Source organism: Salvelinus sp. IW2-2015, linkage group LG18, assembly GCF_002910315.2.
Source record: "Salvelinus sp. IW2-2015 linkage group LG18, ASM291031v2, whole genome shotgun sequence".
Lineage (NCBI taxonomy): Eukaryota > Metazoa > Chordata > Actinopteri > Salmoniformes > Salmonidae > Salvelinus > Salvelinus sp. IW2-2015.
In genome coordinates this window covers 40,126,474-40,198,562 of record NC_036858.1, presented here as the reverse complement: position 1 = coordinate 40,198,562, position 72,089 = coordinate 40,126,474, and the positions used below count along the sequence as shown (strand labels likewise).

The 72,089-nt window shown below is 41.8% G+C and overlaps 1 protein-coding gene across 1 annotated transcript; it reads right to left on the bottom strand.

Annotated features, from left to right (window-relative positions):
• Window positions 1-19,249: 19,249 nt before the first annotated feature.
• On the bottom strand, window positions 19,250-59,474 carry LOC111977573 (inhibitory synaptic factor 2A-like). The gene is made up of 4 exons (XM_024007068.3): window positions 59,111-59,474; window positions 48,870-50,055; window positions 34,435-34,506; window positions 19,250-21,719 (listed from the first exon to the last, which is right to left on the bottom strand). Exons 2-4 carry the CDS (start codon window positions 50,048-50,050, stop codon window positions 21,536-21,538), a joined length of 1,437 nt encoding a protein of 478 aa, XP_023862836.1. The 5' UTR covers window positions 50,051-50,055; window positions 59,111-59,474; the 3' UTR covers window positions 19,250-21,535.
• Window positions 59,475-72,089: the final 12,615 nt, after the last annotated feature.

Below are 72,089 nucleotides of genomic sequence, written 5' to 3'. Positions count from 1 at the left end.
AGTCGACTGTTCTTCCAACATGTACTCACCACAGGGCAGTTTTCCTGGGATTCAAACCTTCTAAACAGGTTAGTAATCAACAATGGAACGTTTGCGTCCAAGATCAGGGGTTTTGATGAGATGTGGTGTGGTTTTATGATAAGCATGTTGATTACAACACCAAATGACCCTTCGCTAAGCCCCAGACAAAAATGTTAAGCACCGAATGGCAGTGCTTCAATGGACAGCAACTGTCGTCGAGTCTGACACCTCAGACAAAGTTCACATTTAAATCACATTAAAGCCATGTACTATGTTTCAATAAAAACGCCTTTAAATTAACCATAAACCAGTACAGCCATTTAAATACCGAGCCAGCTAATGGTAGCCCCTAAGCTAATAGCAACCCTATAGGCTTGAGAGGCTAGCATTAGCACAGTTAACTTAGCATTAGCGTATACAGTTTAAAAAAATAAAATATATATATATATATATATACACTCTGTAATATATAACATTTGGGTGGGAAGATGTCAGGGCCAATATCGTATACACAGAGTAGAAAAGAAACAACAATATTACCTCAGAGGAGCTATAAATCAATAAAATTCAAACCAGAATATTATATGGCACCATTATCTTATGTTATTCTATGGGCTAGCCTTGCTTAGCCGCAAACCGTCATCTTTATGTCAAGATCGCTAACAGTTGTCACTCGATCAATTTCCACATTTAAACTTTACAATTTCAACAGAAAAGGTAAGTATCAATCAGATAACCATTTCAACTCGAATATTTTCTATAGATTATATGCTTGTGTATACCACATACCTGTTTAAGAGAACAAAGAAAAAAGAGAGTAGGAGAAATGGTAGTGTTGTCACAGGAGTCTTCTTCCAGTGTTGAGGTGAGATGCAAACGGCTGTGCTCCCTCCCCCCTGCTGTTGTCAACAGGCAAACAATTCCCAACGGAAATCCTTGGAGGACTCAGACCAAAATAATAGTGGATTACAACCATAAACAGTCATTGATTACAACAATATCTAAAACAAGTTTTATAAATACAATGTGATTACAACCTTATGGGCAACCACAACTATAGTGTATGAAAATGATCATTCATACTTAGGTCTCTGTGCGCTTTCAAAACTTGAACATGACAAATAATAACCTTACAATAGTCTACAACCATCTCAATCTAATCTCAAAAATGAAATGGCAACATCTAGAGTAGATACAAAGATATGAAAAAGTAGTCAAGGCTGACTATCACTAAATGCAATTTGAAAATAATTGATCCCTACATGTGAGATTGATATTGTTTTTAAATATATGTCATGTAAACATAAAAATTCTGGAACACATTTCAAAGCAATAAATGCATTCAAAAAAGAAAACGTTCCAAGTACATTTTTCATGATGTGTAACGGTGGTCCTCCTCCTCAACCGAAAAGGAGGAGTATTGAGGGAACCAAGGCGCAGCGGGTTGTGAACACATAATATTTATTAAAGACGAAAACACGAACTTCACTATAAACTAACAAAACAACAAACGGAGTAGACAGACCTGAACGACGAACTTACATTAAACACGAGAACGCACGAACAGGGAAAATAGCCTACACATAAAATGACTATGTACAACACAAACCGAACAGTCCCGTGTGGTACACAGACACGGAAGACAACCACCCACAACGAACACTGTGAAACAACCTACCTAAATATGACTCTCAATTAGAGGAACGCCAAACACCTGCCTCTAATTGAGAGCCATACCAGGCAACCCTTAAACCAACATAGAAACAGACAACATAGAATGCCCACCCAAACTCACGTCCTGACCAACTAACACATACAACAAACTAACAGAAATAGGTCAGGAACGTGACATGATGAAAATACATACCCATATTGGTATTTTTTGTATGGTAGGTGTGAGATTTATATATATTTTTTAAATATATGATTATATATTTTCAAATGTATGTCATGTTTATATATGGGTTGTTCTCAACTAGCCTACCTGGTTAAATAAAAGGTGAAATAAATAAATAAAAATATATGTTCATATATTTTAAAATATATGTTGAGTTTTTTTTTTTTTAAACAGTTGAAGTCGGAAGTTCACATATACTTAGGTTGGAGACATTAAAACTTGTTTTTCAACCACTCCACAAATATCTTGTGAACAAACTATAGTTTTGGCAAGTCGGTTAGGACATCTACTTTGTGCATGACACAAGTAATTTTTCCAACAATTGTTTACAGACAGATTATTTCACTTATAATTCACTGTATCACAATTCCAGTAGGTCAGAAGTTTACATACACAAAGTTGACTGTGCCTTTAAACAATTTGGAAAATTCCAGAAAATTATATCATGGCTTTAGAAGCTTCTGATAGGCTTATTTACATCATTTGAGTCAATTGGATGTGCACCTGTGGATATATTTCAAGGCCTACCTTCAAACTCCGTGCCTCTTTGCTTGACATCATGGGAAAATCTGAAAATAAATCAGCTAAGACCTCAGAAAAAAAAATTGTAGACCTCCACAAGTCTGGTTCATCCTTGGGAGCAATTTCCAAACGCCTGAAGGTACGTTTATCTGTACAAACAATAGTACGCAAGTATAAACACCATGGGACCACGCAGCCATCATACAGCTCAGGAGAGGCGTTCTGTCTCCAAGAGATGAACGTACTTTGGTGTGAAAAGGGCAAATCAATCCCAGAACAATAGCAAAGGACCTTGTGAAGATGCTGGAGGGAACAGGTACAAAATAATCTATATCCACAGTAAAACGAGTCCTTTATCGACATAACCTGAAAGGCCGCTCAGCAAGGAAGAAGCCACTGCTCCAAAACCGCCATAAAGACAGACTAGGGATTGAAACTGCACATGGGGACAAAGATCGTACATTTTTTGAGAAATGTCCTCTGGTCTGAGGCGTTGGTCTGAGGGGGAGGCTTGCAAGCTGAAGAACACTATCCCAACCGTGAAGCACGGGGGTGGCAGCATCATGTTGTGGGGGTGCATGGCTGCAGGAGGGACTGTTGCACTTTACAAAATAGATGGCATCATGAGGTAGGAAAATATTGTGGATATATTGAAGCAACATCTCAAGACATCAGTCAGGAAGTTAAAGCTTGGTCACAAATGGGTCTTCCAAATGGACAATGACCCCAAGCATACTTCCAAAGTTGTGACAAAATGGCTTAAGGACAACAAAGTCAAGGTATTGGAGTGGCTATCACAAAGCCCTGACCATAATCCTATAGAAAATATGTGGGCAGAACTGAAAAAGCGTGTGCGATCAAGTTGGTCTACAAACCTGACTTAGTTACACCAGCTCTGTCAGGAGGAATTGGCCAAAATTCACTTAACTTATTGTGGGAAGCTTGTGGAAGGCTACCCAAAACGCTTGTCCCAAATTAAACAATTTGAAGGCAATGCTACCAAACACCAATTGAGTGTATGTAAACTTCTGACCCACTGGGAATGTGATGAAAGAAATAAAAGCTGAAATAAATAATTCTCTCTACTATTTTTCTGACATTTCACATTCTTAAAATAAAGTGGTGATCCTAACTGACCTAAGACAGGGAATTTTTACTAGGATTAAATGTCAGGAATTGTGAAAAACTGAGTTTAAATGTATTTGGCTAAGGTGTATGTAAACCTCCGACTTCAACAGGCCATATATTACTTTTTTGTATGGGAATGGTTAAACTGAGAAATGGATGTCATTTTTGCAATAGTTTGAGTGGGCAACATACTGTATACTATAATCTAAATTGTATACTATAATCTTAAACTGACTTAATTTCGCTGTGATATTGATGGAAGTGGTCAACAAAAAGGTGTTGCGTTACACTTGGTGTCCCACTTGAATCTAAATGCAACACTTCATAATGTAGCAAGTTGTCTTCTACATGTTGTCCTCTAACCAGTGATGTACACATTATTCCCAGATTGAGCTGTGTTAGTTATAACAGGATGTGCAACCTCATCTCCCCCATAATAGATGAGTGATTTATTGTCACTTGTCAAAAACAACAGAGTTTTTGGTGAAAAAAACCAAGTTATGAATACTATTGCTGCACATAAGAAACATCCCTTTTTCAGGACCCTGACTTTCAAAGATAATTCATAACAATCCAAATAACTTCACAGATCTTCATTATAAAGGGTTTTAACACTGTTTCCCACGCTTGTTCAATGAACTATAAACAATTAATTAACATGCACCTGTGGAACAGTCGTTAAGACACTAACAGCTTACAGTTGATAGGCAATTAAGGTCACAGTTATGAAAACTTAGGACACTAAAGAGGCCTTTCTACTGACTCTGAAAAACACCAAAAGAAAGATGCCCAGGGTCCCTGCTCATCTGTGTGAACATGAATTAGGCATGCTGCAAGGGGGCATGAGAACTGCAAATGTGGCCAGGGCAATAAATTGCAATGTCCGTACTGTGAGACACCTGAGACAGAGCTACACGGAGACAGGACGGACAGCTGATCATCCTCGCAGTGGCAAACCACGTGTAACAACACCTGCACAGGATCGGTACATCCGAACATCACACCTGCGGAACAGGTACAGGATGGCAACAACAACTGCCCGAGTTACACCAGGAACGCACAATCCCTTCATCAGTGCTCAGACTGTCCACAATAGGCTGAGGCTGGACTGAGGGCTTGTAAGCCTGTTGGAAGGCAGGTCCTCACCAGACATCACCGGCAACAACGTCGTCTATGGGCACAAACCCACCGTCGCTGGACCAGACAGGTCTGGCAATAAATGCTCTTCACTGACGAGTCGCGGTTTTGTCTCACCAGGGATGATGGTCGGATTCGCGTTTATCGTTGAAGGAATGAGCGTTACACCGAGGCCTGTTCTCTGGAGCGGGATGGATTTGAAAGTGGACAGTCCGTCATGGTCTGGGGCGGTGTGTTACAGCATCATCGGACTGAGCTTGTTGTCATTGCTTGCAATCTCAATGCTGCACGTTAGAGGGAAGACATCCTCCTCCCTCATGTGGTACCCTTCCTGCAGGCTCATCCTGACATGACCCTCCAGCATGACAATGCCACCAGCCATACTGCTCGTTCTGTGCGTGATTTCCTGCAAGACAGGAATGTCAGTGTTCTGCCATGGCCAGCGAAGAGCCCGGATCTCAATCCCATTGAGCACGTCTAGGACCTGTTGGATCGGAGGGTGAGGGCTAGGGCCATTCCCCCCAGAAATGTCCGGGAACTTACAGGTGACTTGGTGGAAGAGTGGGGTAACATCTCACAGCAAGAACTGGCAAATCTGTTGCAGACCATGAGGAGGAGATGCACTGCAGTACTTAATGCAGCTGGTGGCCACACCAGATACTGACTGTTACTTTTGATTTTGACCCCCCCTTTGTTCAGGGACACATTATTCAATTTCTGTTAGTCACATGTCTGTGGAACTTGTTCAGTTTATGTCTCAGTTGTTGAGTCTTGTTATGTTCATACAAATATTTACACATGTTAAGTTTGCTGAAAATTAACACAGTTGACAGTGAGAAGACATTTCTTTTTTTTGCTGAGATTATATGTAGAGAGAACATTTTATGTTTATGTTTTCAATACATCAAACTGTTTTTACATATTGGTTATTGATTAGGACACTTTAAAACTGTTTGGGAGGTATTATCAAAATGTATTATCAAAATGTCAGCGACATCATTTTCAACTTAAGTTTTAGGAATATAAATTGAACTTCCAACATTAATTTCCAATGTATTGTACTTAATCAGGCAAAAACTGCTGAATGAGTCAAAAACTGTGCCTTGATTGATTTATTTTGATAATATTCGAGAAATCACCAATACGCTTTTACTAGGCAGGTTTTCCGTGCTTAGTTAGTGTTGACAGAACCTGCCTAGTTATAGCGTTGACTGCAAGCTGACAGTGAATTCAGAACCATTCCGTGGCTAGCCACACTAAACATAATTTTACCAGGTTTCCGTGAAGCAATTGTAATGACAGTCCACCACAACATACCTACGTTTCCAGATAAGCAAAGGGTTGTCTGTTTTTAATTTAATTGTGTATTAGAAACACAGTTTGAGATCATTGTGAGGGGATTTCACCAGTGGTTAGAAGGGGGAATTGGGCTTTCCGGGAAATTGTTGTCCGAGGTTGCAATAGTAACCAAAGGGGGCGGGGCAGGGCGACTGCTAGCTTTTAAAGCTTGCTGTTCCGAAGCAGTCCATTATTATTTCATGAGCTGTAAGGATGGCTTTGACTTTTGAAGTCGTTTGGGTCAGGTTTAAAATTCAGTCTAGTCTTGACAAGCTGTCTCTCTTTTCATTTTTAATCTAAATCCAATATAACAATCATAAGGTTCCTAATTCTGGGAAACGCACACAAATCCTATCCCAGATTTGAGGAACTGCTTGGTGTCACATGATATTGTACACAGCATTCTAGGATTGAACTTAAAAATGTCAGAAATCATGATTAAAGGGATGTGTTCAATAATAGTAAATACATAAAGTGTAAGTGAGTGATAGATTTACATAGATACAGTAAAGCTACACCAGCACATCACTGCAGATTGACCTGGACTGTTTCTTTGTGTTTTAGGAGTTTGGATTCCTCCTGCAGCAGCCAGCAGTAAGGCATATTTTTCAAACTTTATACATGTCATTTGAGTTCAGCATGTTGTCAGAAAATGTCTCAAAATGACTGCAATCACTGTTAACAGAATTATATTAATGGTGAGACTTCAGGTTTTCATCTGTTGGCATTTTATTTATTACAATATCGGTACATTTTCCTTTAAGGGCTGTTTTGTTTTGCTGATGAAGCAAGCTTGATTTCTCTGCTCTCTACAAATTAGATCCCCTAAGTCATCTTTCAAATAACTGCCTGGTTTTGGTTTTGAGATATGAAAAGCAACATAGAGGACCTACTTCCCTCCACATGTAATGTCAGTCTGTAGATACCGCAGCAATAATATGAGAAGGTTGCAATTATTTTCAGTCTCAGTGACCCATGGTATTTCCTCCAGTGACTCTTGATCCACAAATACCATGTGCTACCAGGGTTTAAAATTGATAAATAGGTTTGCTTTGATTAATGTTATATGGACACCTATCAATCTTTCTCCCTCCAGCACACACTGAGCTGTGAGCACATGACAGTTGGTATGTTCTGGTCTCTACTGACTTACATGGGAAAGAGTGTGCTCAATGTCAACATTAGATCAAGTTCTACTCTCAAATTTAGATATTTTTATCCCATCACACCTTATTAACTTACAGTACATTCCGATTGTAGAGCCAAAAACATATATTTTGCTTGAACTTTTGAACTTCTAGAGCACAAAACGTTCTTATTTTGTGTATAGTGCACAGATAAATCAGTGTACACTCATATCTAGTTGTATGACCTTTGCCCATTTTAGACAGACCTTCCACAATACTACTGGGTATGGATGGACTTGGCCAGCAACCTCACACCCCTCATCCAAACACATCAGCTACGACACCTGGTAAAAGAGGTGAGAAACCACATGTATCTGTCAACAATCAAATACAGTTGATTTTGGCTTCAGCGGTGATGTGACTTTGTATGTGTCTGGGCTTGTGATGGCCATGCTGATGTCTGTGATTGTCCCAGTGTTGCTGATAGACCCCATACTAACAGACACATTGTTGTAAACAGATGCCCGTGCTGAGTCCCCATCACCTGAAGGGCCATCGGAAGCTGAGGCTGGCTCACCTTGGTCTATGTCTGGCAGGAGGGGCAACACCTGCCGTCCCAGGTAAAAAACAGCTCAGCATAACTTTAACCTCAGACTTGAACTATGTCCCATTGATTGTTGGCATTGTTTGTGTTGATTAAACTCTCCCCAAATTGCTGGCTCTGCCCTACTGGCTGGTCTCCCAGAGACTCGGCCTGCCCCCCATCCTGACCTATGCAGACTCTGTTCTGGCCAAATGGAGACTAAATGACCTACAGGGTGAGCTGGGCCTTAGAACCTTACCCCCTGGTCTGTCACTACCCCATAACTCTACCCCCTTGAACACTTTCCTTTCAACCTCTACCCAAAATGCCACTACACCCTTATCCTCTACCATCAATTCTACTAACACCACAGGACCATGTACTGTTTAGGAAACAAATGTATTGACATCAGTGGAGGCTGGTGACTTGAAACATTGAGGAGGATGGGTGACCCAAAGTATAGGAGCGTAACGCACAGAGACGATGAAGTGTGTTTCAAAAATCGTCAAAGACTAATTATTTTAACCTAAAGCATTTAATGAAGACATTTATAGTACCATATTATGGGGAACAGGAATGCGAGGGCTACTTACAGTGTTGGAAAGGGACCACAGCAGTGATTGAATGAGGGCATGAGTTGAGGTGTTCAGAGGCTTGACCAGCGCAGGACAGGATTTGACTGGGAAGACAAAACACAATAACACAACACACTACACAGTTAGACAAAAGAGCTAAGAATGAGTTAGTCCAAGCAAGGAGTAAAATCATTGGTGTGTAATAATGTGATTGTGTGTGCGTATGTGATTGACTCTACATACAGAAATTAGAGAAAATGTATAGGGGTACTCACAGTACTTGGAGGGGAAACGTTCAATGTGCCAGTGGATGAGCGGGCACATGAGACGTGGCTTCAGTTCATGTCAGGAGAGAGTTAACAATGGGAGTGGAGTGGAGTAGTCATCACCTCTTAATCAGGGAACAGGAGGGGACTTATAGCAGACAAATAGCAGACACATTCCATTACAGCTGTGCCATCGTAGGTTTGGACAATGACTTTCTCTATAAACTTAAATTCAGACATCTCAAAATTCATGAAGTCAAAACACAGCATCTCGCCCACTTGACACATCAAAGTATCCCAAGATACTTTCCTGAATAAAGCCCTGATCATCCAGTTTTTCCTTACATGTTAACATAACTAGGAAAACTCTGGACCCTATAAGGTATGACAGTGAATAATCAGTTGTAAAAAGGTTTTATATGGGATATGATGGGACCAGTTTTTCCTAATCAAGTCACATGGTTTTAAAAAACTGAAAAAAACTCCTGGCCCTGGGGGGATGAAAACCCTGTCAACTGCAGAAACCTTATACTTGTTCATATACATTACATTTAGACTAGATTAGGAGGGGGATTTCCTCTACCCAGACACAGATACAAGAACTGATAGACAATAGAACTCACAGGGCTGAGCTTGCTTTATGCATGTTTGCATTATGCAGGCCTATGCAACTGCAGGCCTTGTAAAACATTTACTCACATCCGTCATCACTATTATGTTGATTCATTCATTCCAGTTAATCATTTTGAATTGAAAGGGTATAGGCAGCCTAGCCAGCCCAATTTTGAATATAAACTACATTTGATCACATTCACATTTTCTCTTGACACACAAATGGACTATAAATACATAACGTTACCAATTAGTTTACCCTGACCAGATGGACATGGCGCATAGGCTGTATGCAGCTGCTCTTATTAGTAGCCTACAGTTGATCAGACTGAAAAATAGTCTTGTTTTCATCCCATACACCATTTCAGATTTCTAATGTTTAGGTGTAGCCTAGGCTGCTGCAACATTTAATGTATATCATGAGTTTTTCCTTGTGTCTTGTGTTATCATCTTTGCTAAATAAATACCGGAGGGAAGTGTAAAGTCTACTTGAGCACACACGAAAAAATGTGCTGCGTCAAACTCTCTTTAATCTTTTAATGGATGATGCGATGGAAGATATCAAATCATTCGGAATTGTTTTCGACATCCCAGAAAAGACAGTCGAAAGTTTGATATGTTCAGCAAGTAAAGCATCGTAACGTTCAATTACCTCGGCAAGCTCCTTGAGGGTGAACTTGTCGGCGGAACTTCCCATCTCATCTTGTCCTCTAAAAGCAAATTATTGCATGCTCAAAAGCGCAGGCAAGATCAGTAATATAGGCGGCTTGATGAAAGGCTCATTGTTAACCAGCTATACTTTTGATACCAGGTGATATTGAACGCCCTCACCTTTTCATCTTTCTTCATGAAACTGATCTCAGGTGGAGGTCGACACTCGCTTTTAATTCGCACCTTTTCCGTGTACGCCAGAGAATGAAAGGGGTTCTTCAACAAAAAGTTCACAACATTTTCGGCAGCGTTGGTTATTCTACCATTCTGGCGCAGAAAACTGCACACTCGCACTGGTACGTTAGCTAGGCAATTGCACTAACTGGACACAAAAATAAAGTTCTAAAACCAATAAATAATATACCTATTCAGTCTACTGTAATTTGAAAACTCATTTGAATTGAATAATAACCAAAAAATGCTCAACTATCACCTTTCACTCCTAATCTCTATCCAACTATGTAACCAAATCCTCAACATAGAACCCCCATAATGCTCTGTGGCATAGTCCCAATACAACTCAATAGGTTCATTCTCTGATCCTAATTCTATGATTGGATGTCAATTCATACTGCAAAAGCTTTGATTGGTTGGAGGACGTCCTCCGGAAGTGGTCATAATTACCATGTATTCTATGGAAAGGGGTGAGGCCTACGAGCCTCCTAGGTTTTGTATTGATGTCAATGTAGCCAGAGGAGGACGGAAGCTAGCTGTCCTCTGGCTGCACCATGGTGCTACCACAGACAGTGCTGTTAAAGTTACTGTAGACCTTCATCGCAAAAAAATGATGTAATCATTTATTTGGTGAAATATGAATATATTTAACGTAGTTTTATTTAAAAATGATAACTTTTTAATGTTTCACTTTTTTTTWAATGAAATTTCAATGAGGATGGTCCTCCCCTTCCTCCTCTGAGGAGCCTCCACTGATTGACATTCTTTCTTAAACTTGTCATTTCAGGGACATGAAGATTAGGTGAATATGACAGATACACTATCATGACAAGTACATTTGAATTTATCTCCTGTAAATTCCTGTTTTCGGTTCTGTTTTTATATGGTTTCCATGCACTATTCATGTGGTTTTGAATATAGGAACTTGGATACACTGTTCTCCTTCCCTGGGGGAGAAACCTGTAAAGGCTTCTTCCTGGTCTCTCTCTTGATGGAGAGGGTTGCTAGCTCAGGAATACAGGAAAGTAGATGTGTGTCTCTGTCTTTCTTTCTCTTTATCTGGCTCTATCTATGTATCTCTCACATACTTTGTATCTCTCTGACTTTCTCATTGTAACCCTGTTTCTCCTTCTTTCTCTTTCTGTCTTTGTGATCTCTTCAGCAAGGGCGCAACTTTGGTTTTAGAGGTGGGGGGGACATCATTTTTCGGGGAACTTGGTTCCCCCTTTTCTGCTATAACAGCCACCACTCTTCTGGGAAGGCTTTCCACTAGATTCATCCCACAGGGGTTGAAATCAGGGCTTTGTGCAGGCCAGTCAAGTTCTTCCACACGGATCTCAACAAACAATTTCTGTAAGGACCTCGCTAGGTGCATGGGGGCATTGTCACGCTGAAACAGGTAAGGGCCTTCCCCAAACTGTTGCCACAAAGTTGGAAGCACAGAACTGTCTAGAATGTCATTGTATGCTATAGCGTTGATTTCTCTTCACTGGAACTAATGAGCCTAGCCCGAACCATGAAAAACAGCCCCAGACCATTATTCCTCCTCCACCAAACTTTACAGTTGGCACTATGCATTCGGGCAGGTAGCGTATTCCTGGCATCCGCCAAACCCAGATACAGTATGTCTGTAGGACTGCCAGATGGTGAAGAGTGATTCATCACTTCACTGCTCCAGAGTCCAATGGTAGTGAGCTTTACACCACTCTAGCTGGCGCTTGGCATTGCGCATGGTGATCTTAGGCTTGTATATGACTGCTCGGACATGGAAACGCATTTCATGAAGCTCCCGACTAACAGTTCTTGTGCTGACGTTGCTTCCAGAGGCAGTTTGGAACTTGGTAGTGAATGTTGCAACAAAGGACAGATGATTTTTATGAGTTACGTGCTTCAGGACTCAGCGTTCCCGGTCTGTGAGCTTGTGTGGCCTACCACTTCGTGGCTGAGCCATTGTTACTTCTAGACAGGTGGCATCCTATGACTGTGCCACGTTGATAGTCAATGAGCTCTTCAGTCAGGTCATTCTACTGCCAACGTTTGTCTATGGAGATGTCATGGCTGTGTGCTCGATTTTATACACCTGACAGCAACGGGTGTGGCTGAAATAGACTAATCCACTAATTTGAAGGGGTGTCCACATACTTTTGTATATATAGTGTATATATAGTGCTGTCGTGGATGGAGTGATAACCCCATGCTTCAGGAGGGCTGCTGTGTGGGGGATGAATCAATGATGATGTCAGGGGGAAGTGCTGCACAGAGTTCCACCATTCAATGCTTTGATGCTCTACTGGGCATCTGTCATGACGACAATGCTGGTATGGCCCCATTTTGACCAGATAAGCCTCTCTTTCTATATAAAAGTCAAGTGAATTTTCAGTGATATTTCAATTTGGGTTCTAACCAAAGCGTATCTCCCCTCTGATCTCACCTCTTCACTCTCCTAATTTCTCCTCGGTCGTTCCTCCTCTGCATCTCTCCATGTACAGCATCTTTCCCACTGCCAGCTGATAGAGACTCCGACTGGCTGTCCCCCTCTAGGTGACTTTGTCCTATGACTGCTATTGGTTTGCCCTGGTGGATCTGCAGAGTTACCATCTCTCTGCCGTGGCCCGAAACATACAGTTGAATTCGAAAGTTTACATACACCTTAGCCAAATACATTTAAACTCAGTTTTTCACAATTCCTGACATTTACTGCTAGTAAAAATTCCCTGTCTTACGTCTGGTAGGATCACCACTTTATTTTAAGAATGTGAAATGTCAAAATAATGGTAGAGAGAATGATTTATTTCAGCTTTTATTTCTTTCATCACATTCCCAGTGGGTCAGAAGTTTACATACACTCAGTTAGTATTTGGTAGCATTGCCTTTAAATTGTTTAACTTGAATCAAACATTTCGGGTAGCCTTCCACAAGCTTCCCACAATAAGTTGGGTGAATTTTGGCCCATTCCTCCTGACAGAGCTGGTGTAACTGAGTCAGGTTTGTAGGCCTCCTTGCTCTCACACGCTTTTTAAGTTCTGCCCACAATTTGTCTATGGGATTGAGGTCAGGGCTTTGTGATGGCCACTCCAATACCATTTTGTCACAACTTTGGAAGTGTGCTTGGGGTCATGTCCATTTGGAAGACCTATTTGCGACCAAGCTTTAACTTGGGTGATGTTGCTTCAATATATCCACATAATTTTCCTACCTCATGATGCCTTCTATTTTGTGAAGTGCACCAGTCCCTCCTACAGCAAAGCACCCCCACAACATGAATCTGCCACCCCTGTGCTTCACAGTTGGGATGGTGTTCTTTGGCTTGCAAGCCTCCACCCTTTTCCTCCAAACATAACGATGGTCAGTATGACCAAACAGTTCTATTTTTGTTTCATCAGACGAGAGAAAATTTCTCCAAATAGTACGATCTTTGTCCCCATGTTGTCACGCCCTGGCCATAGAGAGGTTTTTATTCTCTATTTTGGTTCGGCCAGGGTGTGACTAGGGTGGGCATTCTAGTTTCTTTATTTCTATGTTTTCTATTTCTTTGTTTTTGGCCGAGTGTGGTTCCCAAACAGAGGCAGCTGTCTATCGTTGTCTCTGATTGGGAATCATACTTAGGCAGTCCTTTTTCCCTCTTTCATTTGTGGGTTCTTATTTTTGCATTGGTTGTTATTTTTCCCTGCAGAACGTCACGTTCGTATTTTGTTTTGTTGTTGTCGGTGTTCATTAAATAAATAAATAAATAAATAGAATGAATGAACACGTACCATGCTGCCCTTTGGTCCACTTCTTCCCATGACGATCGTGACACATGTGCAGTTGCAAACCGTAGTCTGACATTTTTATGGCGGTTTTGGAGCAGTGGCTTCTTCCTTGCTGAGCGGCCTTTCAGGTTATGTCGATATAGGACTCATTTTACTGTGGATATAGATACTTGTGTACCTCTTTCCTCCAGCATCTTCACAAGGTCCTTTGCTGTTGTTCTGTGATTGATTTGCACTTTTCGCACCAAAGTACGTTCATCTCCAGGAGACAGAACTCATCTCCTTCCTGAGCGGTATGATGACTGTGTGGTCCCATGATGTTTATACTGCATACTATTGTTTGTACAGATGAACGTGGTACCTTCAGGCGTTTGGAAATTGCTCCCAAGGATGAACCAGACATGTGGAGGTCTGATTTCTTTTGATTTTCCCATGATGTCAAGCAAAGAGGCACTGAGTAATACATCCACATGTACACCTCCAATTGACTCAAATGATGTCAATTAGCCTATCAGAAGCTTCTAAAGCCATGACATAATTTTCGGGAATTTTCCAAGCTGTTTTAAGGCATGTTTAGAGTATGCAAAGCTGTCATCAAGACAAAGGGTGGCTTCTTTGAATAATCTCAAAAATAAAATATATTTTGATTGATTTAACACTTTTTTGGTTATTACATGATTTCATATGTGTTATTTCATAGTTTTCATGTCTTCACTATTATTCTACAATGTAGAAATTAGTAAATATAAAGAAAAACCTTTGAATGAGTAGGTGTGTCCAAACTTTTGACTGGTACTGTACATATGTATATATTGTATATGTAACCAAAAGATAGTGATGTATCCTTATCAGTGTTGACTGTGTGTGAGTCATGTCTGTGAGATCAGTGCTCTCTGGGTGGCATCACATATACTCTTTAGGAAGGGCAGTGGCCTGGAGCCGCCGGTTTCCAGTGTCATCCAATGCTTGACTATAACTTCAGTTTTCTTGCTTAAAACACTACATAGTTCTTCTAAATATTATTACTCAAACTAGTTGGAAATCAAGTTCTGGCAAGGGCCGACTCACTTCCAACACTGCCTGGGGCATTTGTGTAAGATGATCTACTTTACTAGGAATAACCAAGCAAGCGATGTAGTGCCATCAACTAAGCCGACACAGTTAAATGCTTAATATGCCAGTTATTTATGACCTAACAACACAACTTTATGGTTGTGGAAAAATGACAACCTAAGACATTCATCTCCACGCTAGCATAAGGGTGGCGGCAGGTAGCCTAGTGCTTAGAGTGTTGGGCCTGTTACCGAAAGGTTGCTGGATCGAATCCCTGAGCAGACAAGGTAAAAAATCTGTCATTCTGCCCCTGAACAATGCAGTTAACCCACTGTTCCCTGGTAGGCTGTCATTGTAAATTAGAATGTGTTCTTAACTTAAGAACTTAAATAAAGGTTAAATACAAATTTAAAAAAGCATACCAGACAGAAATGGAAAACATTGATGCTTTGTTGTGTGACACTATAGTGGTGGTTTCTGTCATAGGTCTTGAATTGTAAACCACTTTGCCTTGTTACTTCCATTGTGGGGCTCCAACTCTACCCAAAGTGCATCTTAACCTGCCAGTAGTTATGGGATTCATAGATTAAGGGATTCTATGCTTGAGTAGAAACCCTTCGGTGTGATGTAGGCTGGCGTACAGTAGATAGACCACATGGATTTACCAGCCATGCTTTTGTATCTGGTCTCACATGGCCCCCAAAAAATAATGTTAATTCACTGATGTGTGTTATGGTTATCTCTGTGCAGTAGTGGTCACGGTACTGGGTCGGCTTGGTAAAAGAGATTGAAAGTGAATGGTACTGTGATGTACACAGGACACTAACAGGATAGGAGACCTGGCTGATGCCAATACAAATCCTTCACTGATGTGGTAAACTGCAGTTGGCAACATGCCTCAGCATTGCTTCACATTTCAACTCTAAACATCAGTACGCAGTTTGAGAGGTCTTCCCTTATCCAGTAGCCTTTATGACTAGATTCAATTAGATCAAGCGTTAACCGGCGATAGCCGACACCCTCCTAGCTGATGTTTTGGAGGTGTTTGAGGTGTAACTGCATTGGAGCTGTCAAATTGGTGAGCCGCTGCTCTTGATCATTGTCACAAAACCACACCCGTCCTACTCGCGTCAGAAGTCCAGAACAAGAAAGTGTAAGCTATAGAAATAATTACGCTAAAATTGAAACCATACACAAAATGCATAATTTGACCGAATAATTAGGAAGCGGTCATAATTTCATCGAGTCTGTGAAGGAAGAAACCACATGGAAAAAGTGGCAAGGAAGTTTGGTCCCAATAACTGATTTCACCAAGTCAAATTAATTAATTTATTGTGTTGAGGTTTCATGATGCTTGTATTTAAACCAAAGTAGATAGCATTAAGCTTGTTCTATACATCAGTTTGGGTCTCTATAAGCTTCAATATGAGGTCCTAAACCTAGCATGAAAGTGCATCCTTGTAGCTGTGTGGGTTAATATAGTCAAAATGTTTGCCTTCAGGTAAGTTGAGCCAATGGCTGAGTCAATAGCAAGTTGAGCAAATTAAAGTGCATGGCTTATGTTAAAAGTTTTGCCTGTGTTAAAATATGCTTTAAAAAATGTAAAAGACCAAAAAGCAATAGTGTTTAATTGTTTTGGGGAAATAAAGTTTTAAACAGTTAGTGGTCATATTTTAGTCAGTACAGAAATTTGTTGGCGGATGAATTTACCCTGTCCCACGGATCAATTTATCCTCCCCAAAAAGCTATATTTTCAGAACTGTAATGTATACATTAATTCTGATTATTTCCAGGGATACACAACATCCTGAAATATATGTAGATGTCCTTGTTAGAAAGATTACTATATTTCCCTTGATGGAGTGATGCTGACTGTAAAAAATGTCCCTAAATTACATTTCACATTACGGTGTTCAAACTTGTATGGCCCTATGGGATTTCTCTCAATGCGACTCTGTGCAGCCAATGGCAATGTCTGCTTTAGGTATAATGACAGGAGCCAATAGGGGATTGGACAGCTCTAACGTAATTCTACCTCTGAACCTGTCAAAACAACGGCTATGCGGATGTCGGCTAAAGCAGATCTGATTGAATAGAGCCCTAGATATCCCGGTAGTGGATAGAGCGAGGATGGGCAGACATGTCATCATTGCCCGACTTTATCCTCCAGTTGTGGGGATGTGGATGATGAAGGGCGATTTTCTATTCCATTTTTTTTTTTGCTTGGAAAGGTGACACGTAAAAAAGCCCAGCTTAACTCCGACACTATAATGGTTCTTAGGGACCTGAGCCACTGAGCTTGTGTCAATGATCTAACTTGTTTCACCATGGTAACCATGGTTTCACTGTACTGTAGCTGGGGGAAGTGAGGGATGGAGCGATATAGGAAGGTAGAGAGAGGGAAATTACACCCTTGAGTTTAGTCGTCCAAGCTGACGGCATCTGGGCAGCAAGTGGCAGGCTGGAAACTGGCCAACCTCAGGGCATGCCAGTTGTGGCCCTGCCAGAGAGTGAGCCAATCACATTTAGAGAAAGAGAGAGAGAGAGAGATAGAGACTTCTGAGAGTGACTAGGCAGACCTCAAAGAAATCCAACACTGCAGCTGAGCCCTGTTCATGCTAGGAGTCTTTATCAACAAGACAGGGAAGGGAGCATGGATTAGGAGCTGTACAGTAGCATGTTGTACCAATTGGTTCTCAGATGGTCTAAATACTGTATGTAGTCCCTGTCTTAGGTCAGTTAGGACCACCACTTTATTTTAAGAATGTGAAATGTCAGAATAATAGTAGAGAGAATTATTTATTTCAGCTTTTATTTCTTTCATCACATTCCCAGTGGGTCAGAAGTTTACATACACTCAATTAGTATTTGGCAGCATTGCCTTTAAATTGTTTAACTTGAGTCAAACATTTTGGGTAGCCTTCCACAAGCTTCCTACAATAAGTTGAGCGTGACAGAGCTGGTGTAACTGAGTCAGGTTTGTAGGCCTCCTTGATCGCACACGCTTTTCCGTTCTGCCCACATATTTTCAATAGGTTTGAGGTCAGGGCTTTGATGGCCACTCCAATAGCTTGACTTTGTTGTCCTTAAGCCATTGTGCCACAACTTTGGAAGTATGCTTGGGGTCATATCCATTTGGAAGACCCATTTGCGACCAAGCTTTAACTTCCTGACTGATGTCTTGAGATGTTGCTTCAATATATCCACAACATTTTTCTTCCTCACGATGCCATCTATTTTATGAAGTGCACCAGTCCCTCCTGCAGCAAAGCACCCCCACAACATGATGCTGCCACCCCCGTGCTTCACAGTTGGGATGGTGTTATTTGGCTTGCAAGCCTCACCCTTTTTCCTCCAAACATAACGATGGTCATTATGGCCAAGCAGTTCTATTTTTGTTTCATCAGACCAGAGGACATTTCTCCAAAAAGTACAATCTTTGTACCCATGTGCAGTTGCAAACCGTAGTCTGGCATTTTTATGGCGGTTTTGGAGCAGTGGCTTCTTCCTTGTTGAGCGGCCTTTCAGGTTATGTCGATATAGGACTAATTTTTTTGTGGATATAGATACTTGTGTACCTCTTTCCTCCAGCACCTTCACAATGTCCTTTGCTGTTGTTCTGTGATTGATTTGCACTTTTTCGCACCAAAGTACGTTCATCTCTAGGAGACAGAACACGTGTCCTTCCTGAGCGGTGTGACTGCTGCGTGGTGTTTATACTTGCGTACTATTTTTTTGTACAGATGAACGTGGTACCTTCAGGCGTTTGGAAATTGGTCCCAAGGATGAACCAGACTTGTGGAGTTCTACAATTTTTTTTCTGAGGTCTTGGCTGATTTCTTTTGATTTTCCCATGATGTCAAGCAACGAGGCACTGAGTTTGAAGGTAGGCCTTGAAATACATCCACAGGTGCACCTCCATTTGACTCAAATGATGTCAATAAGCCTATCAGAAGCTTCTAAAGCCATTACATAATTTTCCGTAATTTTCCAAGCTGTTGAAAGGCACAGTCAACTTAGTGTATGTAAACTTCTGACCCACTGGAATTGTGATACAGTAAATTATAAGTTAAATAATCTGCCTGTAAACAATTGTTGAAAGAATTACTTGTGTCATGCACAAAGTAGATGTCCTAACCGATTTGCCAAAACTATAGTTTGTTAACAAGAAATGTGTGGAGTGATTGAAAAACGAGTTTGAATGACTCCAACCTAAGTGTATGTAAACTTCCGACTTCAAATGTATGTTCCGTCAACATTGTGTTGTATCATATTGTCACTGCCTTGCAATTCACATAGTATACCTTAGAATAATGTCAGCACACCTCTTATAATTATATTGGTTTTATTGAAAATGCATTTGTTTTAAGGTAAAAACAGTACAAAATGCATAATATTGCAAATCAATGAATTGCACTTCCTTAAGGTATAGCTATGTGTCTGTCCTTCAATATGTTACAGATGTAGGCTCTTAATTTGATCACTGTTTTGTTGCGGAGAACTTTCCTGCACAGCAAGAAATGTACACTTGTTGTGTATTTGAGGTTTAAAAAGTCTTCTAAAGTTTGTAATTTCCACTTTAAAATGTCAGACTTGATTTGCCCTAATGAAAAATCTATCAACCCAGACAAAAAAAAATATTAATTATAATCCACATAATAATTCACATTGCCTGTTTCTGCAGGTGTATTTTCATTCAGTAGCACACTGGCTCAAATTAGTTTCCTACATCTGTACAGTAATATTGAAGGACTTGGTAACCCAGTCAAGAAGAACAAATGTGTGATTGAATCACTTGCTGTCAGTGTGACTTTTTTATGTAAGATTGAAATTATCATCCATAAATATTAGGTGCAATAAGTGGATGGTTTAAGTTGCTACATCAAATGAATCCATCTGATCCAAAGTCACTATTTGTCAAAGGCCTAGAAATATAAAGATTGAATACCCTACATGCTTATGTATACTGTAAATAGCCCTTCTTTATTGTTGTAAGTTCAGTGCATGGATTGCTTCTTCTGGGTCGTGAGTTGATTTCACCCCTAATGTAATCATATAGGAGATAGTAATCAAAGGTGTTCGGTGCTGATCAATGTTAATCAAAATTATTGGTGAGTTGCAGAATTATGGCATCACGTGAAGGACCATATGGTCTGTGATGATGATCAGTTGAGCCAAGTGAGTTAGAATTAAACAATAAGGCCATTATACCACGGCTAAGGGCTGTTCTTTACACACAACGCAACACGGAGTGCCTGGATACAGCCCTTAGCCGTGGTACATTGGCCATAGACCACGAAGCCACGAGGTGCCTTATTGCTATTTTAAACTGGTTACCAACCTAATAAGAGCAGTAAAAATAAATGTTTTGTCATAACCATGGTATACGGGCTGATATACTACGGCTGTCAGCCAATCAGCATTCAGGGCTCGAACCACCCAGTTTATAATGTGAAATGCATATTCCAGAGAGAATAGTGATGCATTTCGTCTTGGCCTTGCAGTACATTTCCTTTCTGTGGGTTAGAGTAAGTTAGTGAGATGTTAACCTATGTGTAAGTGAAAGGCAATGACAGCTTGGTGCATGTGAATTGAGAAAGAAGTGTCAAAACCATGCTTACTTTTTCAACTGAAATTCAATAATATTTTCATAAAATAGTCTGCATGTTGAACAACACAGTAATAAGAAACTTTAATGTGTTATATAATATAATCAACAAACTTTAATATGTTAAAATAAGTCTATATTTTTTCTATATGCAATAGTCAAAGCTTGGATTCAACACCTATTTATGCACATTGATGGATTAGAACAGCTTCGAGGAGAACTATAACCTTGACTATATCCTGTTTCTAAAAAAACAAAGCAGTCTAGGATCCCATATATCCCAATCTTCCTTTACATACTCCTGAAGTGCATGTCTGTGTGCAGAGAAAGAGAGAGAGCGAGACAGACAGAAAAAGGGAAAGAGAGAAAGGGAAAGAAAGGGGAGAGAGAGTAACTGGGCTCTCTCAAGACTGGAGAGAAGAGGCAAGAAGGGTTCATGTAGAGTCGGTTCACTAATATAGTGTAATGTACTGTATATAACTTCTTCTTCCATGATGTTCTCAGTCTCCAAATGTTTGTGCTTTTCCAACAGGCTGATGTACGATTAAAGTATATTTTTAGAGAAACAGGCCTTCCACATGGGGATTCTTCTTTTGGTCAAGCAGAGACCAAAAGGTGTGCCATTGGAAATCATTTTTAAAAAGTGTGAGAAACATTTGCCCAGTAAATAAATAATATCCATCTTCATATTGTGGGCTACCTTTCATGATGACAAAAATATATCCAGTCTCACCATGTAGTTCTGCTAACCTTTAGCCAGGGTATAAGTTGACCTTCTCCGGTTTTGAACCAAAAACTGAAGACTTGGCAGACTCTAAACCTCCATGAGCTAAGATCGTTTAAAAAAAATCACCCATTGATTTCCAGTGCAGTTCCAACTGAAAATCCTGATTTAGATGATTTACTGTTATCAGATTATCCGTTCCCTGGAGCAGAACATCTACTGTTGTTATAGATCCCTTTGAGGGAAGATAGTAGATGTGTAAAAACAGATCCAAAAGGCCATTCCAAAAGCCAAGGTCTTCCCTAAGTTAAAGGAACCAGAGTTTCCAGCGACCATGCTTTTTGGACTCCGTCTTGGACTTGCGTTTGGGGGTTGAAGTGAACACCTCGTGGGGGTAAGGCAGAGCAGGGTATTGAGAGTTGTCCAAGGGGCACAGTCTCTTAATCAGGGGCTGTAACTTGTCCTCCTGCTGCTTGAAGTCCAGCTCCACACTGCAACACAAACAACACAATAACATTGAGTTAACACAATAACATATAATAAAAAACAATCTTAAATTATAGCATACAATGATGTTCTGGACAATTCTGTGCTTCCAACTTTGTGGCAACAGTTTGGGGAAGGTCCTTTCCTGTTTCAGCATGACAATGGCCCTGTGCACAAAGCAAGATCCACACAGAAATGGTTTGTTGAGATAGGTGGGGAAGAACTTGACTGGCCTGCACAGAGCCCTGACCTCAACCCCATCAAACACCTTTGGGATGAATTGGAATGCCGACTGCGAGCCAGGCCTAATCGACCAACATCAGTGCCCGACCTCACTAATGCTCTTGTGGCTGAACGGAAGCAAGTCTCCGCAGCAATGTCCCAACATCTAATGGAAAGCCTTCCCAGAAGAGTGTAGGCTGTTATGGCATTAAAGGGGGGACCAACTCCATATTAATACTCCCCAATTATGGTGCTACAAATGTTCTGTGATATTTTCCTTCTCTTAGAGAAGCTACTGTGGAAAGATGGTCAATCCTATTTTGTTTTAGCTTTTAGAGTACCAGGATTTAAGAGATTGAATAACGTTCAAACCAGTCTTAATTGTGGGTATCACAAATTGAACATGAATGAAGCAGCTCAAATATGAACCATGACTCTGCACAATCTGGTACATTGGATTTTTATCCCATAAAAGTGATTTTAAGTTAATAATATGATTCAGGAGTACTGCCAATTCGCCGGCATTCAATTTGTCCGTTGATAATCCAGGGCAGTCGCTAGCCATAGACTCCAGATGGATTGTTTGGGAAGCGCACAGTACAGTCTGATAATTCTCATAGCACCACAAATAATTTCCTCTAACACTGAAATGTTCTGGATGTGACATCAGACTAATGTATATAAAAAGTATGAACATCTGTATGTTTCAGTGCATAGTGAAGGGTATTCCCTAACATGATACAGTATGTCCATCTAGTAGTCGGGATGTGGGTGGTTTCTGATGTCTGATTTCCTCATCCTCTGCTGTAATCCCTGGCTGCCTCATCCTCCGCTGATTCTAAATATCTCACTGCTGGGAGACGCACAGAGCTTTATCCCAACCAAATGAAATCATTCACAACCCGAGCAGGCCTAGACGTACTACATCTATAGCTATTGATTAAGTTAATCTATTTATTTACGTATTATCATTGGCATGTGTAATAAATATGGAAAATACTATTTTGGAATGAGTAAAGTAGGATTCATACTGTCAAACCTGACTGCCAATTTAATACATGTTGACAAAAAATATTTCCCCCAAAGTCATTATATTTTCCAGGCCTCTGCAATTTAATCAAAAACATCCATTCTCTGAAGATTGCAATGTGTGGTTGTACAGTACTAGAAGCAACAGTAGAATAGTAGCAGTAGAAGAAAGTTTAATTTTCCAACAGGCAAGTAACATTAACCTCATCACACAATGTTGTTTGAGACTGATCTTATTTATCGTTGATAAATTGTTTCATTGAAAGAGTAGAACAATTTGAAGCGGCATGTTTTTGCCAGTCAAACAGATGGAAGCTAAAGAGGAGTCAAACCTTCTGAAATTACATTAAACCCTCCAAGGTCAAACATAAGTATACACAGTGTAGGCAGACAGATGGATGTACAATGCCCTGATCAGCCCTTTTCACAATCACCGGCATGACAGGCAGTCCAATTAGTCTTCTGAAGGAGATTCTCTGCTCAAAAATGACAGAATGAATCTTAGGAAGTCTCCTTACCCTTAAGATAAGTGTCAGTTATTCAACTATGACAACCTTCAGAGAAAATGATACATGGTGCCAGACAGGAAGTTGGCGGTGCAGAGGATTGAATCGATCAATAAAGGTCTGATTACAGGAATATAAACGTGACTATAAATACAATCTTGAATATATATACAGGTAGTTAATACTTGAACTTTTCCCCCAAGAATTGTGAAATAATGAGCACTTCAATGACGTAGTATGTGCCAGCACATACTGTACCTCTGTTTTGGGTTGTCGAGATTTTACATCGATCAGTTGCTTCTTACTTTCATCAAGATTGAATTGCCACAACTTTGAAATGAGTTGCACGCTTTGTATATGTACAGAAGACGTCCTCTTATTACCCAGTATTTCTAGAGCCATTCTGAAAGCTCAGCATTTCAGGGCTCTTGTTGATGCCAAGCTTTCGCTAGGAAACAGCACAAAGCACAACAGCGCAGCACACTATGGAATGGTCTTGGCACTTATTAAGCAATGAAGCACTTGGCAGAGAGCTGCAATTACTGTATGCTGTGGACAATTGGCTCATCAGGGAGCCAGAGGCACACTGTGCTGTGCGGGTGGCCCTGGGGAGCAGGTAACTGAGTAAACAAAGACCACAGATCTCAGATCATCTCATTGCCAATAGATTGGGACAGCTAGAGATGGGGTATAGCATTTTCAATCATTCACAAGCAGATGAATCATCTGTTTAGCTACGGTCTGTGAATAGCTGTGTGTGTGATCACTGGTGCCTGATTGTTTAGCTGTGATCCCGGTGGAGTGAACATTGTTTAATGATTGTTCTTCATAGGAGGGTGGTGATGGCAGATGTTGTCTCCTACATGCTCTCACTGTCTTCCTTCTCCGATTGGTTTCTAATTCTATAATGTTGATGGTTTGGTACCACATTACTTTACTATTACTGTAGGTTTTATTCTGATAATCTACTAAATGAAGATGTAAATGTTCTCAATATTTTCTCCCCTTCCCATATCACCTCCAGAATACAGTATATTATACAATGCTCCTTATTTGTCTTTCCTTCTGGGCTACTGACATGAATGGTGCAGGCACCCCCCCCCCCCATACATTATTTAAAAAATATCCAACTAATATACTTCAATTGCATATGTTTATTTATTTAAATCACCAGAGTACAAATGACTCACTTGGAACCACTGAACATATATATCTTTGACTGACAAGGTGCCATTTTGATAGTACCTTCTTTGTTAAAATGTCAGCTAAGGTCCAGCTCTATTTAATGGTTGACTGCCTTACAGTAACACAGTCATGTGCACACAGAATGACAGACACATACTTTATTGAACACATCGATACTACAAGCCCTCTCAACACCAATGAAACTACTGCATCTTTGCTAAAATCAGGGGGCATACACGCTAACCTAATTAGCTACTTGCTCTTAAGAGTAATTATATAACATCTTCATTAAACCCAACTCATACAACCAGGAATTGTATTAGCACTGATTTGTGAAGTCATTATTAGCCTAAAATTAGCCTTGTAATAAATCCCTGCAAACAAGATTCAACCCTCACCTTCTTTTTGAATTCTGATTCTTGTACCTATGTTATGCATTATGAACTAGTAACTAGTAACTAGAACTAGTAACCCAATCCGTGTGGGTGTGCATCAGAAATCAGGCTTTTCATCTGTGCTCTCCTAGTATGGAATATGGGCAAAGACTGTTTACTGTTGATGTTACTGCAGAGTCATATTAAGTAGTCTAAGGGATCTATTCAATACGTATCGCGGATGTTCAGTGTTACAGCGTGATTGAAATTTAAAGGCAATGTTGCCGAATTGGCGGCGACTGCATTCATGGTAAACACTGCATATGTCGGCTCAATCAGAAATTACCTTTACATTTCTATTGCGCAATCAGTAACACTTCAGCGATATAGACTGAATAGAGCCCTAAGCTCCAGAAGGACATTAGCATGGCTGGGAACTGTATGGAGCAGAGGTTAGACACTCTGGGCCATAATCTCTACGTCCACTGTTTTCTCAGGTTTTTTTTGCATTTGTTTCGACAGCCTGCTTTTCAATGGGATGTGATGTGACTACAGCAGTGAGGCATTTATGCTCTCTCTCATCTCCCTCCCTCTCCACCCCCCCTGTCCCTCTCTCTGCTCTGTTTGTATCAGTAGCAGTGATGCACTGGATGCTGCAGTATACAAGAGGGAGGGGCTGGGAGTGTCAGGCGGGAATTGAATTCTGGGTAAGGCTTGGAGCCCAAGCCCTGGATTGATTAGCCATATTGGAACTGACTTGCTGTTTGGAATTAGAGGCCACATCTCTGCTGCTGCTAATCTTGGCAATGAGCAGTTACTGTCCAAGTTTGAGGAATAATTGGCCTTTTGGTTCAGACTTTTTTTTTAGTTCGGCTCTTTTTAATTCTGCTCACTGTATCCTGGCCAGCTCATTAAGTGGAAGCAAAGAATGGTTTGCCCAGCAAGGTGATTATTGCTGGCTGCCCTATCAGCACTATGAGTCACCACCACAGGCCCTGGCAGGAATAGGCCTGTCATAACAAAGAATGGTCTACTCAAACCTCTACTGTTTGTCCATTTTAGGTTGGATATCTATTTTTATTCACATAGCTAGCGCTGAAAGCCACAGTCTTAACGTAACAGTTCAAGAAATCAACAAAAATCCCAGCAAATAAAGAATAGTAGCAAATGAATGGCTAAACATAAAGTATACACTGTAACATGTGAAGTAGATCAAATTAATGATATAAGAAAATGGTAAACACTCGTAGAAAGAATCATCATTCGCCTTGTAGACTTTAAAAATATATATTGGGGGATTGGGTGTGACACTCAATCCAGTCTGTAAATCAGCAAGATGGAGTAAGGGGATACTGCAGAGAAAAAAACGAACTAAGATCATTTGCAAAGTTTTTTGATATATTTACTGCCCATTGCGCTGGCAGAGACAGATAGCACTTGATAGATGGTCGTCTTGCTTTCATTTCCCAAGTCCTATTCAAGGACAGTCAAAACCCCCCGCAGAGGCACACCATTTAGGAGCTGAAAAACCTATTGAACACAGATGGAATGATAATAATTTCCTTTGTATATATTCCACAGGCCTTTTTCTAATAACAAAATGAATCATTTGCATAGACTTTTCATGGAACGGCTGTGATTAGGTTACATCCTGGCACTTCCAGTGGAAAATGTATTTTCCTTTTTAAGGAGTGAGAGCTATCTATTGATAATCACAAGTTTTGAGCATAATTATCATGCATTCTAGACCTGGGTCAGCGTAAAGCTGTTGTCTCTCTGTGATCAGTGCATTGATAAAGATTTCCAGTTTTCCTTCTCTGCCCTTTATCCTTCCTGGCTGTATATTGTTTAGTTAGTCCTTGTTTGTTTGATTTATGTATCTCTGTCCCAATAGTGTTTATGGTGTGATGCACTGTAAGTCATCTGCAGTGTTGGTAAACCGTATATTATTTGCTTCCTTCTATGTGACCTTGTGACTTAAATCAAACACCACTTCAGGATTTCACTTACAATCAACCTCTACTGAAGTAAAGCTATTCATAATTCATGTAACATCTTTACATATCTCCAACCAAGGTTCATGAATAAAGGAGCAAAGTGTGTAGATATGTTTATCCCCTCTTATATTCCCAGAATTACAAGTGTTTTTCAACACATCGTTTGTTCTTTTAGTTAGTACATATACTCCACATACCCAAAGGACATTAGGCTGCCTACATACATACAGTATTACCCACGTAAAAGCCTATATCCTGTATCTGTTCTGTTTTTTCCTGTTATGACATGCATTCTTGTATTAGTGTGGAAACTGTGTTTATTTGAAGTAATCCCATAGTGATATCACACCAAATGCATAGCATCACACATAAGAAGGAGCATTCTTGTTGAATCATTGTGAGACATCAACAGCTGTAATCACTTTGTTAGCACACAACGGCTCATACATTAACTAATTAGATTACATAGGTTGTAAATCAGGCAGACTACACGAAGCAATGTGACTCATAGCAGCCTTTATGGTAGGAATTGAATCATTTCAAATCCTCTTTCATACCATATTAGTCTTCAGTTAGATACTGTACTAGCAAATGTGATTTGTCACATTAGTTATCTCAGATTATAGATCATCGCTTAAGAAAATGGAACATATCGCTCATGAGACTAAGTTGCAAGAAAAAACACATCATTACATTGATCATTCCTGCATGTCAATTTTCTTACTCTGACACAATGGCTGTTACATGAAGCATTATATACGCACGCCACAAGAGAACAGGGCTGAACAAAATGAGAGGCTTTGTCTGGATGAGAACATTCATTGATTAGGTACTGATTAGGTTACCTAATCAATGAATGTTAACTCAGGTTAAGATGGAGATTAACTTCTAGTTTAGTTTATTAGGATCCCCATGAGCTACTGCACATGCAGCAGTGCATTCGGAAAGTATTCAGAACCCTTGACTTTGTCCACATTTTGTTACATTACAGCCTTATTCTAAAATGTATTAAATACATGTTTTGCCCTCACCAATCTGCACAGAATACCCCATAATGACAGCGCAATTTTTTTTTTTTATAAAAATTAAAAACATATACCTTATTTACATAAGTATTTAGAACCTTTGCTATAAGACTCAAAATTAAATTTAGGTGCATCTTGTTTCCATTGATCATCCTTGAGATCTTTCTACAACTTGATTGGAGTCCACATGTGGTAAATTCAATTGATTGGACATGATTTGGAAAGGCACACACCTGTCTATATAAGGTCCCACAGTTGACAGTGCATGTCAGAGCAAAAACCAAGCCATGAGGTCGAAGGAATTGTCCGTAGAGCTGCAAGACAGGATTGTGTCGAGGCACAAATCTAGGGAAGGGTACCAAAACAATTCTGCAGCATTGAAGGTCCCCAAGAACACAGTGGCCTCCATCATTCTTAAATGGAAGAAGTTTGGAACCACCAAGATTCTTCATAGAGCTGGCCGCCCGGCCAAACTGTGCAATCGAGGGAGAAGGGTCTTGATTAGGGAGGTGACCATGGTGGTCACTCTGAAAGAGCTCCAGTTCCTCTGTGGAGATGGAAGAACTTTCCAGAAGGACAACCCTCTCTGCCGCACTCCACCAATCACACCTTTTCAGTAGAGTGGCCAGACGTAAGCCTCACCTCAGTAAAAGGCACATGATAGCCCGCTTGGAGTTGTCCAAAAGGCACCTAAATGACTCAAACAAGATTCTCTGGTCTGATGAAACCAAGATTAAACTATTTGTCCTGAATTCCAAGTATCACGTCTAGAGTAAGCGTGGCACCATCCCTACAGTGAAGCATGGTGGTGGTAGCATCATGCTGTGGGGATGTTTGTTAGTGGCAGGCACTGGGAGACTAGTCAGGATCGAGGGAAAGATGAACGGAGCAAAGTACAGAGAGATCCTTGATGAAAAGCCACACCGGCGGTCACGAGTCATGAAGGCCTACAAATTCCAGGTGACCATTTAGTCACAGTAATTAGACTTCTCCAAGGTCTGATGCTGATGCTGGTCATTAGTAGCCTACCAAACTTGCTAAATGCCTGGTACTCAGCACTCAATTGTCCCTCTAATCACTCTGACATCAATACAAATGTAATCAAAAATCGAATCAAACACTTCATGAGAGCCCATGACCTCATGTTGAGCAACATTTCTATAGGCTATGCAATCCTGCGAGAAAACAGAGTGATGGCCTCTACTAAACAGAGAAGGATCCCATCAGCTTTCTATAGGCTTACAATATTTACTTCTCAACGTTCCTAATATTAAGCAAATTGCTTATACTTACAACAGGAGTATAGCCTACCTGGCTGGCATGAAAATGAACCATGGGAAAAGCATACTCCATTCGCTTTTTAAGTGCGTTGATGCCCCTGTTTTGATACAGGTGCATGATAATGGTCCATTCTAATTCAAAACAAATTTCACACATATTATTTAGAGTGCACTACCAATTCACAAGTTTGGGGTCACTTAGAAATGTCCTTGTTTTTTAAAGAAAAGCCCATTTTTTGTCCATTCAAATAACATCAAATTGATCAGAAATACAGTGCAGACATTGTTCATGTTGTAAATGACTATTGTTGGTGGAAACACCAGATTTCTTTTATGGAATATCTACATAGGCGTACAGAGGCCCATTATCAGCATCCATCACTCCTGTGTTCCAATGGCACGTTGTGTTAGCCTTTTAAAACTGTAAACTTGGATTAGCTAATTGATCATTAGAAAACCCTTTTGCAATTATGTTAGCACAGCTGAAAACTATTGTCCTGGTTAAATAAGCAAGAAAACTGGCCTTCTTTAGACTAGTTAAGTATCTGGAGCATCAGATACTAGTTCAGTATCTGGAGCATGTGGGTTCGATTACAGGCTCAAAATGTCCAGAAACAAAAAACTTTCTTCTGAAACTCGTCAGTCTATTCTTGTTCTGAGAAATGAAGGCTATTCCATGCGAGAAATTGCCAAGAGTGTACTACTCACTTTACAGAACAGCGCAAACTGGCACTAACCAGAATAGAAAGAGAAATGGGAGGCCCCGGTGCAAAACTGAGCAAGAGGACAAGTACATTAGAGTGTCTAGTTTGAGAAACACAAGTCCTCAACTGGCAGCTTCATTAAATAGTACCCGCAAAACACCAGTCTTAACATCAACAGTGAAGAGGCGACTCTGGAATGCTGGCCTTCTAGGCAGAGTTCCTCTGTCCAGTGTCTGTTTTCTTTTGCCCATCTTAATCTTTTATTTTTATTGGCCAGTCTGAGATATGGCTTTTTCTTTGCAACTCTGCCTAGAAGTCCTGCATCCATCACCTCTTCACTGTTGCCGTTGAGATTGGTGTTTTGTGGGTACTATTTAATMAAGCTTTGTAGAGTGTGCAGTCATTAGCATACATTGTCATTATAGTTTCTTGTAAGACAAATGGCAAATAATTTGTAAAAAAAAAAAAAAGAGAAATGTAACGGTCCAAGGCAACTGTCCTGAGGGATACTGTCCTGTTCATATCTGATGTTAGAGGAGCTTCCATTGAAGAATACTCTCTGAGTTCTAACGGTAACTTTCCAACCATGTGACGACAGGTGATGTAAAACCATAACAAGTTTGTTTTTAAAGTAACAAATTATGGTCAATGACATCTAAGGCTGCACTGAAATCTAACAATACACATCCAACTATCATCTTATTGTTAATTGTTTATTTATTTATTTATTTTACATTTTTTTACCCCAATTTCGTGGTATCCAATTGCTAGTAATTTCTATCTTGTCTCATCGCTACAACTCCCGTACGGGCTCGGGAGAGACGAAGGTCGAAAGCCATGCGTCCTCCGAAACACAACCCAACCAAGCCGCACTGCTTCTTAACACAGCGCGCCTCCAACCCGGAAGCCAGCCGCACCAATGTGTCGGAGGAAACACRGTCTACCTGGCCACCTTGGTTAGCGCGCACTGCGCCCGGCCCGCCACAGGAGTCGCTGGTGCGCGATGAGACAAGGATATCCCTACCGGCCAAACCCTCCCTAACCCGGACGACGCTAGGCCAATTGTGCGTCGCCCCACGGACCTCCCGGTTGCGGCAGAGCCTGGGCGCGAACCCAGAGTCTCTGGTGGCACAGCTAGCGCTGCGATGCAGTGCCCTAGACCACTGCGCCACCCGGGAGGCCTTATTGTTAATTTGAGTCATTTGAGTCAGTGCAGTACAAGTTGAGTGCGCTTCACTATATACGGTACATGCTGAAAGTCAGTAGTTAACTTGTTCTTTGAAAAACAAAATTGTATTTGTTCTCCAAATAATATCAGATATGTCTATGTCCTGGGAAATGTTCTTGTTACTTACAACCTCATGCTAATCGCATTAGCCTACGTTAGCTCAACCGTCCCATGGAAGGGACACTGATCCCGAAGAAGTGTGAAATGTCACAATAATAGTAGAGAAATAATTTATTTCAGCTTTTATTTCTTTCATCACATTCCCAGTGGGTCAAAAGTTTATGTACACTCAATTAGTATTTGGTAGAATTGTCTTTAAATTGTTTAACTTGGGTGAAACGTTTCAGGAAGCCTTCCACAACCTTCCCACAATAAGTTGGGTGAATTTTGGCCCATTCCTCCTGACCGAGCTGGTGTAACTGAGTCAGGTTTGTAGGCCTCCTTGCTCGCACACACCTTTTCAGTTCTGCCCACAAATGTTCTATAGGACTAAGGTCAGGGCTTTGTGATGGCCACTCCAATYCCTTGAATTTGTTGTCCTTAAGCCATTTTGCCACAACTATGGAAGTGTGCTTGGGGTCATTGTCCATTTGGAAGACCCATTTGCGACCAAGCTTTAACTTCCTGACTGATGTCTTGAGATGTTGCTTTAATATATCCACAACATTTTCCTACCTCATGATGCCATCTATTTTGTGAAGTGCACCAGTCCCTCCTGCAGCAAAGCACCCCCACAACATGATGCTGCCACCCCCGTGCTTCACGGTTGGCATGGTGTTCTTCGGCTTGCAAGCCTCCCCCTTTTTCATCCAAACATAACGATGATCATTATGGCCAAGCAGTTCTATTTTTGTTTCATCAGACCAGAGGACATTTCTCCAAAAAGTATGATCTTTGTCCCCATGTGCAGTTGCAAACCGCAGTCTGGCTTTTTTATGGCAGTTTTGGAGCAGTGACTTCTTCCTTGCTGAGCGGCCTTTCAGGTTATGTTGATATAGGACTCGTTTTACTGTGGATATAGATACTTTTGTACCTGTTTCCTCTAGCATCTTCACAAGGTCCTTTGCTGTTGTTCTGGGATTGATTTGCACTTTCGCACCAAAGTACGTTCATCTCTAGGAGACAGAACGCGTCTCCTTCCTGAGCGGTGTGACGGCTGCGTGGTCCCATGGCGTTTATACTTGTGTACTATTGTTTGTACAGATGAATGTGGTACCTTCAGGTTTGGAAATTGCTCCCAAGGATGAACCAGACTTGTGGAGGTCTACAATTTATTTTCTGAGGTCTTGGCTGATTTCTTTAGATTTTCCCATGATGTCAAGCAAAGAGGCACTGAGTTTGAAGGTAGGCCTTGAAATACATCCACAGGTGTACCTCCAATTGACTCAAATGATGTCAATTAGCCTATGACATCATCTTCTGGAATTTTCCAAGCTGTTCAAAGGCACGGTCAACTTAGTGTATCTAAACTTCTGACCCACTGTTATTGTGATACAGTGAATTATAAGTGAAATAATCTGTCTGTAAACAATTGTTGGAAAAATTACTTGTGTCATGCACAAAGTAGATGTCCTAACCGACTTGCCAGAACTATAGTTTGTTAACAAGAAATTTGTGGAGTTGTTGAAAAATGAGTTTTAATGACTTCAACCTAAGTGTATGTCAATTTCCGACTTCAACTGTAAGTGGATGTCACAGATCCATTACTATTGATATACATTCAAGTTGGTTGAGTGATAACTTGAGTCATGTTCCAGTCATTAGTCACGGTAAGAAGCTTCCTTTTGAGAGGACAACTAGATGATAACCAGTCAATGTTCAGGTCACTCTGTTAGCATTAGAGACCTTTTCTAACATCTAATATCAACTCTAGTAATTGGGGACTAGACTAGAGTCTATACCTGGTCAAATTATTTAGAAGTTCCCTTAGCCAAAGTAAAAAAAATGCATGCTGTTTTGTCATTGGATAAAGTGGATGTACTTAAGCATGAGTTGTTTACTAAGATGACAATAATGAGTGCAAAAAATGGACATGAAAATATTTGTTGAAATTGGTTCACTTTTTTAATTTAGATCTCTGCTATAGCAGTCTCTGTTATGGTGTTCATTTGCAKCTCAGTGACATCACAAACCCTGCTATCTGATGTTTTCCCCTGTGAGTCTTTCCCTGCCTGTAAGGCTGGAACAAGCCGTACAGCTGAAGAAGCAGCATGCTGAATGGAAGGTGCTTGCTGGCACACTAGGGTACAAAAACAACTAACATCTTGATGGTGACAAACTTTGGAGGCTCAGTACCATGATTCAGATGGTATGCTTCAGTATCTTCTGTAATATTGTATATTGTTTAAATTGGAGTCGATCTCTGAGATGGATGTTTTTATTCTTGTCTCTGAAGGCAAAGTTACAGTGAAGGAATTAGACTCTTGGGAAAAATGGAGTCACAGTGTGAACGTATTTGCAACCTGCCTGAGGATCATTTAGATCTCTCAGATGAGTGGAGAAGTCAGAACATCTATAGTTTTCTTTCTTTCTTTTATTACCTTCAACAATGACAATGTTATATCTGCACAACCTGCATCTAGAAATTAAACTCAATTTGCTGCTTCTAATTCAGCTTATGTGTTAATTCCTTTCTACATTCACTACATTCCTCTATTTAAATGCTCACCAGATTCTGAAATAACAGTTGAGGATGTCTATACATAATTGTAATAGGATATCAAAAGTTTATTTTCATAATTGATCTGACTCAGATAGGAGTGTTCTCTTCTCCTTCAGTGAACTTATCATTGATCTCAGTCACACCATTTCCTAGTATCTATTTCCACCTCAGATTCACGTGGATGGTGCTCAATAAATTGATCTCACTCTGACAGAAGTATTCTATCAATTGTCGTTATCGTTTCACAATCGAGCTACGCCCATTAACCCTTCATGTAATACCATTAACACCATGCAGTGAGAAGAATGATATCCTCTGAGTTCAGTAAAGTATTKTATTCTACTCATTACCGGAAAACACATTCTACTCAATTGACTCTTAGCACTTGGTTTGCCACATTACAGTATATCACCTCACACATAAATATAAGCATCTCTCATGCCATGTTGTGCCATTGCAGGTGTAAGTGACCTTTCAAGCTGTAAACAAGCTGTAAACAAGTACTCACCTATAAATGATGCAGGCACTGTTTCGACACGTGTCACAGTTGGCTGTGTCCTGTCCCGTTCGGTAGGAAAGCCTGGGGAGAGGTGAAAGAATGGATGATGCATTTATTTCATTTTCATTTATCTACTTTTCAAACTGACATGGATTTGTGTTAATAATGCTAGTCTTTTGTGAGATTGGGTTGGTCAGGTAATAGACATGCTCACTAGATGTAATGTGCTCATCTCTATCCTTATGACACAGTATACAAGTGGTTTTCATAATATTGTTTTTGCCTGACTTTCTAACAGAACTAATGCATTATTAACCATGTTATTGAATACTAAAGAAAAATCAATATATGTGATCTCTCTGTGCTCCATCCAACTGAATGTATTCAGAAAATAATTAGATTTAGGGAGGCAAAAGACAATCAACATGACAAATGCTGTCTGTGTTCTTTATGGCATTCCAAAGAGCCCTAAAGCCCAGTCTTCGCCCTGTATTGTCATTACTTAGATTGCTATGCTTCCTCCATCTTCGGCACAATTGTATGTACATTCTGCTCCTGAGGCATACTTACAGTTAGCAGACATAAGTGTGAACTGAACATGCATGGAGATTTGATGGCATCTATATAAATCTCTCCAGTACTCTCCTAGTGTCAACAGTCCTGTCCATCATGTCACATACATTGGTGGCAGTGTTGGGATTTCTCATTCATTTTGTTCACAGGATGTGTAGGGAACAGTGGAGGCTGGTGGGAGGAGCTATAGGATGACAGGCTCATTGTAATGGCTTGAATGGAATGAAAGGAAAGGAGTCAAACATGTGGTTTCCATATGTTTGATGGGTTAGATACCGTTCCATTTATTCCATTACAACCATTGCAATGAGCCTGTCCTCCTATAGCTCATCCCACCAGCCTCCACTGGTAGGGAGTGGTCAACTGGAAAGCAGAAGGGGCAACTGGGTCCACCAGGACATGTAATTGCTTATTGTCACTGGGGGATGATGGATGAGAACTAGAGGGGTTGAACTCTGCTGCTCACCATGTCATAAGGATGACCTTATCTGTCTTGGATGGATCGAAATTGCTGATGGGAATGCAAGGTCACCAAGTTCATCTGTCCATGTCACCTTAGAGGTTGCTCTTGAATGTGGAGTTGAGGGCCTGAATACACAATAACTCTTTGAGTCACACAAAAAGAAGGGAGGTTTTTTGTTGAGATATTTGAGTATTACCATCATAATCAAGGTCATCACATTTCTAGCACGACATCGTCTACTGTAAATCTAAACTACAATTGTATTTACTGAACTGTATTTTCAGTTAATCTAGCAATGTACCAATGTTGTGTTAGGCCAGATGACTTTATGTGAGGACACTGTGTCGGAAAGTCATTCTCTAAGCTCTGACACTATAAGTCATCTCTAAGCTGTGCCACTGTTTGCTGGCACAGGCTCACTACGGTGTTATTTGCTCGTCCTCACTGTGCAAATAAGATATCCTCACCGTCCATATAGCGCTGACTTCCGCATCACTGTGTGCTCTAAAAGCAGAGCTTTCACCTGAGAAATCCATCCACACACTGTAATGCCTTTATCCCGGTGAGAATAAGACTGGCTTTCAGACACTTTTCTGTTCCACCAGAAATCTGTGACCATCACTTTGAAGACAGACAGCTTTAGAATGGCTTGGCAGGGAGCGAGAAGGTGGGGAGGGAGCTGAGATGCTGGGGCCTTGTGGTGACTAGCAGGCTCTAATAATAGTGGTGAAACATACTAAAGGGCCATATGAGCCCATATTTCAGAGGAGATGAAAGCCAGTGCTTTATGATGCGTTGATAATTGGACCTTTTAAACTAGGCTTCAAGGAGCGACATCAGGGGTACRGTGTTCTCTGGAGGCTGTGGCGAAGGCTTAATGCAATTTGCTTTGTGCCACTCTGGATTTTAGTGATGGAGCAGACAGCCTTCTGCATTCAGTCTAATGCTGAAGTGGTTTGGCCTTTTGGAGTTAGCACATAAACTTTATGCACTTGTTAGTACCTCTGTACAACTGAGAAAATATACTTAATGATATCTACAGTACAATCAGAGACCACTTACTTCCTTGCTATTGGAATGAGATGACACAGATAGCCTTGATGTATGTATTCACAAGCTCAATTTAGCTTACACATACTGTTAGACTACAGCAGTTTGAAGGGCTGCAGGACTACCAAGAACATCAAATCTCAGTGATGACTGAACCACACACACACAATGTAAGTGCTCACTTGAGTATGTCAGTTATGTTAATTCCATATGTGACTGGTTACAGGATACTAGGATTATTGAAATTTGGACCAGGGTCCAATGTTGACTTTTTTTCTCAGTTGGCCAAAGATCTACTGGCCCAGACAGAATTTCTACTGGTTGGGACAGCAAATCAAATCAAATTGTATTGGTTACATACACATATTTAGCAGATGTTATTGCGGGTGTAGAGAAATGCTTGTCACAGTGTAGTTTTAAAACGCATTGGAGCGCATTACTCTATTCTTTAGAATTGCATTGTATTAATTCATTGTATTAATTCATTCATTTTTATTTCTAACATACACTAGTGTCTGTAATTTAGAGCTTTTGTTTTACATAAAAAATAGGACGCTGACCCTTTAAGACAAAACAGATATCAACATGGCTACAGTACGCTAGCCAAGACGAATGCTAGGTGTCTTTTTGTATCTTTCTTTTAGCAGACTATCGACAGTAGCCAGCATATTGCTAGTAGAGTATGTTCACTATTGAAAGTTTCCTTTTTAAAATAACTTTCCCTAAAATAAATAAGCTCTTCGGGTAGATTGATGGGTGCTTCTTTTTGCTCTGGACAGCTTGCGTGTGCTGTGAAGGCAACAACTCATGTACAGCTCGAGCCTTCGAGAAGTTGTGACTCGCGGGAATGTGGTGGTGTTTGAATGAGTGTCCAATCATATACCTCAAAAACCAATAGCATAATTTTTCTGTGTGTAGTCTATAATGGTTTTCAATGGTAGACTGCAACAGAGCAGGTAAATGTTGAACTGGAACGCAAAAATGCTCTGAAAAGTTACTGGCACGACGAGATCCATTTGCCAACATGTTTTTACTGGCCCCGTTAATGTCTGAACCTGAAAAGTACAAAATGGTATGTCATACACTGCAATTGGAGAAAGTAATGCTGCTTTTAAAGTTGATAAACTTGGATACCAAATTTTGAGAAAAAGCCCTTTTAAGTTTTGCTGCAATTTTCACACCTGCTAGAGAGCTCTTCTTTGTTTACGGCCATTCAGCATCGTTCACACTCTCTTAGCGCCACCCATCTCTTCAAMAATTGACATGTAAACACACGAGTCAGAATGGAATTCTACTACAGAAAGCAATCTCTCACAACTGAGCTTTGTCTATAGCACCAGCTAAATTCAGGGCAGCAATGTTGTTGAGAGATGTAGCAACAAATTTTCCATAGCTACAGTTGAAGTCAGAAGTTTACATACATTTAGGTTGGAGTCATTAAAACTCGTTTTTCAACCACTCAACAAATTTCTTGTTAAAACATCTTTGAGATACCCCCCTTCTCTCAATTTCTGCCTGAAGACATACCCAAATCTAACTGTCTGTAGCTCAGGCCCAGAAGCAAGGATATGCATATTCTTGGTATCATTTGAAAGGAAACACTCTGACGTTTGTGGAAATGTGAATTGAATGTAGGAGAATATAACACAATAGATCTGGTCGAAGAAAATACAAGGAAATAAACATACATTTTCTGTTTTTTATTGTTGTTGCATCATCTTTCAACTGAACAAGAAAAGCCAAACATTGAGATATGATAATGGGGATAATTTCGATGCAGAACATAAGAGGGCACCAGGATTTGAGAAAAGTTTCAGACAGATATCTTCAGGAATGAGTGAGCTACATGACATTGAGCATGTAGTCATCCAGGTGTCCCACACAAGTTGTCCAAATGTACCCAAGTGGCCGAATTGGTACAGTGATACATTTTGATGTAAATAACTAAATACAAAATACAAAAATTATATTCCAACACACCCCCCAAATTTTTTTTACAGAAAAATGTATAAATATATGAAAATTTACACACATTCAATGTATAATGTACAATATTGTGAAGACCCTCAGTCCTCTACACAATATTGTGCTTCTGATGACATGCCCCATAGCAGTCTCTTTCTGCTGTAAAGCAGAGGGTTACTGAACAAGTGGTGCAGGTGATGGGGCATTTCCTATGACAAAGCGCACAACGACGCCTCCCCACTGTGCCCTTTTTGCCCTGAGGCACATTCATGCCTGCAGAGATGAATTTGGGCAGGTGAACACCACTGGTTGAAGGAGCAGAAGGGACAGAGGTAGAGGGGACAGAAGGTGCTGCAGTGGACTTGCTGTAGCAAGCAAGCTCCTGGATGAGCAGCTCTCTGAAGGCTAGCTGTGAGATGGGGGGCTGTCCACAGCTCTTAGCCATTTCCTTCTAGGGTGAAGGAATTCACCACAGCAATGTCGATGAAATGATACAAAAATGTRTTGTACCATTTCATTGTCTTGTGGAGAACATTGTAGTAACCTATCAGCGCGTCTGACAGGTCCACACCTCCCATGCCCTTGTTGTAGTCCTTGATAGCTGCAGGAATGGGGACATTTTTGGTGGTCCATACCCCAGTAGCGCCCTTCACACGCCTGACGACATGTTCTTCATTGAAGGACTTGTGGATACTGGAGCACATGACCACCTCTATGGTATCCTTCCACTTTACAAAGAGCAGGCCATCTTGGCGAATCCATCGCATGGTACCCCGCTCAGCCCGCTTAGGCATGTCATTCACCTTGGTTTTCGGAAAGCCCACTCTGTTGGTCCGAATGGTGCCACAAGCCCACACATCCAGCTTCCTCAGGTCTGCGAACAGGGTAGGGCTTGTGTAGAAGTTGTCCACAAAAGGTTTGTAGCCCTTCCCCAGCAGTTGAAAATCGAATAACTCCATAACGGAATCATAACTGAGTCCCTTACCGGTCACAAAACTGCTCTTCCCCTCATAAACACAAAAATTGCATGTGTATGCACACACAGAATCCGCCAAAACAAACAGTTTGTAACCCCATTTAGTTGGTTTGTTACGCATGTTTTGTTTTAGGCCAATTCTGGCCTTTGAGGCTACCATCCTCTCATCGATAGAAAGGTTCTGGGCGGGCTGAAAATAGGTCTTGCAGGCCTCAACCACACTGTGGTAGAGAGGTTTTATTTTGCAGAGCCTATCAAACCTCGCTGTGCCTCTCTTCTTCTCATTGCCCTCATCAACTTCTGGGTCACTGATATGAAGCGCCCGTGAGATTGTCAGAAACCTTTTGCATGACATGACAGTGGAGGGGAAAGGCAGTTGATAGAGGGGAGCAGTTTTCCAGTAGTCTTTCAGGGTTTTCAGCTTCACAAGACCCATGTAAATGACCATTGACAGGTAACAAAAAAGATCTGACATGGAAATGGGCTTCCATCGCTCTTTCTTGCCTGCCTGCTTCTTAGCACCATACTTATTGGTGTTCAACACAAGGGAATCAACAACTGACGAGGTGGAAAACAGCTGAAAAAGTTGCATGGGGCTATACTTTGAGGTCATGTCCAGCGGAAGTCCTGGTGGCCTTTTCGGTCTGAATATTGGAGGTGGTGGCGCCACATCCTCCTCCAGCACAGAGTGCCAACGACCCTCCTCCTCTCTGATTGCAGGTTTATCTCTTCCCCACCTCCGCTTCTTTGTTACTGACTTCACACCTGGTCGGGCGGGGGTAGGTGTGGAGCCGGAGACAGCAGGGGTCCAGCTAGATGAACCAGCTCCTGTGGGGGATGGGCACCTTGGCAGTGGAGGCTCCCAATCAGAATCGGAGGGACTGTGAAATAAAGACACAGACACACAGACACGGACACACAAATTATATATAGAGTAGGGAACCCAATCACTATGGTGAGGTGCTGTTCCATTCCATGTTTAGATAAAATACATGTAAAAAATATCTAATAGACACAGACACAGACAGACACAGATTCTACAGAGTAGGGAACCTCAACCACTATGGTGAGGTGCGTTCCATTCCATGTTTAGAAAAAATACATGTAAAAAATATCTAATAGGACACAGACACAGACAGACATAGATTCTATATAGAGTAGGGAACCTCAATCACTATGGTGAGGTGCTGTTCCATTCCATGTTTAGATAAAATACATGTAAATAAATATCTAATATATACAGACACAGACACACAGACATACATACCCCCTACCAACAATGTAGAACCATGTGTACTTCACACATTTCATTACTGATTATATATTTATATATGTCAAATAAAATAAAAATATCTCCAAAACAACTCACATGAATAATATTTGATACTATTAATTTCAAACAACGGCATGAGAGGTACTTACCAGTCCAAAATTGCATCCTCTCCGTGCAAAAACATTTCCTCAAATTGGGTGTCCAAACTTGTCTCACAATCTGACTCATCTTCAAGCAACTCAGTGTCACTTTCTCTATCAATTTTGTCAATAATATCGTGTAGATCTGTATACCTGGAATTTGCCTTTGATTTTCCAGATTTACTCGCCATAATTATTTCGATAAAATAGCGGAAAATGATCTCGACTCAATACTGTTAAGCGCAAACAATGTGGCTCCTTCAGGTAGACATTTCAATGGCGAATGGCTGTGTTACGCTCGACTATCGTATAAGAGCTGGTCTTTCCGGGTATAACCATTAGATATTGCCGTTTACCTCAGCTCATTGGCTATCTACCAAGCTAGATTTCAAGACGATCAGTGGTCATTGGGCCGAAATACAGTCAATCAACGAAGCACTGGTCATATCATTGGCGCGCAATGAGGTCATTGTTTGGTGTGTCCAAATCAGTTCCTTTCGGTCAATACGTCCCTCAAAAAGAAGCATCAAGTATGGTTGTGTTACTAACAAACAGAGGATTGCAATGAAACCAACCATGACTAGATAAACGTAAGTTTAGTGTGAGTAATACATAGAATGGTTCGTCGAAAGTTGAAGGAGACGGAATTCATGACACAAGCCATTTACAAAATGTTTCGTGTTATGCTATAAAAATCGATTTTATCAAACAAAACGACCATTTATTGTGAAGATTGGACCTTTTGTATTGCCAAAAGGAGAAGATCTTCAAAGGTAATTGATTATTTTATTTCTATTTCTAAATTTCGTGATGCTAATGCTTGGTTGGAAAATGCTAGAAATACTTGTGTGTGCGGGGCGCTGTCCTCAGATTATCGCATGGTATGCTTTCTCCATAAATCCTTTTTGAAATCTGACACAGCAGTTGAATTAACAAGAAGTTAAGCTTTTACATGGTGTAAGATACATGTATTTACAGGAATGTTTAATATTACGAATGGTGTATTTAGAATTTTTGCGCTCTGCTATTTCACTGGATGTTGGCCAGAGAGGTTAACAAACTATAGTTTTGGCAAGTCGGTTAGGACATCTACTTTGTGCATGACACAAGTAGTTTTTCCAACAATTGTTTACAGACAGATTATTTCACTTATAATTCACTGTATCACAATTCCAGTGGGCCACAAGTTTACATACACTAAGTTGACTGTGCCTTTAAACAACTTGGAAAATTRCAGAAAATTATGTCATGGCTTTAGAAGCTTCTGATAGGTTAATTGACACCATTTGAGTCAATTGGAGGTGTACCTGTGGATATATTTCAAGGCCTACCTTCAAACTCATTGCCTCTTTGCTTGGGAAAATCAAAAGAAATCAGCCAAGACCTCAGAAAAATATTGTAGACCTACACAAGTCTGGTTCATCCTTGAGAGCAATTTCCAAATGCCTGAAGGTACCACGTTCATCTGTACAAACAATAGTACACAAGTATAAACACCATGGGACCACGGAGCCGTCATACCGCTCAAGAAGGAGACGTGTTCTGTCTCCTAGAGATTAACGTACTTTGGTGCGAAAAGGGCAAATCAATCCCAGAACAACAACAAAGGACCTTGTGAATATGCTGGAGGAAATAGGTACAAAGGTTTCTATATGCACAGTAAAACGAGTCCTATATTGACATAACCTGAAAGGCCGCTCAGCAAGGAAGAAGCCACTGCTCCAAAACGGCCATAAAAATGCCAGACTACGTTTTGCAACTGCACATGGGGACAAAGATCGTACGTTTTTGGAGAAATGTCCTCTGGTCTGATGAAACAAAAATAGAACTGTTTGGCCATAATGACCATTGTTGTGTTTGGAGGGAAAAGGGGGAGGCTTGCAAGTCGAAGAACACCATCCCAACCGTGAAGCACGGGGGTGGCAGCATCATGTTGTGGGGGTGCTTTGCTGCAGGAGGGACTGGTGCACTTCACAAAATAGATGGCATCGTGAGGCAGGAAAATTATGTGGATATATTAAAGCAACATCTCAAGACATCAGTCAGCTTGGTCACAAATGGGTCTTCCAAATGGACAATGACCCCAAGCATACTTCCAAAGTTGTGGCAAAATGGCTTAAGGACAACAAAGTCAAGGTATTGGAGTGGCCATTACAAAGCCCTGACTTCAATCCTATAGAAAATTTGTGGGCAGAACTGAAAAAGCGTGTGCGATCAAGGAGGCCTACAAACCTGACTCAGTTACACCAGGTCTGTCAGGAGGAATGGGCCAACTTATTGTTGGAAGCAAGTGGAAGGCTACCCAAAATGTTTGACACAAGTTAAACAATTTAAAGGCAATGCTACCAAATACTAATTGAACTAATTAAACTTCTGACCCACTGGGAATGTGATGAAAGAAATGAAAGCTGAAATAAATCATTCTCTCTACTATTATTCTGACATTTCACATTCTTAAAAATAAAGTGGCTATCCCAACTGACCTAAAACAGGAATTTTTACTAGGATTAAATGTCAGGAATTATGAAAAACTGAGTTTAAATGTATTTGGCTAAGGTGAATGTGTCAGGGTTGTGTGCGGAGAATTATCGGAGTCAAGCGCAGGACACAGGTGTTGAGCGAAACCACAGTGTTTTACTCAAAATGAATGGCAAAAATTCCACAAATTGAAATAATCACAAACACAACGTATAAACCACAACCACTAACGCACAAACAATCACGGACAAAACAGAAATGAAAGCCAGAGGGTTAAATAGGGAACGATGATAGGGAATTGAAACCAGGTGTGTAAATACAGACAAAACAAAACGAAACTGAAAAATGGATCGATGGTGACTAGAAAGCCGGTGACGCGACCGCCGAACACCACCCGAACAGGAGAAGGGCCGACTTCGGCGGAAGTCGTGACAGTAACCCTCCCCTTGACGCGCGGCTCCAGCAGCGCGATGACACCGGCCCTCGGGGACGACCCGGAGAGCGAGGTGCAGGGCGATCCGGGTGGAGACGGTGAAACTCTTGTAACATGGATGGATCTAGAATGTCCTCCACGTACCCAGCATCTCTCCTCCGGACCGTACCCCTCCCACTCCACGAGGTACTGAAGGCCCCTCGCCCGACGTCTAGAATCCATGATAGCCCTTACAATATACGCCGGGACCCCCTCGATGGTCAAGAGGGGCGGAGGAACCTCCCGCACCTCAGACTGCTGGAGCGGACCAGCCACCACCGGCCTGAGGAGAGACACATGGAACGAGGGATTAATACGGTAATCGGGGGGGAGTTGTAACCTATAACAACCTCGTTCAGTCTCCTCAGGACTTTAAATGGCCCCACAAACCGCGGACCCAGCTTCCGGCAGGGCAGGTGAAGGGGTAGGTTTCGGGCTGAGAGCCAGACCCGATCCCCCGGTGCATACACCGGGGCCTCACTGCGGTGGCGGTCGGCACTCGCCTTTTGTCTTCTGATGGCCCGTTGTAACTGCACATGGGCAGCGTTCCAAGTCTCCTCTGAGTGCCGAAACCATTCATCCACCGCAGGAGCCTCAATCTGGCTCTGATGCCATGGTGCCAGGACCGCTGGTAACCTAGCACACACTGAAACGGTGATAGGTTGGTAGAGGAGTGGCGGAGGGAGTTTTGGGCCATCTCCGCCCAGGGGATGAAACCGCCCACTCCCCGGCCTGTCCTGGCAATAGGACCTTCAGAAACCTACCCACACCTGGTTGACTCTTTCCACCTGCCGCTTGCTCTCGGGTGGAAACCTGAGGTAAGGGCTGACCGAGATCCCCAGGCGTTCCATAAACGCCCTCCAGACTCTAGACGTAAATTGGGGACCCCGATCAGAAACTATATCCTCAGGCACCCGTAGTGCGGAATACGTGGGTGAACAGAGCCTCCGCAGTTTGTAGAGCCGTAGGGAGACCGGGCAAAGGAAGGAGACGGCAGACTTAGAAAACCGATCCACAACGACCAGGATCGTGGTGTTACCCTGCGACGGGGAAGATCCGTCACAAAATCGACCGATAGGTGTGACCACGGTCGTTGTGGAACGGGAAGGGGTTGTAATTTCCCTCTGGGCAGATGTCTAGGTGCCTGCACTGTGCGCATACCGAACAGGAGGAAACATAAACCGCACGTCCTTAGCTAAAGTGGGCCACCAGTACTTCCCAGCAAGGCAGCGCACCGTCCGACCAATACCAGGATGACCAGAGGAGGGTGACGTATGAGCCCAACAGATCAAACGATCGCGGACATCAAACGGAACGTACATACGCCCAGCTGGACAGTCAGGTGGAATGGCTCTGATGTGACGCCCGTTCGATGTCCGCGTCCACCTCCCACACCACCGGTGCCACCAGGCGAGAGGCTGGCAATTATGGGCAGCAGGGCATCTGTGGACCGCTCCTCAGTATCATACAGCCGGGACAGTGCGTCTGCCTTAACGTTCTGGGAACCTGGTTTGTAGGAAAGGGTGAAATCAAAACGGGTAAAAAACATGGCCCACCTTGCCTGGCGAGGGTTCATTCTCCTCGCCGCCCGGATGTACTCCAGATTGCGGTGGTCAGTCCAAATGAGAAAAGGGTGTCTAGCCCCCTCAAGCCAATGTCTCCACGCTTTCAGGGCCATGACAACAGCCAGCAACTCCCGGTCCCCCACATCATAGTTTCGCTCCGCCGGGCTGAGAATGCACAGGGGCGGAGTTTTGGTGGCGTACCCGAGCGCTGAGACAGCACAGCCCCTATCCCTGCCTCGGACGCGTCCACCTCAACTATGAATGCTAAGGAAGGATCAGGATGAGCCAGCACGGGAGCTGAGGTAAACAGAGCCTTCAGGTGACCAAARGCCCRGTCCGCCCCAGCTGTCCACTGCAGTCGCACCGGTCCTCCCTTCAGCAGTGAGGTAATGGGAGCCGCTACCTGACCAAAACCCCGGATAAATCTCCGGTAGTAGTTGGCAAACCCTAAAAACCGCTGCACRTCCTTTACCGTGGTTGGAGTCGGCCAATTACGCACGGCRGAAATGCGGTCYTTCTCCATCTCTACCCCTGACGCTGAAAAGCGGTACCCTAGGAAGGAGATGGACTGTTGGAAGAACAGACATTTCTCAGCCTTGACGTACAGGTCATGCTCCAACAGTCGACCAAGCACCCTGCGCACTAGGGACACGTGCTCGGCGCGTGTAGCGGAGTATATTAGAATGTCATCTATATACACCACTACACCCTGCCCGTGCAGGTCCCTGAAGATCTCATCCACAAAGGATTGGAAGACTGATGGAGCATTCATTAACCCATACGGCATGACGAGGTACTCATAATTCCCAGAAGTGGTGCTAAATGCTGTCTTCCACTCATCTCCCCCCTTGATATGCACCAGGTTGTACGCGCTCCTGAGGTCCAATTTTGTGAAGAAGCGCGCCCCYTGTAATGACTCGGTCATACTGGCTATGAGTGGTAGCGGGTAACTGTATTTTACCGTGATCTTATTTAATGCGCGATAATCAATACACGGGCGCAAACCTCCATCCTTCTTCTTCACAAAAAAGAAACTCGAGGAGACAGGTGAGATGGAAGGCCGAATGTATCCCTGTCCCAGAGATTCGGTGACATATGTCTCCATAGCCACCGTCTCCTCCTGTGACAGAGGATATACGTGACTCCTGGGAAGTGTAGCGTCTACCAAGAGATCTATCGCACAATCCCCCGGTCGATGAGGTGGTAATTGAGTCGCCTTCTTCTTACAGAAGGCGAGTGCCAAATCGGCATATTCGGGAGGAATGTGCATGGTGGAAACCTGGTTTGGACTTTCCACCGTAGTGGCACCTAAGGAAACACCTACACACCTCCCTGAACACTGACAGGACCATCCCTTGAGAGCCCTCTGTTGCCACGAAATAATCGGATCATGAGAGGCCAACCAGGGAAGACCCAACACAACAGGAAACGCAGGAGAGTCGATCAAGAAGAGACTAATTCTCTCCTCGTGATCCCCCTGCGTTCTCATAGCGATGGGCGCTGTGACCTCCCCAACCAGCCCCGACCTCAAAGGACGACTATCTAAGGCATGTACAGGGAAGGGAACATCAACAGGAATAATAGGGATCCCTAAGCTATGAGCCAAAGAGCGGTCAATAAAGTTCCCAGCTGCGCCTGAATCTACTAGCGCCTTATGCTGGGGATGTGGGGAAAACTCAGGAAATTCTATAGGTAACCACATGTGTGCAACAGAAGGCTCTGGGTGAGTTATGTGCCTACTCACCTGAGACGACCCACCAGTGCTCCGCCTGCTACCTCGACTTCCAGGAGAAGCACCCCAGCACCGGACAGCAGTGTGCCCTCTGCGTCCACAGTTGGTACATGGAGTGGGTCCCCCTCCGGTCTCCCTCCTAGCAGCCCCTCCCAACTCCATAGGGGTTGGATCCAAGGAGCTGGGTAATGGAATGGGCGGACCCCGATCTAGACGCCCGCGGGAGGCCAACAGGTTATCCAGCCGGATAGATAAATCCACCAGCTGGTCCAGGTTGAGAGTGGTGTCCCTGGAGGCTAGCTCCCTACGAACGTCCTCTCGTAGACTACACCTGTAATGATCGATCAGGGCCCGCTCATTCCATCCCGCACCAGCGGCCAGAGTACGGAAGTCCAGGGCGAATTCTTGAGCGCTCCTCATCCCCTGTCTTAGATGGAACAATCGCTCTCCCGCCGCTCTCCCTTCAGGTGGATGATCAAAAACTGCCCGGAAGCGGCGAGAGAAGTCATCATAATTATCCAGGGTAGAACCCTCTCTTCCCCAGATGGCGTTGGCCCACTCCAGGGCTTTACCAGTCAGACAGGAGATGAGGGCGCCCACCCTCTCGGATCCCGAAGGGGACGGATGAACAGATGCCAGGTAGAGCTCCAGCTGTAGGAGGAACCCCTGGCATCCGGCTGCTGTTCCATCATACGCTCCTGGGAGCGAGAGCCGAATCCCACTGGGTCCGACCGGTGGAGGGATTGACGGTGGTGTAGGTAGAGGTGCGGGTGTTGGTGCTGGGGTCTGATTTACTGGGAGACCTCCTCTCTCCCATCTGTCCATAGTTTGCAGCACGCAATCCATGGCTGTCCCTAAACTATGCAACATGGTCGCGTGCTGTTGAACCTGCTCCTCTACTGGTAGAGAAGGGCTGGCTGCGCCTGCTGACTCCATTTGAAGAGGTCCGTGATTCTGTCAGGGTTGTGTGCGGAGAATTATCGGAGTCAAGCGCAGGACACAGGTGTTGAGCGAAACCACAGTGTTTTACTCAAAATTAATGGCAAAAATTCCACAAATGGAAATAATCACAAACACAACGTATAAACCACAACCACTAACGCACAAACAATCACGGACAAAACAGAAATGAAAGCCAGAGGGTTAAATAGGGAACATGAAAGGGGAATTGAAACCAGGTGTGTATAATACAGACAAAACAAAACGAAACTGAAAAATGGATCGATGGTGACTAGAAAGCCGGTGACGTCGACCGCCGAACACCACCCGAACAAGGAGAAGGGCCGACTTCGGCGGAAGTCGTGACAGAATGTAAACTTCCGACTTCAACTGTATATCATTCCAAAAATCTGTGATAGCCAAGACTATCTATAAACTGACCATGTAAGCCCCCATTCTGTTATGTGACATGACAGACCAATCAGGACTCATCTCTTGGCGTCTTCAGCCCCTCCATTATCTCAGCCAATCATGGCTGACCAGGAAGGATCCTGTCTTTCTCCCTACATAGCTCAGTGCTTTCTCCTTGGCTAAACTAGGCTCGTAATTTAACATTTTTATCCATATTTACAGATCAAATACTAGTTTGTAATCAAGACACAAGTTCATATGTTCAAGAAGGCAATTCCGCAAAAAAATTATTTAAAAATCGATATATTTTATTTTTAAACCACCCTCCTGTGAAGTAAGAACTGGAGTCAAACTCCCACCTTGAGGAATTTAGACACATTTGATGCATGGTGGATGGTTCAACTCACCCTTCTCTTTGAGCCTCGCCCTTCTCCAGCTCTTGGATGACCCCCAGTAAAACTTTGATGGTCTCCTGACTGGAGCTGATGATGTTTTCCATGGCCTGGAGCTTTCCCTTAATATCCCCATTCCCAGGTAAGGGCACTATCTGCTGACAGGCACCCTGCCGTCCTGGGGGGCAAGCCTGGTCCTCCAGGCCCGACTGTGTTTTCCTTGGGGCTGGTAAAGTCCCTGATTGGTACTGATGTGCCTTTACCTTGACCACAGAGCAGCCAGCACTGTGGGGGTGAGGCAGTGTCTGAGACTGTTGTCCATTAGGCTGCATGGCCTTCTTGCGTTTGTGGTGCGCCGACGGACTCCCTAGCCCTAGACTCTCCACTTGCGTCAGGGAGTTCCAGGCAACAGGACTTGTGACCTTTGATCTTGTGTCCTGTAAGGGTTCCTCGCAGTTTGCCAACTGGCGTTTGGCGGAAGGGTTGGCACCCATCGTGTCCACTTTGGATAATACTTTGTGTTTGGTCCTCACACCAGAAGCCTGGTTCTCCGGCTCTCCCATGGGAGTTGGGTCATTTGCAAAGCACTCTGTGTCCTTTGTGAGGAGAGAGGGGTCCGGGCACGCACGCCCGTCTACGCAGTTGGCACCGGATAACAGATCCTCGGTGCCACTGCTGTCGTCCCTGTGGTGGAGCAGAGCCTGCGTCTGCCGCACATGCTTCCCTGCACCCTGAGATGACGAGCACTCCTCTAAACTCACTGCCCCCTCCTGACCTTTCAAGTCACTCAAAAACCCATTGTTTTGACCCTTGTAGTCCTCCACCAAGGCCGTGTGTTTGATCGTGTGTCCTTTCTTTCGCTCGAAGGGGAAAGTCTGGTAGTGTTTCGTAAGGTCTGGTGACGTCTGGACACCCGTGCTCTTAGTCACATTGGGGATGGAGCGCCGCGCAGGCATCGCCATGTACTTTCTGTATGCAACTTTACAGGAAATGGACCTTGCTCCTCGCCCCCCTGCCCGCTGCTCGTTCTGGGCGTCACAGATATCCTTGAAGCGGACTTGTAAGGCTTTGTTCCTCTTCTTCACCTGCTGTTTGCCGTCAGGACCGTATTGTGCCTCCAAGCTATGTGACGGGCCTGTCTCTGAATCTGACTCTGAGTTGGAGAGCACGACCCTGCTGCTCTCCTTGCTCACCATGGTTTCTGGGAGAAGGGAGAGAAATATACAGTGTATGTCATATTATGCTGGGGTTTAATCACAGTACATTTACTTTAGGCAGCAGATCGTTTTTATTTTCTTTGTTCTGTTACTGAGCAACTAACATCTAGACTGTCAGGGCCCAGTTGCATAAAACATCTTAAGTGTTTCCCTTAAGGGTTCACCTTAAGGAATAATTGTCCCAATTATAAGATAATTGTTTAAGGGTGTTAAAGAGATCCCCTCAAATATTCCCTTAGGTAAGAGCATACTTAAGGGGTTTTACTGTAGTTTGAAGGCATGTACGGCTGAAAGAGTATCTGGTTACCATGGAGACGGCCTGATTCACTGACTAAATGTTTCCTCAAAGAGATTACATGTATTTTGTGAGATAGCAGAACAGAACTTCTACACTCAAGACAGGATAACCAAATTGCTTCAGAAGATAATAAACCAAGTTTATTGTAGTTACCTTTTTCTCAACTTGTTTCTATTTCTTTCTAGCACATCAAGCTAGCTTACAGAGTGGATAGCTAACTAGCCAGCTAGCTTTGTAGCCATGGTTTGTGCACCTTCCATTGTTTAGGTAAGTAGTTAGCTGGTTAATGTTTTCCTTTTGTAACCAGGGCAGATGAAAGCGACATTCAACTCCACAAATGACGTTTACATTGAAATCGATACTGAATGAAGCAGTTAAGGTAAATCATGGGGATCCTTATCTTTGCCACTAAATTTAAGGGGGGGATTCACCTTAATGTTTTGTGCAACTGACTTAAAGTTAATGAAACTTTAAGGGAAAAGATAACTTTAAATGTTTTATGCAACCGGGCCCAGAGATGTATTTATACGAGATCACGATTTATGTCACAGATGAGACACACACAGACACAGACTTATTTTATGTTATTTTTCTTATGCCAAATAAAGATTTCTATAGATATTCCACATTCAGAGCTGTCGTATTTAAGAGGCTGTATTGCATTGAATCATGTTTGACTTTGTATCATTGGAATAATGTACGAGATTTGTACTAGATTTCATTACCAACGGACTAACATGGAAAGCAGTTATAGGGAATGAAATTGTGTTCAAAGGAAGTATCAGAGCTGAGCTAGTTCATCATCTTTATACGATGAGACACTATGTGATAAATAAACCTAAATGCAGAATTTGTTACTACACAAATGCAGGCCCTTCATGGCAAAGTCACTTCTCTGAACGCAATCACGTTCAATCATTTTGAGATGTAGTCAATCCATCAATATGCTTGGTGACATACTGTTTTTTCATCTCAAACTCCTTATAAGTCCAAAGCACTACCCCACACAATTTGCTTATAATGAAACAGACTGTAATGAGGTTATGAAGTTATGTAGAAAAATCATATGTAAGTCATTAATATTTTGGAGTTATCCAAGAGCCTGTATTAGCCTTAGCATTGCCTTCTGTCCATGTGGGCAATATATGAACACTGATTCTACCACACTACCCCTAATGTCACCTGAATAAAAGAAGGAAGAAAGGAAGCCCCATTACCAAKGTTTTAAAGAGAGTCTGTCAGTATTTCAGGTCCTCTCACTCACACAATATTAACTTCTTATGGCTGCAGGGGCAGTATTGAGTAGCTTGGATGAAAGGTGCACAGAGGTGCCCAGAGTAAACGGCCTGCTCCTCAGTCATAATATATGCATATTATTATGAGTATGTATTGGATAGAAAACACTCTGAAGTTTCTAAAACTGTTTGAATTATGTCTGTGAGTATAACAGAACTCATATGGCAGGCAAAAACCTGAGAAGAAATCCAACCAGGAAGTGAGAAATCTGAGGTTGGTCGATTTTCAACTCATCGCCTATTGAAAACACAGTAGGATATGGACCTGTTTGCACTTCCTCCGGCTTCCACTAGATGTCAACAGTCTGTAGAACCTTGTCTGATGCCTCTACTGTGATGTGGGGCTGAATGAGAGGGCGAATAAGTCAGTGGTCTGGCAGAGAGCCAGGCCTGGTCACGCGCATTCCACCATGATATCGACTTGCGTTCCATTACTTCTGTAATGAACAAGCAGGGAGCAGTCTCGAACCCTCGACCTTCTAGCCCGAGATCTGGCGTGCTATCGACTGTGCCGCAAAAGCATGCTCGAGGGCGCAGAGTCGATTTCAGCGCTTATAAACCCAGGGTCGTTACACTTCTAAAGACACAAAGGAATTCTCCGTTGGAACTGTATTGAATATTTATGATAACAACATCCTAAAGATTGATTCATACTTAGTTTGACAAGTTTTCTTCGACCATGTTAACATAACTTTTTGAAGTTTTCGTCCGACGTTCAGCTGGACCTGCACGAGCGTTGGATTTGTGTAATAAATGCGCTAACAAAAATAGCTACTTGGACATAAATGATGGACATTACCGAACAAAACAAACATTCTTGTGGAAGTGGGAGTTCCTGGAGTGCATCCGACGAAGATCAGCCAAAGGCAAGTGAAGATATTTATAATGCTTTTATGAGTTTTGTTTGACTGCACAATTTTGGCGGGTAACTGTATGGCTTCCTTTTTGGTGCGGAACGCTGTTCTAGATTATTGAATATTGTGCTTTTGCCGTAAAGATTTTTGACATCTGACAGCAGTTGCATTAAAAGCAATTGGTATCTTTTAATTTTATATGTAAAACATGTATCTTTCATCAATGTTTTATGAATGAGTATTTATGTTATTTGACGTGGCTCTCTGCAATTTCTCTCGAGATATTTTGGAGGAATTTCTGAAACATGCGCCAATGTTAAACTGAGGTTTTGTGATAAAATATGACTATCTGAACCAAAACATATAGTATTGTGTGTAACATGAAGTCCTATGATGTCATCCTGATAAGATCATCAGAAGTTAGTATTTAGATTATCTCTATTTCTCTTGTTGTGACTCTGTGTTTGGCCTGGAAAGAATTGACTGTGTTTTTTGTTTGGGAATTTTTTTTGCCGGTCTGAATATTAGTTGAGTGCCTAACATAATTGTTGATGTGCTCTCGTTGTAAAGCCTATTTGAAATCGGACACTTGGGATTTGAACCAACAAGATGACCCTTTAAAAATACGTATAAAAGGAGTGATGGGAGGAATTGTAATGTGAATTTCTGTTGTTTGAAGTTGGCGCCCTGCACTTTCACTGGCTGTTGTCATATCATCCCGTTAACGGGATTGCAGCCATACGAAGTTTTAAGATAGCATTGGACAAGGGCTGATAAAAGGGCCAACTGAATGCGTTGGGAATCGTGCCAGGTGTTTCACCTTGTGGCCTAGACATTATGACCTTTTTTGTATCTCAGACTACAGATGAAAGGGAAGCCTTTTTAGATATATTCTTCTAGCCATCTCAAACCTTTGAATTGTATCTAGATTCATACAAAGTCCTCTCAAGTTGTCCTTACTTTATATTCAGACACAAGCCAAAGCATGTAAAGAAGCTAAATGCTAATTCACACATAGAGAATAAATACTGTATATTTAAAAAATCCTCATTCCCTCAAGGTTCTTGAGCAAACCTGGAGTGTCATATGATAATTTTAAAGACAACTGAGTATGTGTCACTGCCACAACTCCTCTGAATAACCAGTTACTTTTCCTCTTCCTACTCACTCCCTACTTCCCAGGGCTACCTATCGCTGCTAATGACCAGAGGTCCTTCCCTGGTTTGGCCCCAACCATACAGAAGATTATGAATAATGCATTGACTCTAAAATTGCAAAGTAATCCTCTTAAATCTCCTTATGAACTGTGGCAGACCATGCGGTCTGTTACAATTGCCCTTCAGTTCTTCATACAAAAATGTTAGATAGAAAACTCCACATCAGATGCTATGATTGAGTGGTCATCGCCATAATTATCTAGTGTTTTCTGTCAGTTCTTTGAACATAGGACTGAGCTGGCTGGTTATATATATATATATATATATATATATATATATATATATATATATATATGAATGTATCACTATCCCTGCTAGCAAATCTATAACATTGCTGACTTACGATATTCAGCTCCAGCATGTGAACATGCTTCTAGAGAGGTTCTCTTGAGGTGTAGTGATTGACAAGCTCTCCTGATAAGGCGTGTTTGTAGGATTAAAATGCAGCCTATCCACTCTCATAAATGGTATAGCAATGGTATTACAGAGGCATTGATAGCAGCACTATCAATGGCATTGACCTTGACACAGCACACGTGATGCATATCATCAGTGAATGGAAACCCATATCTCACTTGCAGTTTGCTGTCTATCTGCTGCCAAGGCATGTTCTCTCAGTGCATCAAATCATAACAATCCGTAATATTTATGTTGTGACACCATATACTAATTCCCCAACACAGTGGCGGTTGGTGCTGTTTAAGCATATTGGATGGCTGTCATTCATATTCCATTCACCCAGCTCAATGTAACATTGATAGGTTTAGGCTAGTACATTATACTCACAGTTTCCCTATACCCATCATTGATACAACCTAGCCCATGATTGAAAGTTTACAGCATAGGTCGAGATGTTTTTTTTGTAGTCAAGGTGACAAACAGTGACACYTTCAATACCGTCTMGCACACTCTTGCCTACATGTAGCTGATCTAGAGTGTAATCATTAGTCCAACAGTTGCAAAGAAGAGTTTTTATTGGACAAATTCAGGTAAGTTTATCCCCGTTATATTACGCTTGCTTCCTTATAAGAAATGTTTTTCAATAGAATCGGCGGAATGAATACACACAAACACAGTTCACTTTCATAGCAGCCACATACAAACAGTATGATCCCMTTGCTCYTTGTATAATTCCTTCTTACATCTGTATGCTCTCCTCCTCTCACCTTTTCCCTTTGCTTGTGGTCTTCAGTGCACAACACATCAGTTGTCTGTGGCCAGGTGAAAAAAKCTTTCCAAGCCAAACCTTCGTATCATAACCATTAACCACTACACACAGCCTACATCCTTGTGATAAAGCAGCTTAGCAGTTACACCGGTGGGCCCCGGTGGCAATAAAAAAATTCAACCAAAAATGTACTTTGACTTGGAAGAGTGCCAGTGTTGGATAGCCATAGCCAGCTAGCTAACATAGCATCCCTCTCTGTTTGAGCCGGGTGTTTGAGTATGCTAAACAAGTAAGTGAAAGTTAAAGTAAAAATATAGACTAATAGATAGCTCTCTCTTTATCACCCTCTCTCTCCCTCTCTCGCTTCTCTTTCATTTTTTAAGAAATCTATTGTTTTTCTCTCTCTTTGAGTCAACTACTCACCACATTTTATGCACTGCAGTGCTAGCTAGCTGTAGCTTATGCTTCCAGTCCTATATTCATCCTCTGATACTTTGATTAGGTGGACAACATGTCAGTTCATGCAGCAAGAGCTCTGATAAGTTGGAGGACATCCTCCAGAAGTTATCATAATTAGTGTGTAAGTATATGGAAGGGGGTGAGCCTGAGCCTCCTTGGTGTTTGTATTGAAATCAATGTACCCACAGGAGGACGGAAGCTAATTGTCCTACGGCTACACCATGGTGCTACCCTACAGAGTGTTGTTGAGGCTACTGTAGACCTTCATTGAAAAACAGTGTGTTTAAAATCAATGTTTTGGTAACGTGAATATATTTAGTACAGTTGTATCTCAAAAAGACAACTTTTCTAATGTTTCGCTATTTTTATTTTTATAAAATTCACAGAGGAGAATGGTCCTCCCCTTCCTGCTCTGAGGAGCCTCCACTGCCACACATGTARCCTTAAAGGAACCAAACAGTACCATGTGAGATCATTATGTGTACCTCTGAAGGTYCATTATGTGTATTTCGATCGTTTTGTACCCCAGGGAACAATACTGTACTCTAACCATACCCTTTTTACTGAGTGTGTACGGCACAGTCAGAGCACTGCTCCCAGCACCATGAAATTGTTATTTTTCATTTGTATAACATACAGTACTTCACAACTCTATTTGTGGATTAAAGATCATTAGCATTATCTACTGAAGAACCTAATCGCAGAATATGATATGGCGTAGGTAACTAAATGGTAAAAGGAAWAGCTACTTGTAAACCTAGGGTGTTTCTCAATATTATCAAAAAAATATAACTTTTTTAATGTTTCACTATTTATTTATTTGATTCACTGAGGAGGATGGTCCTCCCCTTGCTCCTCTGAGGAGCCTCGACTGCCCCAACGCACAAATTCCCCCATGACACCATCTTGGAAAAACCCATTATACAGAGAGAGATAATTAAGAAAAAAAAGGCCTGAGATGGTGTGGTATWAGGCCAATATACCACAGCTAAGGGCTGTTCTTACGCATGARGCATCGCAGAGTGCCTGGATATAGCACTTAGTTGAGGTATATTGGCCATATACCACAAACCTCCYAGGTGCCTTATTGCTATTATAAACTGGTTACCAATGTAATTAGAGCAGTAAAAATAAATGTTTGGTATACGGTCTGATATACAGTACCACYGCTTTCAGCCAATCAGCATTCAGGGCTCGAACCACCCAGTTTATAATTGGGAATATCTGAGGACACACGCCAGATGTGTGTGTTGCATAGCATAGTGGCACCCTTTTTTAAGCCCATTTAGGATGCCAAAAGAGGAGGGGCCATAACTCTTTGTTGGGTACTTTGTATCTACTGTTTGATCATGCAGGTTTACCTAATCAGAAGCACTTCGCCATCCATTGCACAATATGTGATTTGAGAATAATGTGAGTGATGTGGGGACATCTGTAAGAATTGGTATCTTTTTGGTAATTCTTATCATTATCATTGGTAATTCTTATCATTATCATACTGGCCTTCCCCACATGAAAAAATACTACAGTTTACTATAGAATATTATAGTACTTACTATAGAATTCTGTAGCAAATTGTAGTATACTGTAGAATACTATACTCCACACTGCAGTATCCCTCGATCATGTTTAGTACTTACTATATTATTTTTTTTGTATACTGTAGAATACTATACTACACACGGTGGTATATGTGTGGTACTTACTATATATTTTTTTACACTCCCACCAAGTTATAGGCTAGGTATCCCCCAGTAATGCACATCCTCATATCTCGGTTCTGTCTGTCTGGTGAATTCTTAGTAACTTGCTGGGCTGCAGGATACACCTGAGACAGTGTGCTTTATGGCATTGGCMTAAAATATTCATCACTGCACAGCACTTTATTTTACAGAGGAGTAGGGGAGCTTTTAAAAAGGCCTCAATTTGCTCATCTGCTCACTGAAAGCCAGTGCTATGAAATGGATCTTCCGAAGAGTAAGTTTAGCATCGCCATGACAYGGAGAAGTGCATTACACCTGACACATTGACATGGTTACAAGGGAGAGAGAGCTGTGAGGAACTGAGGGGTGTTTCCCGGAAGCAGGGGAGAGTGAGATGGCAAATTGGTTAATGTTCCCATGCCTTACAGTAGCTGTTCCTTGCCCAATTGTACCATATTTACAGGTTACTGTGAGCCACCCTTTGTACTCACTCACTGACYAGGGTATGGCTACTGATGTTTCAAAGAAAGAGTAAGATAATTTGAATTGCTCCAASAACAGAAAAGGATGAAGGAACTAAGTGGTTGGTTTCTCAAAAACAGAGCCGAGGGAGAATACAATATTTTATTAGACTGAGAGAGACAGAGATGGGGGCCTAGGATAGAAGATGGTTTGGGCACACCATAAGCTGGTTTCTAAGATAGAGGTTTCTGTAGAGACAGAGATGGGTTTGAAATGAGGCAGGGGGAGAACAAACCCTCTGAACTGGTTTCAGAAGCCCCGTTTGCACCTTGCGCTAATGTGGATTWRGTGATCTGATCAATATGATCCAATCYGTGTCACATCAACACATGGTATTAAAATGTGTCTCTTATCCATCCACTATGTCTGCATTGTGACCAGATTTCCTGTTGCCTCCTTGTAATTATTTTGAAAAAATATGAATTATTGACAATTATTGATGCAATACATCAGTGGTGCTACCTGTCAATTATTTTAGAGGCTTGCATAATGATTTAAATGGCTTGACCATCCAGCTTTGTTTACACTTGATCGATATCCAGATACATTGGATCCCTGAATACCTCCGGAGCTGGTCAGGAAGATCAGATCACAATGCGTCTTTTAATCATCTACACCTGCCCAAAAATTTGGGCACAATCAGAATATGGACAAGATCAGGACAGAGGATGCATGTTAGCACCAGGTATAAACYGGGCTATAGAGAGAGAAGGGTGGGATGACTATGAAACAGTATTTAATAGACAGAGAGAGGAGAGAGAGAAAATCTGATCTGCCCTCTATGTGATGCAGTGCTCTGCCGGGAGCGTCAAGATCACACGTCATTACTCATGATAAGTTGCGAGTCCCAGGTGGGATGCTCATCTCCTCCTCACATGAAGCCTTGAGGAACACATCCATCGCTCATGATACTCYCTGTACTTTCAGCAGCACTACTGTAGCTATGGTATGTGTTCAACACTGAACACCAACTACATCTCACTGTCACAAGCACTTAAGCACTATTATTGATATCCCTAAAAATTATACAATGCCAATGATCACATGTGTTAGCCCATTGAAAAGAGCAATAATGGTCAACCCTTAAAAGTGCAATTGATCAATGCTACAAGACTAAATCAATATGTAAAATCTAACTGAATATTCATCTGAACATTTCCTTGTCCAGTAATCTGTTCATTACACTTTCTAAACAGGAAATAAGATAGTATCAGCCAAAAGTGAAACAGATAKCATAAAGACAACATCATTGCTTTCTCCAGATAAATCGTGAGCCTTTTACTGCTTGGCTAGAATGCCCCCATTGAATCCTCCACATATCAGCGTCTAGACAATAAAGCAACCAAACATACACCACTACAGTATATCAGATCAAATACAGTAAAGACATTCAAACCACTCAGGCACCTGCTGTATCTTGACAAATCAAAGCTGATAAATTGACACTAAGTGCAGGTTCTCCTATCTTTCTACATTAACTTCCTATCGTTATTACTATACAGACTTAAGTGTTAAACACTTACCTTGAGAAACAAATCAGTGGAGCAAAGGATGAGAAAGCAGAGATCTCCCACTGAGCTGGTGCATATCCATTCATGTAGTGGCATAGAGAGCTCCGTCCAGAGAGAGGATAGGGTACCAAAGAGACAGCCACTGCAGTGACGGCTGGATAGTTGTGGCACATCGGCAAAGGTTCAGGATAGAAAAAAAACTGCCTCCAACCCCATAAGGTCCACAATGAAGTACTCCCTACTTCGCTCTCTCTCTCTGTCTGACTCTCTCTCTCTTTCACCTCATTCAAGCATCACTGACACTCGTCCGCTGGCGCTCCTGCTCTCACCGGCAATAGGCACTCGTACAGTACACGCAACGGAGATCTCCATCTCACGCTGCTGCTGCAATCCCTGTGCATTTGGGAGTGTGTGTGTTTGTGAGTGAGAGAGAGAAAGAGAGAGAGAGAGAGAGAGAGAGAGAGCAAGAGAGAGGGGAAGAGGGAGGATGAGAGCCAGGGAGGGTGAGAGAGGGGGAAAGCGCAAGCTGCTGGGGAAAGTCCATAGTTGCCACAGCTGGTGAGCTCATGCATTAACAGTAAAAACCTCCTTATCATGTCTTCTGAGCTGGCGTAGTGGCATAGGGGCTGGTGAGCTGTTATATCATCTGAACGGCTTCCCAGATTGCCTGTGGGGAAGGCTCTGAAATAATAATGKATTGTGTTTTTAATTGGATGTCTCCTTCCCTCGTTACTTTTAGATATCTGACACCCTGTTTGTGAAAGGAGAAGAGAAGAGACAGAGGGGGAAGGAAGAAAAAGAGGGAGAGGAAACGTTGGGGGAGAGAGAGGAGTTGAGAGAGTATTAGTATGTAGTCTGGAAGGAGAGAACAAGAGAGGAAGAGATGTGGACACAAAAGGAGAATTAATAAATTGTATCCAACTCTGCATGTCTACCGCTGATCGCTGACCTCACAAAGAGAACTTGACTTGCAGCCGTGTTACCATGTTACTGGGATTTGCATATACTAGCAAGAAAAACAACGCCTACAGTATATCAAAGCCCATCTCCCTTTGAGTTCTTGATTGGTGTAAAGTGTTCTATTATTTTTCTCTGCATTCAAGGTAAGTGCACAGGCAATACTTCCATTCTGTCTGTGGGTTGTGAAATACTTAACTCAGTTGGCTGTGATACACGCTAGATATTGTGCAGTGAAATGTGGTGTGCATATCATGAGGGTGATATGTGATATATCAAGATGGTGATATGCGATTGGAAAGGATCTTCAAAACAATAAAATCCTCCACCATTGTATGTTTTGTTTTCCTCTGCTGGGTAAGCTACTGCATAACAATGTTGAAATACAGCCGAAATGAGACACTAAGGCTGTGAGAGCTCTCAGACAGTATGACTAAAAGTTTGCCTGTGCTTTGCTTGAGTAAGCAACCTGCAGAAAACCTTTCCAAATAACGTTTGTCTTGCAAAGAGCTGAGGGGGAGGCGGAATGGTAATCTGCTGACTGCTGTCTTATTGATTTAAAGGGAGTGRAGCACCTATTTCTCAATGCCAGGAATGCATATAATAGTAACTTAGAGCACCCAAAGAAAACATTCACAAATGACAAATTCTTAAATCAATTGTTATAAATATTGTAATGTTGTTCTAAAAGTTGGGTTTGAGGTTTTCTCCAAATCAGCACTAACTTCGGGAAACAATCCCACAATGCCCCGTGGTGAACGTCACACAGTGAATGAAAAGATTCTTTAAAATGTGTGAGAATGAGGCGGGCAAATTGGACATCTACTCGTCAATCTGAGGGGCACATTTCATCCCTGAGAACTTTCACAGTCATCAACAACGGAAGGAGGGCTTCATCAAGAAGTTGCTTCTCAAAGTAGATGTTGTCCCTACCATCAATGTGGCTTCTAAAGCATCTCAAACAGCCAGCTGCACCAGCAGAAACCGAGAATTATCACGGGCTTCAGTGAGACTGAAAGCGATAAGGGTAAGTGAAAGAACTAGCTTGGTACCTCGATGCTAACGTTAACTAGCTATAGAGCTACCGCATTTAGCTCATGTCTTCCATCTACATAAGACAGGTAAAACTAACCAAATGTCGACATGTCTGCCAGCTGTTGATAGCTAATTGCTGGTGCTGTCATATTCTAGATAGTACAAGATGGGAAAGAGTATTTTTGGCCGCTACGGAGGTCAATGTTACTGTATAGAGCCCAATGTCTGGGGCCAAAACTGTGTGTGTGGATAGCTCGTCTGGTGGATTGATGCGACATCTCCAGCAGACATCTGCTATGGGTTAGGGCATRTCAAAGATATTCCCTACACAGAACTGATGGCAGATTCTAGCAACGGAATATGGAATATACTGGGGCTGCGCATTGTGGGGCTGTAAGTTGCGGTAATTCGTCCGTTCTGTTGCTAAAGGGGAGTTTTCTATACAGCCTGCCATGTGCAGGCTAAACTGATATGACACACTTAGGCCATAGATCCGATTGCGGATCCATAGCCTGGCTCCGGTGCTTCTCAGGCCTTCTTTGGAAGGATATATTGTGGATTTTGCTCAATTGGAACGTTTATTTTTTTAAATGTTAGGATTAATGTTGTCACAGTTGCTTCTTGTTGATGAGACAGCAGCTAACGTTAGCTTGATAATTAAGTGATAATGCGGGGGTTGTACGGGGGTTGTCTTTCCAGTGCATTATCACTTTTATACAACGGGTTACCAACATATTCAAATAATGGTTGACATATTTTCACTAAAAACAGTATTTTGAGGAATTTATTCATACTATTTCATCCTTCCACAAGCTATAGTCCTGACACAAATCTAGGGTTGCAACCCAAGTCGGCTGGTCGTTTGTTCGGTTTGGTTGCTAGAGACGCAACCCAGTCGTTCAGTCTTTTTGTTCTGTATCTATGGACGTAACGTTCTTATGCCTTGCATGCTAGCTAGCCAACTATGGCTAAATTACAGTCACGTGGGACATTTACTGTATTTGGATACATCCATAACAATGAGCTAATGAAGCGTGATGTCGCCTGGCATAGAAAATCTGCTCATTCGTCAGGACACTATCGTTCAGAGGAGCTAGCCAACAACACAGTTAACACAATCACTTCAAACTGAAGYTGGAAAGACTGCAAACTAGCTGCAGTTCATTTCGAGGTACCTTTTTTCAATTTACATTTCTTTGTATATATCCATTAAACTGATGCCATCTAATTCATGATTTCGACTGGCTGAGAAATGCTACCTGCCCATCTAAAATAAATGTGAGATAATGTCTAAATACTTTGTATAGTGGAGATCAAGTTTATACATTGCTTGGCTGGGCTGATGAGACAGTGGATCGCACAGTCAGATGGAACAGAGTAAATAGGTATTTTAATGTCATAGATTTAGCCGGTGGTAACTTGTAGAATAAACACCGACTGTCACGGATCCCTCCGGAACTTTCATTACCCACACCTGGCCCCTATTCCCATTGATTAGTAATTGTATAAGTGTAACCTTTGTTCACCATTGTCCCGTCGATTATTGTTACAATGTCATTTGGTTCGTGTGAGTACCTGTGCTATGTTGTTTTGGCTTTCGTGCCAAGTATATTGTGCAGATGATTACGGGTCTCGTCCCGTGTGATAATCATTGTGCGATTGTGTATTTATTCGAGGTACTCCTCGCTCTTTTGTTTGGGTTTCTACCCTGTGTTTTGTATACGTGTTTGTTGGGTCTTCGTCTCCGTGCCTTTACACGGCACGCTGTAATTTGGGAAATAAAAACCCCTATTACGCATTCCTGCGCCTGTCTCTCGACCCATTTATACCAACGTGACACAGACAGGAATGCAGTTTTAACCAATCAGCATTCAGGATTATACCCACCCGTTGTAAAAAGCTAGATATTCTCTTCCTCCGTTTCTGAATGAATACAGTGCCTTCGGAAAGTATTCAGACCCCTTTGCTTTTCCCACATTTTGTTACAATACAGCCTTATTTCAAAATTGATTAAATTGATTAAATCAACTTCAGGCCAAAGATTTCAATKTTGGTTTCATCAGACCAGAGAATTTTGTTTCTCATGGTCTGAGAGTCTTCAGGTGCCTTTTGGCAAACTCCAAGCGGGGTGTCATGTGCCTTTTACTGAGGAGTGGCTTCCGTCTGGCCACTCTACCATAAAGGCCTGATTGGTGGAGTACTGCAGAGATGGTTGTCCTTCTGGAAGGTTCTCCCATCTGCACAGAGGAACTCTAGAGCTCTGTCAGAGTGACCATCAGGTTCTTGATCACCTCCCTGACCCTTCTCCCTCCACCGATTGCTCAGTTTGACGGGGCGTCCAGCTCTAGGAAGAGTCTTGGTGGCTCCAAACTTCTTCCATTTAAGAATGATGGAGGCCACTGTGTTCTTGTGGACCTTTAATGCTGCAAAAATGTTTTGGTACCCTTGTCCAGATCTGTTCCTTGACACTGTCGTGACATGATTTTCGTTAATCTGAGATTTATTTAATCCACTAACTATGTTTAATTGTTACCCGATTCAATTAACCATGTAACTATTAACTCATTAGGCATTTGGGAAAACACGGAAGAAGTTGTTTAACGAGTTACCGTCTCCCAAATTAAACTCTAGAAGAAGTTACATATCACTAGCAGTCACTTATTAATCATTACCTCATATCAGTCTCATTCTGATCAGTTGTAACCTTCTTGGATCTGCAGGAACCCCAAACGTTGCTCATCATTCAGTAAAACACAAGTTGGTTTAATAATTTATTTACTAACTAACTAAATAATAACACAGAATACACATACACACTTATATGAGACAAAAGTCCCTAGTGGACTACCAAGTTATTACAGCTTTTTACACAGAGATGGAAAAGGGGGTGAGTAAAATAGAGAGATGGAGAAAAAGGGACATTTATCATGATTACATTCTAGGACTTTCTTCACAATAATCATATACTTTGCATGCGAACCGCCACCCGTTTTGGAATAAGAAGCAATGAATGTATTTACGTGTTTGAATGCCGTTGTACATGCCACTTGTATATGCTCTGATTGTCCACCATATGTCACAATGTCCTTCTTAGTTGTCCGGTCTCCAATGGGCTGTTTTTGTTCAGAACTTGTTCTTAGCTTGTGTGGATAGTCAGAGTTTGAACCCCTTTACACGGACAGCTGCAATCTGTTCATGTTCAGGTAGTCTGGTGAGTTTATCTTCTTCATCTTGTGTTGTTTCAACCATTTCCCACATGTAGCTAACACTCCCCGTTTCCTGGTCTGGCAGGTGAGGTTATCTTCTCATCTAGTGTTGAGGTTGAGAGTTTCAGAGTTTCTAACGATTTCAACGTGTGGACCACAGTCTCACGTCTTCTGGTATGATTTGTTAATTCTTAGTCAGGCACCAATGTCGAAAAGGGCAGTTCCATCACGCTGACAAGCTCTCTGACCTCATTCGGGGCGTGGCTACTTAATGTGCAAAGGATATGATTAGAAGTTATCTCTTGTGACTCCTAAAATCACATTCCTATCTTACAAAAAATAGTTTCATTAATTGTCATATCACATAGAAAACATATTGGATGGAAACTTGACCGCTAGAGGGGGTGTCCTTCCTAAGTTACAGTATGACGTTCATACAGTTTTTAATTACATCACAAAATGAAAAGCAACATTATTATTATTTAGGTCCCCACTGACCATTTCCCACATTCTTTATGTTAGAAATATTGTTCCAGTGTTCACTTTTTGGATGCTAGAGTTTTGGGCTGGTAAACCTCTCTCTATACAAAGACATTCCCATCCCAATTCTAGAGAGCCAGGGAGTCCTCTGCTACATAAAATGTTTGACCAGTGTGTGGAGGTAGTAAAGGGTCTGGGAGAGGGTCTGGTGATTGTCAGCCCTTGCCAAGCTGATCTGACCCAATGTGATCCTCACGTGTAGTCATGACAACACAATCCTGTCTCGGAGCTCTACTCCTTCGACCTCATTGCTTGGTTTTTGCTCTGACATACACTGTCAACTGTGGGGCCTTATATAGACAGTTGTGTGCCTTTCCAAATCATGTCCAATCAATAGAATATTCCACAGGTGGACTTCAGTAGTAGAAACATCTCACGGATGATCAATGGAAACAGGATGCACCTGAGCAACATTTTTGGGCTCAATGCAAAGGGTCTGAATACTTGTGGAAATAAGTTATTTAATTTTTTTTTTTTTTATATATATTTGCAAAAATGTCAAAATCCTGTTTTTGCTTTGTCATTATGGGGCACTGTGTGTAGATTGCTGAGAAATGTTTTATTAAATCCATTTAGAATCAGGCTGTAACGTATCAAAATGTGGACAAAGTCAAGGGGTCTGAATACTTTCTGAAGGATCTGTATTATCATCTTGTCATACTAATGGTACCACTCGTGATTTGCCTGAAGAGCATTTGGTAATAATAGCTAGTGTGGCTATTTCTTTCTAGATGGCAAAATAAGTGAGTTAGATTTTGTTTGTGTACTGCCATATGTCGATAACATATCTACGTTTGTCACTGGTATGGCCTAGTAAATATCCTTAACCTAGCCAGCTAGACACTGATAGCCGCAAACTAAAACCATCTGCTGCTGGCTTGCTAATGTTCACTCAAATAAGTTTTCCACATGTAATTGATGAAATTAGTTTTTTATTCTATAAAGGTTGTACCTGTGTCAATATGTTGTGAATAATGTCGAAAAATCGCCACAGCCAGTTTCCATATTAAAAAGGAAGTGCCACTTGGTGCGCACCAGTTTACCGTGTACAGTAGACTACAGGCAATCTGTTCTTCCACCTTGTCAAAGAATTATGATCTTGCGTTRAGGYCCTTCCGTCAGTCTTTGTGGTTTTCAAGTTAGAACCCATGTATATTAGTTACTATACAGCACCAACTACATACATATCTGATAGGGTCKATRATCTGCTASCTGGACWTTAATTGTCTGTTTCCTGACTACGCCACACCATGGAATGCTTGTTAAGCTCTGCTCCCTTGCTCCCAGAAACAGATCTCCCAATCAGCCTGAAGCCCAGATAAAATTGACTAGGTTTAATGGCTAGTGAGTGTATGTTTTATTCAAATGAGTTATCCTTGGAGATTACTGTCAGTTTTTAACTGTTCAGGGTCGGATTCCCARGGGGACTGTTTGRGCCTTGGAGACCACTGCACACACTGGCTGTAAAMTGATCTCATTGAGCTGGTTACAGAGAACAGAGAAAATGTATTTGCACATTATAAGGGGAAGTTAGGGAGCGAGAGGACTCTGTTGAGGTTCAGTAGCCAACGTTATTGTGTTTCTTCCACTTGTTTTGGCAGTTAATTTTCCGCTATTTTCAAATGCTCAGAGGAGAGGAAGTATGCTGTCAAGTGCATCTCTCAGATGTACATCCCTAGGTGAAATATTTATAATTCTAAATCTAAATTATTCATTTTTCCTATGTTGTTAAAAAACTTCTTCAGGATCGGTGGGTCCCCCACGGGARGATTGAGCTAATGTAGACTAATGCGATTAGCATGAATTTCTAAGTAACAAGAACATTTCCCAGGACATAGACATATCTGATATTGGCAGAAAGCTTAAATTCTTGTTAATCTAACTGCACTGTCCAATTTACAGTAGCTATTACAGTGAAATAATACCATGCTATTGTTTCAGGAGAGTGCACAGTTATGAACTTGAAAACATTTGGGCAGTCATGATACCACATTTTGAACAGAAATGCAATGGTTCATTGGATCAGTRTAAAACTTTGCACATACACTGCTGCCATCTAGTGGCCAGAATTTAAATTGTGCCTGGGCTGGAATAATACATTATGGCCTTTCTCTTGCATTTCAAAGATGATGGTACAAAAACAATACAAAAAAACGTAGTTTTTTTCTTTTGTATTTTCTTTTAACAGATCTAATYTGTTATGTTCTCCTACATTCCTTTCACATTTCCACAAACTTCAGAGTGTTTCCTTTCAAATGATATCAAGAATATGCATATCCTTGCTTCAATGCCTGAGCTACAGGCAGTTAGATTTGGATATGTCAGGGGTATGTCAGATCCTTAAGAGGTTTTAAAAAAAAAGGGSACCAGAGCAAATAAAAAGTGTATTTTTAATTATTATTATTTTTATTMATGGTAACAGACTAATCAAATCAAATCAAATGTATTTATATAGCCCTTCTTACATCAGCTGATATCTCAAAGTGCTGTACAGAAACCCAGCCTAAAACCCCAAACATCAAGCAATGCAGGTGTAGAAGCACGGTGGCTAGGAAAAACTCCCTAGAAAGGCCAAAACCTAGGAAGAAACCTAGAGAGGAACCAGGCTATGAGGGGTGGCCAGTCCTCTAGAGAGAATAACTGCAGTGTACTGCAGTTGAACTGCAGTTATACTGCACTTGAACTGCAGTTATTCTGCACTCTAACTGCAGTTACACTGCAAAATTACTGCAGTAAAAAAAATATTATTTTGAACGCCGTATTCGCAGCATACTGCAGTTGTACTGCACTCTAATAATGATGATCATATCATATAGCTGACATCTTAACTTTAGCTAATTTTGTATTCAGGAATTACAGGAAAAGAAACTCTCAACAAGATCATTACTTACAAGTTAATGGGGCGCTAATTACAGAAAATAGCTTACAGTTGTGAGTGTGATGAAATTAAAGTAGGGCCTTCTACTGGAGAATTTTAGAACTTGGACACCCTCTCGTTGGCCTAACATTATATCCTCATTTGACTTTGGTGCAGGTCATGTTCTTCACATTACTGTCTCTGGTAAACACACACTATATAAAATAAAATCAATGTTTATTTGTCACATGTACAGGATACAGAAAGTGTAAACGGTACAGTGAAATGGTTACTTGCATACTGGAGTCTTTTGTTTAGGCATGTAGCTAGCTAGCAAGCTAAACAATTAACCATCATCTCAATTCATAACATTACTACCCTGCATGAATCTGCAGGAGGCTAAATCTAACCGACTAGATTTAGTCGGTAATATTTAGCTAGCTAGCTAACATTAGGCTATAACTAGCAATGCAAATGGCTCAGAGTGTCACACCCTGATCGGTTTGACCTGTTTTTGTCCTTGTCTCTACCCCCCTCCAGGTGTTGCCCATCTTCCCCATCTACCAATAGGTGCCCTTCTTTGCGAGGCATTGGAAAAGCTCCCTGGTGTTTGTGGTTGAATCTGTGTTTGAAATTCACTGCTCAACTGAGGGATCTTACAGACAATTGTATGTGTGGGYCACAGAGATCAGGTAGTCATTCAAAAATTATGTTAAACACTATTATTGCACACAGAATAAGTCCATMCAACTTATGTGACTTGTTAAGCACATTTTTACTCCTGAACTTATTTAGGTTTGCCATAACAAAGGGGTTCAATACTAATAGACTCAAGGCATTTCAGCTTTTCATTTTTAATAAATTAGTAAACATTTTGAAAAAATGACACTGCGGGGTATTATGTGTAGGCCAGTGCCAAATTATCTCAATTTAATACATTTTAAATTCAGGCGGAGGGTTGAATACTTTCTGAAGGCACTGTTGTTCTACACACAGAGGAGTCAGCCTGCCTATTCATCATGTTAGTGTCATGTTCCTCATCAAGGAGTAAGGATCAAGGCTCAGTTTTGTCAGCACGGTATGCTGTTGGACTTTGTTATTAGACTCATTTAAAGGATTCCACTAGTGCAGAACAAGAAGAGCTAATTAGAATATGAACACAGACTTAGTGTTTAGGTTTATGGAGTAAACATGTGAGGAATAATTATCTGCTTAAACAAACAAGAAGAAACACTTACACAGTAACTCGTTTGTGGAAACTGCGGCACATCAGAAACTGTAAAATTACCGGCCAATCTTCATTTTGGTGATTAAAAGCTCAGATCTGATAGCAATGGCTTTTTACCATGATGATTTATGCAGTGATACAAACCAGTCAGAGGTTTCCCTGACTATGTGACCTGAATAAGAAAAACTCTGAAGCCTTTTCCTGGTCAGGTAAAATTCCTGTTCCTACGTATAGACACGCGTCTCCATAGCCCTGGCCATGGAGCTGATATCAGTGTTGATGTTATAGTCATTCTTCTGCACTTACAACAGTGATGACAGCGTTGGTGTCCTTGGGGTGTGGGGAAGCACTGTAATGGTCTCTGGTGAGAGAGTCTACCTCAGATGGACTCATTATAGTCTTACCACCACGGCGTTGTTTACAACCTCAGCTGTGTCAACAGCCATTCCTGTCTCTGGCTCTACAGTWAAAAAATTAGACAGATGATCTGAACCTCTGTGGCATGGGACGGTGTAGAGTTTCCCTTTGCAAAAGCTATCGCAATGTGCTCTGATTTTAAGGACAATGTTTGTTTGATTATTTTGCTATGTTCACAATAAAGAATGCAGAGGTGTTTTGGTACTTGTCCACTAAAGTTACATTTTGGATTGCTTGAGGGTGAATCTGAACCTGTGTTTATGATTGAAAACACATTTTAAATTAGCAGTAGAGCATGTTTGAGTTGCAGCTGAGTAAATTTTTGTTTAGCAGTGAAAACATTCATTTCTTAAATCCAATTCTCGCAGAACAGGAAGAAGAATGTTTAGGACTTACAGTGCAATCGGAAAATGTATTCAGACCCCTTCCCTTCTTCCACATTTTGTTATGTTACAGCCTTATTCTAAAATTGATTAAATTCATTTTTTCCCTCTTCAATCTACACACAATACCCCATAATGACAAAACAGTATTAAAAATAAAGAACATAAATACCTTATTCAGACCCTTTACTCAGTACGTTATTGAAGCACCTTTGGCAGTGTGTCACACTTGTATTTGGCGAGTTTCATCCATTCTTCTCTGCAGATCCTCCCAAGCTCTGTCAGGTTGGATGGGGAGCGTCGTTGCACAGCTATTTTCAGGTCTCTCCAGAGACATTTGATCGGGTTCAAGTCCGGGCTCTGGCTGGGCCACTCAAGGACATTCACATACTTGTCCCAAAGACACTCCTGCGTTGTCTTAGCTGTGTGCTTAGGGTCGTTGTCCTGTTGGAAGGTGAACCTTCGTCACATCCTTAGGTCCTGAGTGCTCTGGAGCAGGTTTTCATCAAGGATCTCTCTGTACTTGACTCCGTTCATCTTTCCCTCTATCCTGACTAGTCTCCCAGTCCCTGCCGCTGAAAAACATCCCCACAGAATGATGCTGCCGCCATCATACTTCACCGTAGGGATGGTGCCAGGTTTCCTCCAGACGTGACACTTGGCATTCAGGACAAAGAGTTCAAACTTGGTTTCATCAGACCAGATAATCTTGTTTCTCATGGTCTGAGAGTCCTTTATGTGCGTTTTGGCAAACTCCAAGTGGGCTGTCTTGTGCCTTTTACTAAGGAGTGGCTTCCGTCTGGCCACTCTACCATAAAGGCCTGATTGGTGGAGTACTGCAGAGATTATTGTCCTTCTGGAAGGTTCCCACGCTCTCCACAGAGGAACTCTGGAGCTCTGTCAGAGTGACCATTGGGTTCTTGGTCACCTCCTGGACCAAGGCCCTTCTCCCCCGATTGCTCAGTTTGGCCGGGTGCCAGCTCCAGGAAGGTTCCAAACTTCGTCCATTGAAGAATGATGGGGGCCACTGTGTTCTTGGGGACCTTCAATGCTGCAGACATATTTTGGTACCCTTCCCCAGATCTGTACCTCGACCCAATCCTGTCTTGGAGCTCTACGGACCAATTCCTTCGACCACATGGCTTGGTTTTTGCTCTGACATGCACTGTCAACTGTGGAACCTTATATAAACAGGTGTGTGCCTTTCCAAATCATGTCCAATCAATTGAGTTTACTAAAGGTGGATTCCATTCAAGTTGTAGAAACATCTCAAGGATGATCAATGGAACCAGGATGCACCTGAACTCAATTTTGATTCTCATAGCAAAGGGTCTGAATACTTATGTAAATATGTATTTCTGTTTTTTATTTTTAAGACATTTCTTAAAATGTCTGAAAACCTGTTTTCGTCTTGTCATTATGGGATATAGTCTGTAGATTGATGAGTAAACATATAAATAAAATCTATTGTAGAATAAGGCTGTAATGTAACAAAATATGGAAAAAGGGACGAGGTCTGAATATTTTCTGAATGCACTGTATGCCTGAAACTCACTAACTCAGTCTAATAGAATTATATAGTAGGTATTTTTGCCTGAATGAGCATCACAACCTTTCCTGAATGAAATGAAGTGCTTAATATAATTTTCTCAGGTGAAGCTCTCAACACAGGATGTTCCTTCACTTGAGTGCCTGCGTCTTTCTCTAATCTGGTTACGAGTAACTTTACCTTCAGAGTCTATGAGAGATAATGTCATTGCAGAGCTGCACAGGGTGAGGCGAATAGCTTTCATCCCCACTGCTTCTCAGAATATGAATGCATCATTGAAATAATGGAGACTGGTGAGATGGTGGTACTCTATGTCAGATACAAGTCCACTCTCCTCATTGCAGACTAGATTAGATCAGTTCACTCTCCTCATTGAGGACTACATTCGATCAGTCCACTCTCCTCATTGCGGACTACATTAGATCAGTCCACTCTCCTCATTGCAGACCACATTAGACCAGTCCACTCTCCTCATTGCAGACTAAATTAGATCAGTCCACTCTCTTCATTGCAGACTACATTAGATCAGAAAGGAAAGGCGTATGTGGTTATTTGTGAACAACAATGCACTTTTTATTTATCACGACCTGATGCTGCTCTGTTGCTCCTACTTTAAATCTCCTTCAACCCATTATTTATGATCATGATCAGACTCCAGACTATTCCAATTATAAGGGAATCCATGTAGTTCAGCATAAAAATATAACTAATTAAACGAAAGTTGTCATAAAAAATTGTGTGCTAGAGTGGTGGTATGGAAGTCTGACTGTTTTCCTGGTAATCATTTCCTCTGGTACTCTGCATATGAAAGTTAATTAG

Bases quoted from the DNA above. Each gene is read 5' to 3' on its own strand.
- LOC111977573 (XM_024007068.3), bottom strand. From the start codon at position 50,050: ATGGTGAGCAAGGAGAGCAGCAGGGTCGTGCTCTCCAACTCAGAGTCA. The intron at 34,507-48,869 runs GTGAGTTGAACC...ACCTCTCCCCAG, and splicing joins GGCGAGGCTCAAAGAGAAGG to GCTTTCCTACCGAACGGGAC. The intron at 21,720-34,434 runs GTGAGTACTTGT...TTTGTGTTGCAG, and splicing joins AGTGCCTGCATCATTTATAG to TGTGGAGCTGGACTTCAAGC.